Genomic DNA, 72,089 nt, shown 5'->3' on the forward strand with positions numbered 1-72,089 from the left:
AATGGTGATACACACCATTTATCCCAATCCATTTGTCACCTGTTTGACTCATTAACTTCTATACCGTCTCCAAGTAAACATTGTGGTTTTGATAGAATCCACAATATTTGTCGGTTTTGATGATTCGCCTCTAAAAATCCGATCATTCCTAACCTTCCACAAACTTCAAAGAGTTCCATATAGAATACTTGCATGATGACTGAACTAGAGCAAGAGATATTCGTTAGTGATGATCCATTTGAGGAATATATATCCAACTATTACAAGGAACTAAGAAAACATAAGGTCAAAGTCTTGTCTCCAGAAAAGACTTTTAAATGTCCTTATTCTCGTGAGAGTAGAGAATACACTTATAAAGACCTTTGTAAGCATGCTTCTCGAATTATGAGAGAACCAAGAAGCGTTGATTTAGAAGAAAAGGCCAATCATATGGCACTAGAGGAGTATTTGGAGAGGGTTTTTGATGCTAATTATAAGGATCCAGAGTCAAATAGTGAAGGCACTTTTAATGGAGAATAGTGACATTAATAAGGAAGAGTCGGTTGTTTGGGCTTCTATGGCTGTGGTAGCCAACATCCCAGTTAAATATAATGAATATAGTTATTTGGATGATGATTTTTTGGGTGATAGGGGTAAGAATCTAAAGGATAAATGGATAAAACAAAGCTACACGTCACAATTTAATTGAGTATGAGGATTTTTAGGAACAAAAAGTAAGAAGATATTTAATTTCTCAAAAACTAATGGTAAGAGGACTAGCCTATATAAGTTATTCATTATTTATTTTTGACAAAACTAGACTGAAATGATTTAATACCTTTGGGGTATTTATTTTCTATTTTTCTTTCATTTTCTTAAATATTTTATAATTATTAAATATATATAAAGGGTTACCCCCCCCCCCCCTCTCTCGTTACATGATTCAGTGATCCACTATTCATCATCTTCTTTATGAATCACTCATCATCATCTCTCCCTCTCCACAACATGCACCTAAAAACAAAAACATATGAATATCATCTTCTTTGATAGGGAAACGAGATTGTGTGAGAGATCGATCGGTAGAGAGGGAGAGAAATACGTCTAAGAAAAGAAAGGGGTTGCAAAGGAAGAATCGATTCACTCTTTCTCTTCCAACACCATCTCCGTTCTCTAATCATATCAACCATCATTTACTCACCGCCACTGCCATACAAACTCAGTCTCACCATCGCCACTACCACCATCAAGAACCACTACACGTCTATAGCCACCAACCAAACTCAACACCAAAACTTACCCAACATAGAAAAAACTGATTCAAATAAGAACAAGGGATATGGACACGATCGACATACATACACCCTTCATTAAAGGAACAAGATGGGGATTTTCAATGTGGCAATCTTCTTTTTTATCTGCAACAAATCAATATCATCCATGTCATAATAGATTTAATTCAAATCTGAAGATTATTATTGAAGTCATGAAACACGTTCCAAATCAAAATTCACAACTCATAATTGCCTAAAATCTAATGAAACACTACAAATAAAATGACATTTAGTGGCATATATTTTTCATGACATATCTTTTTTATGCCACTATAGTATGTTTTTAATGGCATATTTTATATGCCATTATAAATTTATTAGATTTAATGACACTTAAAAATTTATGTCACGTATATTAAAATTTATTAATGGCATAAAAATTTAAAATGACACTAAAAAACTTTATATTTTGTGTCATATATTTTTTATATGCCACTAAAATTTTATTGTGCGATTTTACTATTTTGTTTTTGTGCCACAAAAATGATTGAACTTATTCTTATCCTCTTTTCAATAATGAATCAGTGTTTATAGCTAAAAAGTATATATGATTTGATATTTCCCCATTTCTTATATCTGTCCCCTTTTACTTCATAGTTCTTAGAGAGCAGAGACTTATTGTTTTTTACCCCAATCTCGTCACTCTCTTTTCTCTCTCATAAGCTCCCATACCTAACACCACCTCGATACCACCATCACCGCTCACTGCTTCCATCTCCAATATCACAACACCATCGCTGCTACGTCACACCGCTATGACACTACCTGCCACTATACACTAGAAATGTAGACTCCAAACAACGAATCTCCATCTATTCTCCGCTCAACTTCAATCGGGTACTCTTTTCGAGAAGTAACTGGCTCCTTATAACTGGTCAAATAGATCATTGATCCGAGGAAGAGGGTATCGATTCATGATGGTGAGCTTGTTGAGTTCACGGTAATCGATACACATGTGAAAAGAACCATATTTCTTTTTGACAAACAAAATCGAAGCTCCCCAAAGAGAGAAGCTTGGTCTTATGAACCATTTATCTAGTAACTCGCTCAATTGGCTGGAGAGTTCTTGCATTTCTACAGTAGCCAATCTATATGGTGATTTGGCAATTGGTGTGGCCCAGGGTACTAGGTCAATCCGAAATTCGACCTGCCGTTCAGGGGGTATTCCCGGGTGGTCTTCAGGAAACACGTCTGGAAATTTGCACACCTCCGGGATGTCCTGAATGCTCTTCTCTTCCTTCTTTTTATCCATCACGTGGGCTAGGAAGGCATGGTTCTTTTTGTGCAAGCACTTTTGTGCCTTGATGCATAAGATGAGATGGAGGCTCGTACTGGGTTTATCGCCATATATAATCAGGGTTTCGTTGTTGGGTAGATGAAGGTGAACGGTCTTCTCGTAGTACATAATATCGACACGATGGGGGCTTAACCAATCCATGCCGATGATCACATCAAAGCTTCTAATAGTAACCGACATTAAGTTGATTTGAAATGAGTGATTATTTAAAGTTAACGTGCACCCTAGAAATACATCGTTGGTTGTTTCAGTTTTCCCATTAGCCATTTCCACCGTGAAGGTTTCGTTTAACTTTTGGGGACTTTGATTGAGTAAGTGTTTAAATTTATGACTCACGAAACTTCGTTCTGCCCCACTATCAAATAATATGCATGCATAGATGTTGTTGAGGTGGAACGTACCAGTGACTACCGTCGGATCCCTTACAGCCTCCTCATCTCCCATCGCTAGGACTCTACTTGTCCCCCCTGCATTACGATTGTTGGCCTTGGGACAATTTCTTTTGAAGTGGATAGTCTCCCCGCACCCATAACATGATTGACTTGCCCCGGCGTTGTTGGGTTGGTTGTTTTGTTGTGGTGGTGCTCTGCAATACCGGGCGGTGTGCCCTCTCTGGTTACAGTTGGTGCACTGCATATCTCGGCATGTGTCGTTATGGTGGAAATTACATTTATCACATTTTGGGAGAGAGCCTGCATATGGCTTTGCAGGTGCTGGTGCAGCTGTTGTTGATGTAGCAGGAGTGGTAGCAGTGTGAACTACTACGATTTGTTGCTTCTTCGCAGACTCTTGAGTTTGCTGCCCCTTCCTCTTCTTTCCCAGTTTTTCTTGTTATCATCCCCCTTCTTTGGTTCAATGACAGAAGTCTTCATGCCCTTTTGTTCTCCATGGTCGTAAAGCTTTTGCGACAGGCGCTTGGCACTATCGAATGTTGTTGGGTTTGCAGCAATCATGTTCCCCTGAATCGGGGGAATTAGCCCCTAAATGAATCGTTCGACCTTCTTACTTTCAGAGGGAACATAAGATTTCGTAGTGTATTGTGACACATCCAATCAGGGGTTAGGTTGTGTGATTATGCAGCGCAAAAACGTTATAGCCTATGCATCAAGGCAGCTAAAAACCCATGAAGTGAACTATACCACTCACGATCTTGAGTTAGGAGTTGTGGTCTTCACTCTAAAGATTTGGAGGCACTACCTCTACGGGACGAAGTGTGTCATTTTCACAGACCACAAAAGCCTCCAACATATCATGAACAAGAAAGAACTAAACATGAGACAGCAGCAATAGGTTGAGCTGCTGAACAACTATGAATGTGAGATCCGATACCATCTGGGCAAGGACAATGTGGTGGCCGATGCCCTAAGAAGAAAAGAATACTCGGGTCGCCGAGTGAGAACACTAACGATGACCATCCATTCCCACTTGTCTTCACAAATCAAGGAGGCTCAGCTGGGAGCCTTGAAGCCGGAAAATATCGCAAACAAAGCCTTGCGTGGGATGTATAAGAATCTTATGATTAAAGAGGACGGAGTCTACTACCTCATGGACCGAATCTGTACCCCAAATTTTGGTGGGTTCAAGGACATGGTCATGAATGAAGCACACAAGACACAGTACTCCGTCCATATGGGTTACGAAAAAATGTATTTGGATCTTAAACAACAATATTGGTGGTCGAATATGAAAACCGAAATTGCTACCTACGTAGGCAAGCGCCTGACTTGCGCTAAGGTTAAGGTAGAGTATCAAAAGCCCTCGGGTCTCCTACAACAACTGGAGATACTTGAGTGGAAATGGGAGAGAATCAAAATGGATTTATAACCAAATTTTCCAAGATGACAGACGGGTTGGATGCCATCTGGGTGTTGTCGATCAATTGACCAAATCCAACCATTTCCTGCCAATAATGGAAACATATAAAATGGACAAGCTGACCCATATCTACATAAAGGAGGTTGTGAGATTACATGGCATGCCAATATCTATTATCTCGGACAGAGATAGTAGGTTTACCTCTCGGTTTTGGCAATCACTACAGAGGTCGTTGGGAACCCAACTCGATATGAGCACCGCCTACCACCCCCAAACAGATGGGAAAAGTGAGAGGACCATCCAAACATTGGAGGATATGATTAGGGTCTATGTGATAAACTTTGGCAAGGCATGGGACGTCCATTTACCACTGATTGAATTCTAGTACAGCAATAGCTATCACACAAGCATCAAAGTCGCTCCCTTTAAGGCTCTTTATGGATGAAAATGCCAATCACCTCTCTGTTAGGCGGAGGTAGGAGACACACAATTGGCAAAGGGACTGGTACCCAACAACACTCTCACAGTTCCTGAAATTATCCAAGAAACAACTAAAAGCGTCCATGGACAGACAAAAGAGCTACGCAGATAAAAGGCGAAAGCCTTTAGAATTTCAAGTGGGTGATCGCGTGCTGCTAAAAGTCTCTCCCTGGAAAGGGATGATACGCTTTGGGAAATGGGGAAAGTCGATCCCAAGATACATCGGACCATTCGAAATCCTTGTTAGGATTGGTCCGGTGGCTTACAAACTATACTTACTAGATGATGCAAAAGTACACCCATCTCATCTCTAGTTCCTAAGGGCTACTCTCGAACGAATTTCGGGACGAAATTCCCTCTAACAGGGGGATGATGTCACAATTAGAAAAATTAGGGTTAAGAGGGTGATTCATGTACAAAAATTCCTCTATGTAACCTTGCAACATCAAATTAGTGAAATTCAAACTACAATGTTATTTGAGTTCATACATTCATATATTGAGAATCAAGTTAAAATAGCCTCATGCAAGCCTAAAACTTGATCCAGTAGCTAAGCCCAATCCATTTTGGGTCTTGGTCCCAGAATTTTTGGCCCAATCAAGGCTCAACAACTTATTTCTTCTTCTTCTACCACTCAAAATCTTCAAGGTGAGCTTCATACCCCCATGTTTTTGTATTTTTCATGCTTTTCAGGGGGAGAATACAAGTCAAGTTTCGTTTAACCATTGGATAATTGCATGTACCTATGTGTTATGTGTTTAACCTTTGGGTAATTGCATGAATCTTAGTTATGTGTTGAATATGGAACAAGTATTTGTGCAAAAAGGGTTTTATCTTGTGAATCTTCATAAAAAATCGTGACGAGGGTGTTTATTAACATATATGTTACATAAAAACTTGTGGACATGGGTTGTACACTCAAAAGTTTAGAAAATATGTCTTGTATATACCCATGCATGTTTAACTCTTGGATATATACATATTATCTTTTTATAAAACTCACACAAAAATATGGATAAAATGAAAAATTTATCATTTGTGATAATATAAAAATTATGACTCCCTAGAGTCAAATCATCATGAAAATATTTTGATTCAAAACTCTCAAACCGGTGACAAGGTGCAAAACATAAATACATAGTTTAATATTTTACTAAAAACAATTAGATTTATAAAATAGTCGTAAACTTGTATTCACTATTTTCATGGTTAGAGCTCAAGATATTATGTTATGTTTGTACCAAATGTTACAACTAGACACACTTAATGATGACTATTTGTATAAAGTGTTATAAAAAGTTTTACCAAAATAATGTACAAAACAGTTCACGACAGAAAAACAAGCGTGTCGTAATGGGGGGGGGGGGGGGGGGGGTGGTGAAGGTGGGTTACACCTGATCCCACATCAGCTTGGAAGGAGAACAAAACATTTCCTTATAAGGGGTGTGGATACCTTCATTGACACAACGCGTTTTAAAGTTGTGCTGGCAGCAGATCTCATAAGAACTCTGTAGTTAAGCGTGCCCGGGCGAGAGCAATCCAGGGATGGGTGACCCCCTGGGAAGTTCGTTGGGAGCCCAAAGCGGACAATATTGTGATACATGTCATAGGGGGATGTTACAATCCATAATTCTATAGTAACCAACATGTATGATTGTTTTTACTTTCATTCTCATAGTTTTTGCTTTAATGGTGAAGATGTTATGTTGAAGTTTAAGCTAATATGTTTAGGTGGACTAACAAAACACCATGAATTCCTCATGTAATCAGTATCTCAACTCAAAGAGGACAGATATAGATGCTCTTATACATTAGTTTAGCATGTGGGGAGATTTCAAAGGCAACATCTATCAGGATGCATATGCTACCATGATTATAGAGATGGATGCAAAGCTAGACAACCATGTAATCATTTAAAATGCTCCTATTTCTTGTGATTTTTTATTGATTTTCTGAAGAAAAAAACATATATTGTTGTGTTTTTAGTCGGAGAATGCTTGACACACAACAATTGGACCTTCTAATCATTTCGATCAAAAAGCAAGTAAACCATGTGATACGGTACAATATGCTAATGACTAGCCTTGCTATTGAGCGATATTAGAAGTCATGTTATTCTACTTTTAGTTACCATTTTATATTTTTAGTTACAATTAATAACTAAAGTTTACTTTACAAATTCAAAGACGTCTTGCACAAAATAGTGAAGAACCTCATAAAAGTCGTTTGCAGAAAAAGGTAGGGGATATGAAAAGAGAAATCACTTTCCTTTTGAATTTAGAATTCTAAAACTGCCTTTTACTTTAGGTTATGAAGTTTAAACACTCATCTATTTATACAAAAATATGCATAAAATTATCATTTTTAGTATGCTTTCATTTAACAACTTATTGTGAACCTTGCATTTTGTTATTAGGCCTATATGTTTGGTAGAAGTTAGTCGTTTGAAACTGCTTCATCTTGAACAAGAACTTGAACAAAATAAGGCACATGTAAGTTAACATTGACTTTTCATCTATGCCTTATTTTAATATACTTATTTTTCCATAGCTTCTTTTTGTCAATGACGTTTAATTATTAATGAATAATTTATGCAGGTTGCTTTATTGAGTGGTGGATTCAGTGCTAATCATCTTGGGATCACTGGAGCTGCAAACTCATGTTTATTTTCTTAGAAATCATCCATAATTTTGAGTAGGTTGGAATGGTGCAAGTATCATTAAGGACTCATGGGGACTGTTGTTGAAGCTGCAAACAAGGTAGTCATTTCCTCAGCCTTTTAGCAATCGTTATTTGTTTGTTGTTAATATATTTTACTTTTATGGCTTTGCAAAAGTTTCTCCCACTTTAAGAAACATAAGAATCTCACACATGACATAACTCATACCATTAATCTAACATTACATAGCATCCCACTTATATTCAATCTTTCAATTCAATTTTTTAAAAAAATATCACCATTAGTAACTTGAAGTTCATGTATATCTATTATATGGTTGTAGGAAGCAACTGTAAGTATTATTAATCAAACAACTTTGGTTATGACATTTGTTATGTCTCAATCAATTTGGATATATATATATATATATATATATATATATATATATATATATATATATTATTTTCGTTGTAAGGAACGCACTCAACCCAGTCCAAACTAGGTCATGATCCAATTCAGTCTTAATCTAGGCCACCGTTACGTCATGATAAATAGCCAATCACACTGTAACATAAACCGTTCAATACAATCAAGAGTTCTCTAGCCGTCACGTCATGAGGACAAGCTTTCTCAGCTTAATGGGTTAAGCTCTCAATTCATTAAGCCATCCATCCAATCTTTCTAGAAGTCTATCCAATATTATCTAAAGATTGATGCTTTTTAGCCATGCATACTCATTGTGAGTCTAAGGCTCAAACTAGGTCAAACATGGAGAAATATCATCAAAGATCTTGTAACGTCCCAAATTTCGAGTCCAAAAATTTCATTTTGATTAACTGATTATAAAAACATTCATAAGAAAACTACTTAAATATATATATATATATATATATATATATATATATATATATATATATATATATATATCATTTTGTAAATCAATGTATCATGTCTGAAAACCCAAATAATATAATAGCAACATGTCAGAGTACAATCCCATAGTATCTCAAGTGCGGAAAATCAATGTGTGTGCGTATGATGTGCTGCTACCGCGCCAGCTCCTTCCCCTTCGCTGAAGAGGTACCTGAAACCAAAACTGTAAACTGTAAGCACGAAGCTTGGTGAGTTTCCCCCACCGTACTACATACCATACAATCACATAACATACACATACTGCCAAGCATATCTAGGTGCCCGACCTACCCCTTCGGTCCTCTCGACCGGATACTGCCTAGCATACCTGGGTGCTGGCCTCCCCTTCGGGCCTCTCGATCGGATACTGAATAGCATATCTGGGTGCTGGCCTCCCCTTCGGTCCTCTCGATCGGATACTAACTAGCATATATGGGTGCTGGTCTCCCCTTCGGTCCTCTCGACCGGATGCTGGGGACAATTTCACCCCCTACTACTACCACATAATATCATATCACATATATCCTAATCTGGGTAGCATGGCTGGCTACTAAACTACCCCTTCGGTCCTCTCGACCGGTAACTGGGGACTATTTCACCCCTCCTACTACCACTATCACATAACATCATAGCATGCTAGCACATAAAACATAACATGTAGCAGCAAACCTAGATGAATATCACGAAGATAATCATCTAACATACAACTCCTCCTAGTGGGTCGACATTGTGGTCGTAGACCCACCGCTACTGGAAGGTAACTCACCTCAAACGAGTAGCTGCTGATAATCTGTGCGGGAAGTCTTTGTCTGTTGTTGCTCCGGAAATCCTCCAGCTATAATCCCTACAAAACACTCAGTCAGAATCTGATATCTACTCTTAGGGTAAAATGACTATTTTACCCCTAACCAAGACCAAGTCGAAGTCAAAGTCAAAGTCAAATTCAACTTCCAGTTGACCTGACTCGCCGAGTTGGGCCGCCAACTCATCGAGTCCCTATCCTTTTAACTTTCCTTATCTACGACTCTACTCGTCGAGTTTAGAAATGACTCGACGAGTTCCCTTTTTATGCGAACAACGAATGAACCTTCATCCGACTCGTCGAGTTGTATGAACAACTCATCGAGGTCATCCTCATCCTATGAACCAGTCCTATCTTCAACTCACCGAGTTGTATGAACAACTCGTCGAGTTCATCTTCAAGAGTTGGGAGATTGCCTTGGACTCGCCGAGTCTGTTCTAGCACTCGTCGAGTCCTATGAACTCCAGGTCTCCCAACACGTCTAAACAGCTATGGGAATCCCTTTTCTAACAACTGACCATCGCAGAAGGGTTTAAGATGGCTGAAAGCGCACCGACTCGTCGAGTCCAACCTTGACCATTTCTATACAATCGATCTAAATGGGATTTAACACACCAAAACCATAGATCTGGCCTCCTAATGTCCATTTTATACGTAAAGTTCCAAACTTGATGCACATGCATGGGTTTTTTAGCTTAAAATTCCATAGAAGGTGCTCTACAATGTGCATGGGGCTCTCATGGCCATAGAGTTGGCACCTTTATGCCATGAGACCCCTCCAATGACTTAGATCTGGAAGTAGAACCCCATAAATCACCTTACAAATCCAAAAATGGCTTAAGAAGCCCTAATTGCACCATGAATCTAAGCCCTAAAGATGAACAACCAAAAAGGAAGACCAAAACAGGGGCATTTACCTTGCTTAAGCTGAAGATGACGTGAGATCTCTGAATCTACAAGCCCCAACTCGAATTTCCCAGCTTCTTCCTTCCTTCCAAGCTTCACAAACCAACCAAGAGCACCAAAATGGCCTTAACACACACATAAACGACTAGGGTTTCGATATCCAGCTCTAAGGGAGTGTTAGGGACAAGGGAGGCTGAGTTAAGGTGTTTATATAGGTGCAAACCCTCAGATTTAGGGTTTTACTCGTACAACACCTACTCGTCGAGTCCGTCTCCCAACTCGTCGAGTAGATCACTTAAGATGTCTGCGGATCTCGACTCTACTCGACGAGTGGGTCCTCCGACTCGTCGAGTCCCAGAGAAAAACATAAAAATGCTTGAATTAAATGTGTACCAGGAATCGAGTGCTACAGATCTCATGAATGGGTCTAATACACAATCAAATTCTAGATCTGAACCATATAACACTGAAATAGCTTCAAGGATCCACAAAGTTGCTAACTTTATGGAATCCCATCACTTCAACTTGCTCAAACTTGAAGATAAAGGGACAAGGACTTATATCTAGCAACCTTGAAGCATAAAGTTTGGATCTTGAACACTTACATAGGTCCAGAAATGCCCAAAAATGAAGTCTCGAGCTTGCCAAGATGCTCTCAACACTTTCAATTCCTTCTTCTTCGTTCAAAAACAATCCAAAGCACCAAAATAAGCTCAAAAATAGAGGAGAGGAATTAAAGTTTCTCAAGAGGGTTTTGGAGGTGATGGAGGCTGAAGGTGAAGGAAATCCTAACCCTTCACTTCCTTTAAATACGGTCCAATGTTTGAAAATTAGGGTTTATCCCCGATCAGGTGTCACGTCGTGACCAACATAGTGTCATGTCGTGACACTTAAATGATCTTTCCCGTTTATCGCGACCATGTCACGACTTGATGGTGCTTCCCTCACGCCGTGAGCCACCTAAAATCATATTTTACTTCAAATTTCATACCTCGAGGATCCAGATGTTACAACCAAAACTACAAATTCTATATAAAAAACTTTCCGCTTCAGTTGCCTTCAATGGATTCTTGAGGCAAAGCTAAACAAATCGGTTATAGCCAAAGACATAAATCCACGTAAGGCGATTCAAATCAAGATTATCCATTTTCTTCTTCAGGATTTCAAAACTCAAACTATCAACAATACCAAAACTACCAACAAAACCAAAACTATCCACAACAATATTACTCTGTGCAATTATATTACAACACAATTAGGCTTTCAGAGGAAAATATGGGTTATTATCCATGTAATCAGTTTTCTCAAAGGGTTCCAGAAACTCAATTCCAATATTCTCATCCTAAGACTTTCCACTTTTGTGATTCTCAGAACATAAAATATGACAGTTCTAGTGACGTCCCAACTCCCAAAAGAAACAAAGAAGACGACGAGTTGCAACCCATTGTTGAGTAAAAACGCAACTATAAAAAGCGCCAACAATCAAAGAAATGGGTGGAACGTGAAGAGTTGGCTTTGGCTAGGGCATATGTCGATGTTTCTGAAGATAAACAATGCGGAAATCAACAAAGGTCAGATGCATTTTGGGAGCAGGTTCTAAAGCATTTTAATGCTCAAATGGGAGGTTCGGATCAGTCATGACACAAAGAGGGTGTTTGTTTTTTCTTCGCAGATCTGCGTAATCTCTTCTGTCTGCGCGGCGCAGACCATGCGCAAACATAAAGGTTTGCAGTGCGTTTGTTTTTCTGAAGTCCGCAGACATAAAAAGGTTTGCGGAAGGTCTTCACCACACAGACATGGGCCAACCTCTTCTAAAGTCTGCGAAGTGATTTAACCTAAAAAAACGCATTCATTTTTTTTCGCCTCCATCGTCCAAACTTCCCACTATCTCGCTTCATCTTCGATCTAGCCCTGCTCGTCGACCTACGATCACCTCCGATTAGCAACGGCCATCGCCGCCCTCCTCTCCAATCGCCGCCCTCTTCTCCGATCGTCGCCTCCTCTCCGATCGCAGGTGTCCCGACGACCACCAGACGAACAAGTTTGCAATCATTTTTTTTTTTCACTTCAAACATGAAATTAAGGATTAATATTCCTGGAAAAACTCTCTAATGCACTGAAATTCTTGTTTTTTGATATTGGAAATCCGAAAATATTGAATAAACTAGATTTTCTTGCTTCAAATTCTTGTTAAATGTTGTTGAACATAGTTATTTGCTGAAATTGTTGTTTGATTGTTTTTTTTTTTGTTGCTGAAATGGTTATGATTTTTGTTGAAAATACTCTATTTTTGCTAAAATTGTTATTAGAATGTACTGAAATCAAGCTTTTTTCTTGATTAAAATATGAAAATTTGTCCAGGAAACATGAAATAATGTTGTGAATTAGGGGTGAGCAAACCCTAACCAAAAAACCGAGAAACCGACGAAACCGAAACCGACGGTTTGGGTTTGATATTTTTAAAAACCGAAATCAGGTTCGGTTTCGGTTTTTACTCAGAAACTGACCCATCCAACCCGAGAAACCGACCCATACTTAAAACCGACAAATTGCCCCAAGAAACCGACCCATCCAACCCGAGAAGCCTCCTATACTTGATTGTGTTTTGGTTGTAATAGACTATTTCGGGCTTTGGTTGTAACTTGTAATAGATTATTTGTTGTAAGACTCATATTTTTTGAAGTATTTAACTTCTATTGGTGTTTTTTTAAAGTATTTAACTTGTTGCTTTGTTTATGGAAAATTGGTTAAAACCCAAAACCCATGGGTTTAAACCCAGAACCCATGAGTGTATGAGTTGAACCCAAGAAACCGAAAAACTGCCCAAACCGACCTCAGAACCCGATAAACCGAACTGACTAGAAACCAATCCTATTGGGTTCTGAAAACCAGAAACCGACCATTTATGGGTTGGGTTGGTTTGGGTCCAAAACTGACCCAAACCAACCCATGCACAGGTGTGAATGTTGTGATTGTTGCTGAAAATTGTTGTTAAATGTGCTTAAAATCGTTATTTGGTTTTAGAATTATGAGATAATAATGTGAATGTTGTGATTTTGCTAAAAATACTATTTATTGTCTCAAATTGTTGTTAAATGTGCTTAAAAGCATTGTTGAATGTGACAATATAGATTGAATTGTTTTAAATGAAATTGTTATTGTAAAACCAATTTTTTTTTTATTGTATGACTAATTTAGTTGTATGAATTTTATTTTCAATGTTATACGACTATTATTATTAAAATTTGGTGTTGAAAATCATTTTAAGTTTGTAAAATCATTTTATTTAAAATTCAGTTTATTTCAGCAGTTTGCAGACGTTAAAAAACAAACAATCTTCTTATTGCAGACTGCAAATGTTTGGTCCACATCTTCTGCTGCAGAGGCTTACAGATGTGGTCCGCAGACTGAAGACATTTTGGCTTCAGAAAAACAAACAACACCAAAGTAAACTCAAAATGGAAAGACATTCAAAAGAAATATAACGATTCCAACTGCATCTATAACCATAGGATGAAGAGTCTGGCTATCAGGAGATTTAAGGATGATGTTTTAAAAGATACACAAAGCAAGTATTAGAGGATTAGTAATCAAAAAGCTTTTCCTCATTAAAAAGATTAGGAGTGATTGAAAGACCACGTGAAATGGGCGTTGGTTTAGAAAACTTGGTGAAGACTCTGCTGAGTGAGTTAATAAAAGTTGCATATAGTTGTAAGGATACTACAATTCCAACACGGGCCAACAATTCAATTTACAACAAAACTAAATTAAGCAACAAATACCTCTTACTCACATATACAACACATATAACAACAAATTCATCACGTATCACCAAAATCATCCCATACCACCAAAAACAACACTTACCACCAAAAGCAACACATCTCAAAAAGCATCACATATCACCAAAAACAATATATATCCCCAAAAACGTCCTATAAAGGTATGAGTCTCTACGTGCATCCTATCCCAAGGGAACTACCCAATTCCCTACTCGTGTGCCAACATTATTGAGTGTTCTAAGTGACTCATGACTTCCATCCGAAACACCCATTTCGCTACTCTGACTCTACCAAACACAAGTATTTAGCGGTGTCATTCAAAAATTGGTACCAACGGTGTTGTACATCCATAACACATCTCAATCCAACGTGATATTTGTACTGGTCTACACCACTCCAGTCCACGAACATGTAGTGACAAAGTACATGTACTATGTGTCGCGAGATCTTCTAGAAAGTCTGGAAATGCATCCATTCACTTGACAACGGAGACTTTAGCTAATCTAAAACCAACAAATAACAAATAGCAAAACCACTCACATAAACCATTGTGTAATTGTATCATCTTCGTATTCTATATACACACGAGTTCACCAACTCAAAGTATTATAAATAGCCTTTACAAAAGATAAAAGAATAATATATCATTTACCTCTTTGTGCAAATTCAAATGTATATAATTAAAGATTTACAAAAACATGCCAAGAATCATAAAATAACACGTGATTCATACACCCTATCCAAAATTCCAAATCTTACCTTGTAGAACCAATAAATCGAGGCCGAAGTCCTGTAACAAAACAAGGCTGTGTCAACTTCGCATAAACACCATCTTTCATCGCCGCAAGCGAATCATGAGTCCCTTGCTCCACAATTTGACCACCATTGACAACCAAAATCTTATCAACTCGTTTCATCATCGCCGCCCTTCTCGCAACCAAAATCGTCGTTTTACTTCCGATCAAAAGCGTATCAAGAGCCTCCTGCACCACACGTCTCGATTCATGTTCAATCGTCCCATCAGCTTCATCAAGCAACAAAATCGGCGCGTTTTTCAACACCACACGCGCAATCGCAATTCTCAGTTTCTGTCCTGGTGTTAACTCCACGCCACCGGGACCCACCGGAGTGTCGTATCCGTTCGGCAAACTGCTTATGAAATGGTGGGCGTTTGCGATTCTTGCCGCCTCTTTGATTTCAGTTTCGCTCGCATTACGTCTCGCGTAGGTTATGTTTTGTTTAATCGTCGTCGCGAAGATTACCGGTTCTTGTTGGACAAACCCTAGCTGGTTCCTTAGCCATCGTAGATTGAATTTTCTCAAATCTTCTCCATCTAGAAGAATCTCCCCGGAAATCGGATTGTAGAATCTTAAAATCAGAGAAAGTATCGTGCTTTTACCGGAGCCGGAAACTCCGACTACACCCACCGTATGTCCGCCGTCGATTTTTACGGTAAAATCTCTCAACACCATGATTTCCGGACTATTTGGGTAACAGAAATCGACATTTTTAAACTCGATCGTCCCGTACGCACTAACTGGTTTAAGTGCAGAAGCTTTATCAATCTCAGAAACATGATCGATGATCTTAAAAACCCTAGTGAGAGTTTTTCGTGTCTTGTGTATGTTAAACGCGAGCCCAAATGGTTCCACTAGTGCGAATGTTGCAAACGAGAGAACGATGTATTCTCTAAGAGCTGTTGGAAGATCGATGTTCCCGTTTTTTACAGAAACACAAGTGTACCAAAGTAGAACAGAATTGCAGGCGAAGAGGATGAATCTTGAAAACCCAAACATGAATCCTACAGACATTCCATGATAGAAAGTTTTTCTGTAAACTTTCTTTAGGTATAAACTGTAAAGTCTTGATGCTTCGTTTCCAGCTGAATACGCCATGAAAGTCGAGATGTTTCCTACTACATCTTGCAGAACCATGGATGCTTTCTTGTGAAGCTTCTCTATGCTACGTGAGAATCCAAAAATCCATGTTTTCTGAGAAGTTAAGATCAATTGTTTTAAAAGCGATAAAAAGGTGAAGATAAATTGTGAATAGTGAAAAAAAAAGTCAAAAACCTGTGCAGATGCAGAGAGTGTGAGAAATGGTATGGTGGTCAACGCCACCATGGTCAACCTCCATTCGAGAGTCAACCCAATAATTACAGCAGTAAAAGCAGCGAAAAAGTCTTGGGCGAGAATAGGAAGCTGATCAGTGAAAGCAGCACGAACATACGTGGCATCATTAGCCAAGTGTGTCAACAACTTGTCACTATTATTCTCTTCTTTATCAAACCATCCTACTTCACTCTCAACCATGGCTGAAAACATCATTCTTCTAATTCTTTCTGTTATTTTTTCTCCCACAATTCCGAAGTAAAAATGTTGCAAAATTGTGGCTACTAAAATAACGATAGCCATACATGCGATTATCAAGCACCATTTGTTAACTTCAATTTGAATGTTATGGCTTTTATCAGCTTTATAATATGCAGTCACTATCAACCCAACAATGTAAGCAAGAATAGGTCTAAAAGATCCATAAATTGAAGCCCCTACACTTCCCAAAACTGCATACATCCACTCTGGTAAACTTAGCTTCATAACTCTTGTTAAAGATGGTGAATGTTGGTATTTACTGTTGTCTTTCTCTTTTAACTGAGGGACATTATCATCTATCCTTTCATTGTGATTCTTACTTGGTAATCTACAAAATATATAAAAGTCATAAACATTGCTATTGTTAATTTCTTGCATTTTTGTGAAAGAATATTATACCTTTCAGGAAGTTTGACTACTTGTTCACATTTAAGAAGCTCATAATAAACACCACGTGTGTTAATCAGTTCATCATGTGTACCCATCTCAACACATTGACCACTTTCCACAACAGCAATAAAGTCAGCATCTTTTACAAGACTTAATCTCCGAGCGATCATGACCGTTGATCTCCCAAGTGTAATCATCCTTAAAACTTCATGAACACCATTTTCTGCTTCCAAATCAAGATTACTTGTAACTTCATCAAGCAATAGAATTGGAGGGTTTGAAAGAACAGCTCTAGCAATAGAAATTTTAATCTTGTGTTCATCTGTGAATTCTAAACCAAGTTTATCCACGTGGGTTTGGTATCCATTTTGAAGGGAGGTTATGAATGTATGCACATGTGCTAATTTTGCAGCTTTTTTGATCTGTTCTGAAGTGATGTCAGGGCGTCCATATGCAATGTTTTCTGCTATGCTTAAAGATACTAAAGCTGGTTCTTTTGTAACAAGTCCTATTTGGCGTCTCAACCATTCTAGCTTTAGGGTTTTAGTGTTTACTCCATCCAAAAGAACAGAACCTGTTCCCATATAACAATGATGACAAATATTAGAACTGAAAACAGAAAGAGTAAATTAGAGTTAGGGCTCATGTGATTTCTATTTTTTATTAGTTGTAGTCCTTATTTCAAGTTTTCATATCAATTTGGTCACTAGAAATTTTGTCCTTATTTCAATGAGCATATGGATTTTGTTCTTTATCGAGTAAATCACATTTTCGACACTATATCTGTTTTTCAATTTTTGTGCCCAAAAGTTTTCTCTTGCAATTTAGTCCTTGTTTAAGGTTTTTGTAACATTTTTGGTCCTTGTTTCAAGTAAAATGACTGTTTTTTTTAACTAAAGTTGCAAAAATCAGCAATGGTTAGGGACCAAAAATGTACTTTACTCTTCATTCTAGGACCAAAATCAAAATAAAACCTTGTAAGGGGGACCAAAACTGAAAAAGATTTCAATTTTGGACTAAACAAAGTAAAACTCAGATAGTACAGACACTATTTTTGTAATACAATTAAAAAAAATCAAGATTGTAACAGCTGAATGTAAAACCCATGTAGAGTCAGAATCATGTTTACCCAAAGTTGGATCATAATGCCTTTCCAAAAGAGGAATTAAGCTGCTTTTTCCTGATCCACTTCTTCCCACAAGTGCCACAGTTTTCTTGGCAGGGATAGTAAGGTAAATTCCATTCAAGATAGAAATCCCAGGACAAGAAGGGTAGCTGAAATAAACATTCCTAAACTCAATCTTTCCTTGAACAGAAACTAAACTATTTCCATCTGAATCACCATCATCTGTACAAGTAGACCCCGCATGTCTTATAACCTCATACAGTCTGTATGCAGCTATACGCCCTTCCTCAAATGACCACAAATTCCTAGACGCCTGATTCAACCCACTACAACATAACATCAGTAAACAAAATGACAATAATACCCTTTTGTCAAAAAGTTAAAAAGGGAAAAGATACTTACAGGCCACTTAAAACTATAGCGAAAATGGATGTCACGATTTCAGCACCTGTGCATTTTCCAGTTGTGACTAAAAACCTTCCAACCCAAAGTTGTAAAGCACAAGAACACATTCCAAATCCATATGTGAATCCAAATCCAAGCCCTTGAACAAGGCTTATTATGATCCCATATTTTAATGTATCCTGAAGAGAAGACGCGTAAGAATGCTTGGCTAATGCTTCATTTGTGAATGCATATAGTGTCCTAATGTTTGATAGTGCCTGAAAAAAGTAGTAAGTTGTTATCAACCTTCCTTTATATTCCATATGTGAAAACCCACAAAAGATTTACATATTTACACACCTCTTTAGCAACACTTGCAGCATGATCATTAGCATCTTGAAGGTTTTCTTGAAACCTATAGAAAAATACATTTGAAATTCTACCTGCAGCAATGATTATTGGGCCTGTTGCTAATGCTACAAATGCAATCTGCCAGCTGTTAAGAAATGCAATGATAAGTCCACCCAAGCATGTTGCTATGTGCTGAATGTAATTCCCAACCTGATTAAATTTTGTTCTTTAAATTAAATATGGAAAAACCAGAAGCGATTATGAACAAATATGAGAGAAAATCTTTATACCTTTTCACCAATAACAGATTGGATGACTTGAACATCAGTCAAGATTTCGTTGACTATATCCCCATTGTTTCCATAGGTATCAAAAAAGGTCATGTTTTGGTTTAATATAACCTGAACATATTTGGTCCTAATTACAGCAGTTTGTCTTTCAGCAGTAAGAATCCAACACCAAACCTCTGTAAGATGAAGGTAAATCAAAAGATTCATATGGTATTTAGTAAATTTTAAAATGTAATAAACTTTTATCTTACCAATCCATCCAGCAGTAAAAACAGTTAAGCCTATATACACGATATACAGAGCATACTGCATATTGAAAAACAACAAACAGTTCGTGAGAAATTCTGAAAGAAATTAGAGAATTCGAATAGAATATGACACTGAGTACCTGGGAAAAATGGTCGAACAGTTGATCTGCATTATTACGTAAGCTCAATAAATGAATAATCTTTCCAAATAAATGTAAAAACACTACGAGGGATGCACCATGAACAACAGCACCCAACGAACCCAACATAATCAGAAGAAAATCAAGCCCGTCTGCACAGGCAAACAATGCCAGAAATGGTACAGCCGATGGCGGAATCACTTCCTCCTCCTCCTCCTCCTCGATATGATCATTCCCTCCATTAAACTTCCGGCGACTGGTGGTTGTATCCAAGTAAGGCAACGGGGAGTCCGGAACTTCGGGCTTCTCCAACACCGGCGTCAGGGGCTGGGGCTCCACACCTTCCGGCGGAGTCCAGAACATTGTTCAGAATGGAAGCTCGATTGGGTGGTGTGTAGAAAGTAACTTGAAAAATGTAATGATTGAAAGAGGGAGATATCGATTCTTAGAAGAAATAATCAGAGGTTAGGAGATATAAACATGAAATGTGGAATCAAGAGGTTTGACTGATTGTTTGTAGTTTGGATTCTTGATTCCGTTTACTGTATGTGTATGCATGGGTTTTCTCCCTCTAGTTTCCCGCCACCATATTTTGGTTGTCACTCTCGTAAGCGTTAAAGCAGAGGAAAGAAACGGTTAGTTTTTACCTTTTAGCCGATCAAGTTCTCCTGTAAAAGTAATTAATTATACAAAGATTTTATTAGTAACCAGGTGTATTATATTAGTTTAATTTAAAGAAAATTCTAAACAATTGAGAAGTTTGAATTTATAAAAAAAAATATTGAATTATTAAAATTAAATTGTTTTGTATTTTTTTAAATTAAACAAATCATTTAGATAAATAAACAAAGAAAACTAATTAAACTTTAATTTAGAAAATTTGAAAATTGAAGAAAGTCAAAATAATATGTATTTATTATTACATTTATTGTAATTATTACATTTAAATATTATGTGGAAATTAATAAAATGAAAAAAAATAAAAACCATAAAATGTCATGTGGAAAAAATTAATTGAAAATAATCATAAAATAACATATGATTAAATCAATAAGAATGTAACATCTATCAAAAAGTTTTTTATTTATTAAAGAGGATGTGAGTAAAAAAACAAATTTAACTGATCCAATAAGTCTTTAAGTCTTTATGCAAGATTTAGACAAAAGAATTAGGTTTTTACATAAATAGCCAATAACTTTGTGGAAATTATCATATGGGCTGTGAAATTGACTTCATATGCACCACATGGTCATGTAGGGTCAGGGGATGTTTTTGACATCCTTATTATAGGTATAATTCCAATAAGATTGATTTCCATTCAGACCATACTAAAATCTAACATAAATTCTATTTGCACAACAATATTAACACATAAACATAAAGATGTCATTATTATATACAAACAAACGAGAAACACCAACAAGATCTGTTACATCATAATTATCAACTATCTTTGATAAAATTATGCACCCCATAACGTTGGTAATAAAAATTGGAGTGCCTATCTACTACATCCATCTTGGTTACCATCAAATGAATCGACACATAATAATTTATATCTGCAAGCAAATTTATAACCTAGTCCCTCCATTATGATGTTATGCACTACATCACATCACCTTCCTATGCCATGATCCTCTGGTTTGCAAAAGAACTTTAAATATAGGGTAAATTGCACCACTCATCCCTCGCACACATGCCAGAAAGCGTGTTTAGTCCCTATTTTCAAAAGTTAACTCGGATAGTCCCTTATGTCGTTAAAAGTTGCACACTTCATCCCTCGTTAGTTTAATTTTGCATGTTTTATCCCTTCTGAGACATGAAAGGACTATAATGCCCTTTTTATTTTCTTTTTCATTTATTTTTATCAATTTCAATTATTTTTAATTATTAAAAAGTATTATAATTATTTTTCTATGTTTCTAAAGAATACTTGACCACCACCACAATCGGTAATCCCCACCACCACCACCGGTAATCTATGCCATCGCCGGAAAATAGAGCACTGCTTCCACCCCTCAACTTACCCCACCCACTCCTCGGTTCAAAGTTCATCTTTTCCATTGAAAATAACAACCAAACACCACCTCAATCAATCTTTCATTCACTTTTTGTAAAGCTTCGGTGACCTCCACAACAACATCAACAGAAGTCTGACTAAGCTCCAGTTTAATCTTCTCAAGCTTTTCAAGAACTTGTTTTGCTTCCTGCGTTTCCTCCGACGTAGGATCCAAACAGAAGTGTCGATCTAAACGGTAAGGAGAAGGTTAAGGAGGAGTGCAGATCTATTATACTCAAACCAGAGTGAAGATCTGCTACCCTCTCATTGGAAAAAATGAAAGGCGGCTAGGGTTTGGTGCGCATGTGCATATCTTCTTGGAGCTTTCTTCACCATCACTTGTTGTGAGCCGCCCGCACCCATAGATTTGTGTAGAAACCCTAACATCGCCGTATGAAACTCTAAATGTAGATCTAGGTTTGAGTTTCAGACCTAAATGTAGAGAGGGAGAGGACGTGGTTTCTGATGTTCGAATTTTCGATTTGGGTTTGAGTTTCAGATCTAAATGTAGATCTGAATCGGTTCGAGATTCATCAGGGGTTTGATTTTCATATTAGAAGGCAGGTTTTGGGTTGAATATTTGATGTTTGACAGTGAGGTATGGTTTATCAATGGTGGTGATTGACGATAATTGGAGGTGGTGGATATTAACTGTAATTGTTTGTGGTTTCTGGATGGTATTTGAGATTAATGATGGTGATATGAAAGAGGGGAAAACAAAATATTTTTGGCTAGTTAGTTTCGCCGGAGGAAGGAGGAGGACGGTCAGTTTCCAGTGGTATTCGGTGGTGGTAGACAGTGGTTCTGGTGGTACTGATTTTTAGGAAAGGTAGAAGGAAAATGGAAAGAGAATGGGAGGGGAGGGGTGGGGATATTTGATTTTTTTTTTATTTTTTTATAATCTAAAACTGATAAATGAATAAAATAAAATGAAAAATGAAATTATTAAGGCTAAAATCGTCATTTCATGTCAATAGGGACTAAAAATGCGAGAAAAAACAAACCAAGGGACGGTCCGAGTTAATTTTTGAAAATAGGGACTAAACATGCTTTCTAGCATGTGCACGAGGGACCAATGGTGTAATTTACCCTTAAATATATCACACATTGATTTTTTTTTTTGAATAATTTCTGAAAATTGTATTTCAAGATATTCAAAACTAAATAGTATAATATGTAGTATGTACACTGTGCTTACAAAAACTTTCAATTATAGGACAACAACATCACAGGATCAAAGAATTTCAAAGTCGGTCGTGTTCCGTTTTTTAATGTTGACATAAATATCTTGTCAACATAAAATTTTAAGGACAGAAATCTAGAACCTAGTTCATGTTCCAAACTACATTTGTCAGAAAAAGAAGTCGGCAAAATGATATGTAATTTGAAAACGTAAATTGATGGTCACATAAACAAATTGCAAGAAAGAATACCAAATCCATGTCATCTTAAACTTACCTCACAAATTATAATCTGTAACAAACTAACATCACATTCACCAATCGAATTTTTGAAATTACTAGACATACGAAAAACATTTCAGTGATCATCGATCCAATTAATATGTAATAAAGTCCCTAATCTCTATTAATTACAGTTTAAAAGTTAAATATCCTCATTTTATATCAAGAAAACACAAGTCTCTTCTAAGTAGTAAGTAGACAAGTATTGGAAATGTCAATTGGCTGGCAATTGGCATAGACCATCTATGGAAAAGTTGAAAATCAGGAATAAACAAAACTTATTTATGCTTACTCTTGTCCCTAAAAACACCTATCTGTCCATATATTATTTTAAGAAAGAAGATTATAATTTTATAAATTGGAGGCAAGATTCGCCCAACAATAACAAATAACAATCTTGTTATCCAAACTTGATAAAACTATAAAAGGTACTAAAACAACTATCTATCTAATTCTAAACACTTTTTTACAAAATAATAATAATAATAATAATTTCAGTTTGTAATGATATAATTATGAAAATATGAGGCAAGATTTACCCAAAAATTGAAAATAATGATATTTTTCCCATCTTTTTATCTAAAACTCATTTTAAGTCTAATCTATGGTTTAGTTGTTTTTAAATAAATAGCTGATAAATTAAACAACATTGTGGCTGTAGTTTAGTGGTAAGAATTCCACGTTGTGGCCGTGGAGACCTGGGCTCGAATCCCAGCAGCCACACTCTATTTTTGCTTAATTTCAGGTTTATTTTTTTGCTTTACAACTTATTTTATGACGTCTAAATGGTATTTTTAAACTCTTTTTAACTAATAGCCAATGATTTTGTTACATATCTAATATTACTATTTTATTAGATTATTCTTTGTTTATTTAGAGTTTTATAAAAAATTAAAATTTTTCTAAACATGAATCTTTTATTTTTTAATTCTTATTTTTATGATAGTGTTCTCTTACTTGATGTAAAATTTGATCGATTTATATAAAATCAATAACTAGGATTTAATATTTTTACATACTAAAAAATCAAAACTATCCAAAGCACTTTGATTTGTTTAACTTTTATTATCTATTATTAAAAAAAAAAGGCATAAATGTGTAAACAATTATTATTATTTTTTTTTAAAAAATCATGAATTAGTGAATATGTGGGTTATGACTTATGAGCCAAATTGTAACACCATTGATCTAATTATTTTCCGTTTTTACCTGTTAGTATGAAATTTGTTTGCAAATTGGTCACTTAGCTCCTTATTTTTATGATAGTGTTTTTTTATTTGATGTAAAGTTTGATCGATTATAACATAAATTATTAGTAAAATCAATAACTAGGATTTAATATTTTCACATACTAAACAATCAAAACTGATCCAAAGCACTTTGATTTGTTTAACTTTTATAATCTATTATTACAAAAAAGTCATAAATGTGTAAACAATTATTATTATTTTTTTAAAAAAAATCATGAATTAGTTAATATGTGGGTTATGAGCCGAATTGTAACACCATTGATCCAGTTATTTTCCGTTATTACCTGTTAGTATGAATTTGTGCAAATTGGTCCCTTAGCTCCTTAATAGGAAAACACACCTTTTGTAGGTACGTTGGGCGTATGTGGTTGATGCCCAAACCTTAATTTTTAAGGTTTGAGTCCTATTTAAGCACTATTATCTCACTGAGACCCCTATATTCATCGGCATCCATCCCCATTTTCGTCCTTAACGAACCTGTTTGGAAATCTCACTTTAAACACCTCATTAAATCACAGCCTATACATCATCCATGTAAGTAGATCAATCAATATAACGAATTGGAATCACTGATAAATCTTGTTTATAGGTTCATAATAACGATAATGAACTTAAACATAAGTTATATTAAGTATGGTAAACATAACTCACTTACAAGGGAGTTTAGCGAGAAACCGGGCTCTGCGCGGACAGAACTTCTGACCCGAAAGCTCTTCTTCTCGGGGCCTTCTAGCACTCTGAGACTCGCTACTAAAACCTAGGAGGTGCTAGGGAAAGGCTTAGAGGGTTTGGGGTGTTTGAGAGAGAATGGGTTAGAAAGGTGTAAGAAAATAAGTGATTTGCACATTCTATTTATAGGTTGTGAGAAGGTCGTACGGTGGGCGTACTCCAGCATTACGTTGGGCGTAATGTGGCAACGTGTCACCATATGGTGGCAAGCTGTGGGGAAGAAGGTGCGGCCCAGATCGTGCCACGTGTCACTCACTAGTTACTCCAAAAACTAATTATCTTCTAAAATTTGTAACTTTCGCATACGAGCTTCGTTTTTGACATTCTTTATATCTATGCGTAGGTATCGACAAGATCTACAACTTTTGTTTAGACTTCGTCGGCTAATTTTGACTTTAGTTTTAAAGTTATATTTTAATACGCTTAGACAGTTAAAGTCCGTTAAAAATTCATAACTTTGTCGTCCGTTGTCTGTTTTTGACTGTCTTTATATTGTTGATATCTTATTAATGAGATCTTCAATTCTCGTTAAGGTTGTATCGGCTAATAATCAACCGATCTAAAATTCGATTTATGAGTTGTATACTGATACGCTGAATCTTAGAAAAATCATAACTTCCTCAAATGAAGTTAGATTTGGACGTTCTCTATATGTACGCTCTCGGTTTAAATGCATACTATGACTTTCATTTAGATCGCTAAGGCTAAAAAGTATTTTGTCAAAAATTCACTTTTTATGATAGGCGGAGTCGTGACAGCTTAATCGCAAAAACTTCAACGGGTCATAACTTTTTCGTTATAAATCGGATTTCAGCGTTCTTTATATGTACGGAATCCTTGTGACATATACTATAACTTTTTTAAGATTATTTATCCTAAACAATCTCCTATCAAAAAGTCATTTTTAACGTTTATTATCTTTACATTGTCTAGCCTGAATCTGTGGGCATTACAAATAATTCTTTTGATTGTATCACGATTGAACATACGAAGCGGTTGTTATTCCAACCTGCAGACCAAAACTTGGGCGCGAAATCATGGTGCGCTTACGAAACCGACCAGTTTGTGGGGTGATGTTTAGGTAATCATGTTTTATTGATTACGTGAACATGCCAACGGGTGCCAAATGTCAGCTTTTACTATGTCATTATCTTATGTGCAAGGAAGCTACTACTTTTGATCCAGTTGACCTAGAAGAGCTTCTAATTCCAATTGGCGACTATCGAGTTTGTTTTGACATGAAATCATTCTACTTGGTCATCGACTTGCGGTTCGAGGATTATTTCCATCTCAGTTATGGTTTTGTAGCATTCAGAGAACGTGTGTTTCCATATGTGTTGCTTTCACGTTTAGTGAGTATGGTTAACCTTATAAACGTGTTCAATAACTTACTTCATCAATTAAGCAATGAAGATGTGGTGAGAGTCTCCCTGCTATATATGCTAGAGCAAGGACTTTTGGAGCAATACCCTCGACAACCAGCTACTAATGAACATATGGCATTCGTCTCTAATTTATAGGAGTTTAACATATATACATTTTTTTACCCACATTATATCAAAATGATACATATACTTATTAAGTGTAATTTTTTGACATAGGTACCCACGGGGCAGATTGATATTGGATTTCACTTATAAACAAATGCGTATTATGTTTGATAAGATTGAGGATCATTTAAACCCAAATGCGCCAAGAATCGACAATAAACACACATATACTCTGTAGGGATTTGTCTATGCATTTAAGGTATGTACACTATGTTTAATAAGAGTTTTTAAACTACAAGTATTGTAACTTTGTTAACTTGGTAAGTTGTCTTTCCGTATTAATTTTTTAGATTTGGATCTTGGAGACATTTCCCAACAGTAGTATTGTTGGTTCCCTATACCAGGTGTGACATCCTCAATTTCACGGCCAGAAAAGACCGGTTTATTTATGCTTTATTTGAAAATCAGAGTATATTTTTAATGAAATATGTTGCGGAATTTGTTCACAAAAATATGATAAAGAATTTATCAAAGCATTTCCGAAGAAATGTATTATATTAAAAACCTCGGGATATCATTGTTAATACAAATCAAAAGCATAAATATAAACAACATAGGCCTTATAATATCTATTTATTTTAGGGACCTATAATCCATTTATTCTAGTGGCCTATAATCCATTGATCTCTATAGGAGGAAGTGTAGAACCCCAATCTATTGGGGTGAGATCGGTCAGAGAGTCATGGGGAGTACGGAGGTGGTACTCAAGACCACAGAGCGGATCCAGCAGATCCGGAGCAGGCTCCAAACTGCTCAGAGTCGGCAGAAGACTTACGCCGACAAGCGGCGTTCAGACTTGGAGTTTCAGGTGGGCGATATGGTCCTCCTGAAGGTGTCACCTTGGAAAGGTGTTATCAGGTTCCGGAAGCGAGGAAAGCTAGGCCCCAGGTTCATAGGTCCGTTTAGGGTGTTGGCCCGGATGGGTCGGGCTGCTTACCAGTTAGATCTTCGAGCAGTGCTCAGCCAAATTCACAACACATTCCATGTTTCTCAGTTGCGGAAGTGCTTAGTGGATGATTCAGCAGTGGTACCCCCCGGGGATATTCAGGCTGATGACAACCTGAACTACATCGAGAGACCAGTGGCGATTCTAGATTGCAAGATGAAGGAGTTGTGGAACAAGAGGGTTGAGTTAGTTAAGGTACAGTGGCAGCACCGCAAGGGCTCAGAGTGTACATAGGAGCCCGAGGAGGAGATGAGGGAGTACTACCTGAAGTTGTTTTCAGACGCATCAGACTTCAAGGATGAAGTCTAAGACAAGTGGGGGAGAATTGTAACGGCCGGTTCCTTGGTACGCGTTTAATTAAATATTTATTTATTTTGAAATAAGGACTCGATGAGTTGGTAGCACCAACTCATCGAGTAGAAGGCAGTTTGGACTAGGGGTTTAAATGAGCTACTCGAAGAGTCGCAACCCTTACTCGATGAGTAGGACATGCTGGATGAAACCCTAATCTTTAGGGTGTGCACCTTATTTAAGCATCATATATGGCCTCCATTCTAGCCTCCATCACCTCCAAACCCTATTATCGAAACCCTAATCCGCCATAAGTGATCTTGAGCTATTTCTTGCCATTCTGAGTGTTATCTGTTCCTTGTGAAACTTGTGGAAGAAGTAAAAGAATAAGACTCAAGAGGGAAGGAGTAGATCCAGGAACTACACTTCATTTGCTACATTTTCTGGTAATCAAGTTTCCAACTTGATCATTCTTCTCTTAGATCTATTTATTTCTATTTTATGGAAGTTTTGGTTCAAGAACCTTGGTCCTTGGGGTTGGGGCTACCCAAGTGACTTATATCTCATATCTAGGATCTAGAAAGGGTTCCATGGCATAAAGGTGCAAACTTTATGACCATGGAAGCCCCATGCAAGCATATAAGCAAGTTTATGGTCTTTTTAACCCTAAAAGGCCATGCATGGAAGGAAAGTTCGGAACTTTATGTGTCCAACAGATGCTAAAACCCTAGATCTAGGTTTGTATGCGTGGATTTGAGATTCTATGGCCTTTTGGACTAGATCCATGTCATATAGGAATTAGGGTGTAACGCCTGTGTTTCCGGGCTTGCCATTTTTAGCAATGTAATGGTCTAGGTTAACCTTTTGTAACCCGTTTTGAAATAATAAGATTGTATTATTTGAGTATTATGTGTTTTGTGCTTAATTGCTTAATTATGTGGTTTGATTAATTAAGAATAAAAATAAGCGTCAAAATTTAAGTGTAAAATATACTTAATATCTTTGGTTAATGTTGTAGTAATTGAAACGAGGTTTTCGAATATATATAGAACGCCCAAATCTGACTTCGTATGAGGAAGTTATGATTTATCGAAGTTTCGGCTTAGCGGTATGCAGCCTGTTTTACTCGATTTGAGATCGAGGGGTTTTTAGCCGAAGCAATCTAAATGAGAATCGAAGATCTCATTGTTGGTACCGAAGCGATAAAAAGTTAGGCGAGAACGGACGTCAAACGAAGAAGTTATGAATTTATAACGAAGTTTTTCTGTCGCGGCCTATTAAAAATAAATAATAAAAATAAAGTCAAAATTAGCCGACAAAGTCTAAACGAAAGTTGTAGAGCGTAGTCTCACCTTTCCGGGGATATAAAGAACGTCGAAAACGGAGTTCGTATGAAGAAGATATGAATTTCCGAAGTTTATTAAATATTTTGTATTTATATTTAAATGGAAATTCGGAAGCATTATCCGAAGGAGTCACCGGTCTGATCCGAGGTACGCCCCGCGTACTCCGAAGGTGTCGACATCGCAACAAGTGGCTTCAGATACGTAAGCAGTGACGTTTCTCGGACCAGTACGCCCCGCGTACTCCGAGGCTCCAGCCTCCTATAAATAGGATCCGAAGGCAGCCGAGTCTTTTGCTCATTTTCACTCTTCTCTCTCCCGTTTTACATCGTTTTGCATGCCAGAAATATCCCGAAGCCCCGGTATTGTTCTCTAGCCCCGAGGCAAGTCCCGAGATCCCGAAGATTCCGAGAAGTGCGGTTCCCGAGCTGAAGCTCTGCCCGCGAGAAGTTCGATTTTTGAAGAGATCTCCCAGATCTGCTGAGGATTACTACTTCTGCAAGTCGTAGTGTTGTCCGATCATCCTCTGATCAAGTGAGTGTGTAGTTATTTTCTTCTAAACGCATAATTATGAAGTATTTTATACGGAATACGTATTATGTGTATAATTTTGTGTTTATATGTGTGAATGTGTATTCACTTTCTTCTAACTCATAGATATGATTTATTCTCTATGAGATATGTGTTATGTGTGTGTGTGCCTCATCTGTTATGTGAAATATGTGTTGATTAAAGCATGCTATACAGGTTTTTAAACTATGTATACAAATGTATATTTTTATCTACTAATATGTTGGGTAGAACATGGGTAGATAGTTGGTGTGTAATAAACAGATGAGAGACCTCGTTGTTGGTTGATTTAGTCATCTAGCGAAGTTTAGATGACGACCATGGACTTTTCTAGATAGTCTTGTGGAAAACATTAGCAGGTTCGTCACCTATAGGTGTTAATGAACTTGGGTGTTCATTCGCTGTACTCCATCCCCCTCATGGTTGCCTTATTTGACTTATATTGCTGAGGTACCCCCGAAGCATGTGTTGTCGCCCCGATGAAATATTCTTAGACTAGGTCCCTTATGTTAGTTGTTTTAGGGACATTAAAGTGAGAATAACGGGAATGGGTAATTGGGTTATTGTTGGTTGCTGAAAATTAAATATGATATTTATTGTGGGTTGAAAACCCTATATGCTCACCAGGCTCCCAAGCCTGGCCCACTTAGTTTTATTTGTATTACAGGAAGTGTCGCAAGGGCATGAGATGGATGAACCATCATTTGTTTTGTTTACAAGTCTGTATATGTATATATTTGTTGAATGACTTGTAATGTTATCGTTTATGCTTATTGGTCTGTATCGGAACATGACACCCCGAGTTTTGATTATAATGAAAATACATTTCTTTTATGAAATGCTTTGGTAAACATTGTGTTATCATGTTTTGTTTTTGGGAACAAATTCTGCAACTCTTTCAAATCAAAAGGATTTACTCTGAAAATATTTTAAAAGCATAAATGAAAATCGGTCCTTTCTGGCCGAGATTTTGGGGATGTCACATAGGGTTTTGTCTAAACCCTTTTAGGAGGGTTATAAATGGGTAAAGTTGGAAACTTTACCCTTAGAAATGCCTTTCCAGTGGGAAAACGAGCTAAGGACCATGGATCTAGAAGATAGGGGCTTAATCTGTTAAGATGGCCAAACAGCTAGAAGGACTCGTCAAGTCCATAAGGGAGCTCGACGAGTCGTGTCGTGTTGTCCCGATTTCAGTTAGTAGAACTCGATGAGTGTGTAGAGGGACTCAACGAGTGGATGAGCCAAGACGCGACTGAACAGCTCGATAGGACTCAATAAGTCGGTGGAGCGACTCGACGAGTTGAGCGACGATTTTAGGATTTATGAGTTATAGAACTCGACGAGTCGAAAGGTTGACTTGGCGAGTTGGTCAACCTAGAATGTTGACTTTGACCAGAGTGTTGACTTGACCAAGGGTAAAATGGTCATTTTACCCTATGAAGAGTTATCATTTTTTGATTAAGTGTTATTATGGAATTTATAGCCCGAAAGTCGCCGGAGCAGCAGCCAGGGATTCCTCACTCGAGTTTTCAGCAGGCAGTCGTACGAGGTGAGTTCCCTTTCAGTAGGAACGGGTCCAAGGCACCAAGGTCGCTCCGTATATGTGATATGTTAGTAGTCGAGTGTGGGTAGGGCCCGAATCTCGTAGCAGTCTAGAGTGGGCGGGGCTCGAATCTCGTAGCAGTCTAGAGTGGGCGGGGCCCGAACATCATAGTATTATTTGAGTATAAATATGTGATTATTTGTTAGTTATAATTGTTGTCTGTGTGATACTTGTATGCATGTTAGACCACAGAGTATGAGCGGGGCCCAAAACTCCTAGACAGTGGAGTGTGGGCGGGGCCTGAATCTCCTAGACAGCGGAGTGTGGGCAGGGCCTGAATCTCTCCATGTGGAACTATATTCCCATCATCAACTAACATCATTAGTTTTGCCTCATCATTCACGGATTCATCAACATCAACAATAAGGTCATTTTGAACAACAACCTTACCTTTAGACCTATAATCACCCTCATGTATATGGTCGTTGTAAGAAGGAACATGGTTGGTTTTCATAGGTAATAAATCACAAATTTGGTTACTTCCAACACCGGAAGAACCATTTCCAGAACAATTTTCCCCGGGAAACCGATTAGTACCATATTCATAACATTATTAACAACAAACCATTAAACTATATTAGGAGGCATAGTACTAACAAAACTAAGAAAATATCTAACATCACTATCGTCAAGAATCCACATAACTATATTTGATCTAGGACATTGAAAATGTTGGGTTAATCGGTTTGAAAAGCAAATTTTATAGTCAAGGGCAATATAGGAAAGTTACTATATTTTGGATTTGTTTTATCTCGTATGTAGGGATTAGTGTTTGATTAGGTTTCTAATCCAATTAGTATATATAGATGTAATAGTTTGAACTTTAAATTCAAGTACTACCGTTTTCATAAAACTTTGTTTGCGAGTCAAGAATTTCTTTTCCTGTTTTGTTTTTTCGTTTCTCCCCAGCACAAAAGAATTTGTTTTAGTTTAGTTTCTTACACTTGGTATCAGAGCGGTTTCGTTGAAGGGGGTGTGATTCGAGGTTGATTACAATCAACCACGGTTTCTTTTAATCGGGCTTGTGAAAGACTAACCAGAGGCGCAAAATAAACAGACGGGAAGACGTCAAAGCGGGTTGCTTTGATTTAGTTCGTTTTACTGGTGATGGAAGACAGTGAAGGTGGTCGTGACCTTGTCTTGTTGTCCGGTGGAAGAGTGCTCTCGGAACAAGATTGATTAAAGAAGTCGGGGTTAAGGAGAAAATGATGTCGTTGGTTAAAGAAGGAGGTTCGCTGACGTATCAAGTTCCGGTTTTGACTCCAACGAATTATTCGGTGTGGGCGGTCAAAGTCAAGTCGATTATAGATGTACACAACATACGGGAGACGGTCGAACCAAAGGCGTTAGGTGAAGCATCAGATCAAAAGACGTCAAAACAAGCTCTTGCCTTTTTGTTTCAAGCGATACCCGAAGACATGGTGTTGCAAATGGTGAGTTACACCGAACCAAAGAAAGTGTGGGATGGGCTGAAAACACGGTATTTGGGAGTGGATCGGGTGAGAACGGCTCAGCTTGCAACATTAAAGAGATAGCTTGAAAGTTTGCACATGAAGGAGGGTGAAACGGTCGATGATCTTGTGAAAAAATTATCCGTTTTAGCTTCAAAAGCAAGGAGTCTTGGATATGAGCTTGCAGAAGGTGATTTGGTAAAAAGGTTACTAGATTCAATGCCTAATTCGTTTCTTCAAATCGTGGCTTCAATAGAGCAATGTTTCGAGTCGGATTCAATGTTATTCGATGAAGCGGTTGGTAGATTAAAGGCATACGAGGAGCCTATAAGAGGAACCGAGAAAGTGGAGGACACTCAAGGTGGGTTCTTGTTGGCTAGTGAGGAAAAATCACATGTTTGTAAGCATTGTGGCAATGGACGTTCAAATCATGATGACTTTGGACGTGACCGGGGAAGTGGTCGGGGGTTCGGGAGAAGTCGAGATGGTAATGAACGTGTCCGGGATAAAAGTCACGTTAGATGTTACAAATGTGGTGAGCTTGGTCACTATAAAAACGATTGTCGTAAATGGGAAAAAAAAAGAAGCGGATCTAATCAAAGAGGAATCGACATTGTTTTGAACGACGAGTTGCTCGTATGACAAATCTGATTAAGGGGGTGATTGTTGGGTTAATCGGTTTCAAAAGCAAATTTTACAGTCAAGGGCAATATAGGAAAGTTACTATATTGGGGATTTGTTTTATCTTATATGTAGGTATTAGAGTTTGATTAGGTTTCTAATTCAATTAGTATAGATGGATGTAATAGTTTGAACTTTAAATTCAAGTACTACCATTTTCATAAAACTTTGTTTGCAAGTTAAGAATTTCTTTTCCTGTCTTGTTTTTCGTTTCTCCCCCACACAAAAGAAATTGTTCTAGATTAGTTTCTTATAGAAAAGATAGATGAATTTGATTTGTGTGTAACCTAGACATGGAAGCAACCAACGTAACTAACCCAACGAAGTTGACATCATTGGTTATATCTACACCAAAGCATGTATAATCCGAAGCAAGATACTACATACATCCGTCGATCGCTGTCATGCCCACCATTAGAAACTGGAACTCAAAAAAAAACTTGTATACATACTCATTCCAGAACGTTTTTCGAAAGTATCGAACACACAAATATATTAAAAACACAAATGTATTGTTTAGGAAGAAAAACATAGAAAACCCTAATTCTATCTCTCCGGAACACCACTTAGGAATATACAGCCGCTCCGGAATACACTTTTCTAGTCCAGAAGGTACATAGTGTCAAAATCTGGACGTCATCCCCACCAACCGACAACCCCTCCGGAACACTATCATAAATACTTCAAAATATCGTATTCCGAAGCATGCCTTTGGAACAAAACGTTGTGCTATGGAATATGGTATTCCGAATTAAGTGGTCATTTTTCCAAAAAAAAAATATGCTAGTAATTTTTATTAAATTTGTTGTTTATAAGGGTTAGATTCCTTAATTTTTCGTTTTTTAATTTTAAAATAAAAAGGTATATGGAATAAAACCTTATTAAGTTCCCGTCCACAAAGAGCGGTAAAGAAATTTGGTTTGTGTTTAATTAGGGCTGACAATTCTTGACACGACACTCGACACGACCCGCGACACGACACGAAATAAATGGGTTTGGGTTGAGTTTTTCAACCCGCCAACCCGTTTATTAAACGGGTCATATATGGGTTTCTCTAAAAATAAACGGGTTGACCCGCCAACCCGTTTATATTCTTAATAAAAAAATTATTTTATTTTTAAATGTATTTATGTATCAAGTATTAATATTTAATAAGTATTTTATATATATATATATATATATATATATATATATATATATATATATATATATATATATATATATATATATATATCATTGATTTATAGACCATTTGACTGTTTTGACATTTTGACTCGTGGTGGATGGTTTAAGGTTGTAAGTCGTAACCTATAAAGATAAGTCTATAACATGTTTCTATGAATGTTTTTACTTTTCATTTGGATGTTTAAGACTTAAATGTCTAAAATTCGGACCCACGAACCCAAATCTAACCCATGAACCCGCCAACCTGTGAACCCGTATAAATAAATGGGTTGGCGGGTCATATATGGGTTTAGGTTCCAAACCCGCCAACCCGTGACCTGTATATTTAAATGGGTCGTGTTTGGGTTGACATATTTTGACCCGTCAACCCGCGACACGCCAACCCACACATGACATGTTTAACTGTGGTGTCGATTTCTTATTGATAATTACAGCAGCGCCTTTTCTTCTCTACGGGTTATCGTATGTTCTATGATCTCTTGATTCGTTCCACCGGGTTCCATTAACGAAACGAGTAATCATGTATGTATTTCGGAAGATGTTTTTTAATCGAACTCTCATTCGCCATTTTCACAAACAGAGACCTCACAAGCCTACCAAGGCTCTCCTCCGAAAACGAATACCTTTCGTCACTGACCTCAAAGACATTCAAAGCCCAGATGAAGCTCTCGCTCTCTTCCACGATTACTGCGAAACTGGCGGTTTTAAGCACGACTACCCTTCTTATTCTTCCCTCATTTACAAACTTGCACGTAGAAGAAACTACGAAGCAGTCGAAACCCTTCTTCAACAACTCCAGCACTATAACGTTAAATGTAAAGAAGCTTTGTTCATCGGATTAATTCAGCATTACGGAAAGTCTGGTTTACCTGACAAAGCCATCGAATTGTTTCGGAAAATGCCGTCGTTTGATTGCTACCGTTCATTACAGTCATTAAATACAATTCTCAATACATTGCTCGAGAATGGAAGGTTTAATGATGCCGATGAGATGTTCAAGTCTTGCTCCAAAATGGGATTTCGACCAAATGCGGTGACATTTAATATCATGATCAAGGGGTGGCTTGCAAAGGGCGAGTGGGATGAAGCACGTAAGGTGTTCGATGAAATGCATGAGAGAGAGGTCGAACCTACAGTTGTAACTTACAATTGTCAAATCGGATTTTGGAGTAAAAGGGGCAAGTTTTCCGAGGCTAAGACTTTGTTTGATGAAATGATTCGGAAAGGGAAAAAACCAAATGCTATATCATATGCCTTGTTAATGGAGTGTTTGTGCTCACAAGAAAAGTTCAAGGAAGCGAAAAAGATAATGTTTGATATGGAATACCAAGGCTGCAAAACACGGCTTGTGAATTACGGAATCTTGATGAACGATCTTGCTAAAAGGGGAAACTTTAATGAAGCTAAATCTTTACTTCTTGAAATGAAGAAAAGGCGAATTAAGCCGGATGTTGTAATGTACAACATATTGATCAATTATTTATGCAAGGAAAGTAAAGTTGGGGAAGCTTACAAGATCTTGGTTGAGATGCAAGTTGATGGTTTTGAGCCAAATGCAGCCACATATAGAATGATAGTTGATGGTTTTTGTAGAAATGGAGAATTTGATGAGGGGTTGAAGGTTTTAAACGCTATGATGATGAGTAATCATTGTGCGCGTGTGGAAACATTTTGTTGTTTGGTTGTTGGGTTGATTAAGAATGGGAAGATGGAAGATGGTTTGTTTGTTATGGAGGAGATGGTGAAAAGACGAATGTGCCCTGATTTGGGGTCTTGGGAAGCATTGGTTGCAAGCACTTGCGGTGGGGATAAAAATGGGCATGTGATCGTCACTGACTTGGTTTCATCAAGCTAATAACCCCCGTTGCTTAATATGGGGCAAACTCAAAACTCAAAACTCAAAACAAATGTTATATGGTTAATAATTCAATACACAAATTATGACATACTTATGTATCAAACCAAACAATCATTCATCAAGATTTATAATTTTGTTTGAATCTTTACAAATCCGTAGTCTTGCCCATGGATTTGCGACACACTAAGATTGACGTTCCAATTTATCCCAATCGTTCGACCCAAATTCTTCAATGCTTTGAGTTTATATAGTAATTTTGAATTTTGAATTATTTGTGTAGATTAGGTAAATATAATCATTTGATACATTTTAGGTAGTGATTATCAATAGCTTTTATTCGACCTTCGAAATGAGACTAGCTTTTGTCAAATGAAATTCTAAAACAAAGGTCTTGGGTTCAATAACTTTAACTCATAATAATTGATTAGGGTCGAAGGTGGCAAAAGGTCGGAGTGGTTTTACTTTCTATAAACCGAACCTTTTGGTATTGATCGCACAAAGTTCAGGTCACCAACTCTTATGGCACCCACTCCATCACCATGTAATCAACTACACCATATACCTTTACACCCTCCATCTCCTCTGTATATAAACAGACATCAACTTCACATATTCAAATCATCTCATTCCTCAATACCCACTTCAAAATCAATCATACACACCCTGATCAGCTTCTGTAATTGACCATGGCAACGTCTACATTCACTTGTCTTTCACTACTCTCCCTTCTCCTCCTATCCACCACATTCTCATTAACCACTGCAGCTCGAACCCTAACAGAAGACCCAGAGACCGCGATCCCTGTAGCTGCACCCGATGCAGATGATGTCACTCCCTTGGGCGCCATCCCACCTAACCCAGCTTCCACCACCACCACCGGAACTACCGGTGTGGTGCCCGTTGAAGGTCCCGACCACACACTCACCTTCTTTATGCACGACATTCTCGGCGGGTCAAACCCCTCAGCTAAAGCAGTCACCGGAGCCGTCACTAACCCCGCCTTGAATGGTCAGGTTCCCTTCGCTAAACCTAACGGAGCAAATCTCCCGGTCAACAATGGCGTCTCACAGGATGACGGAAACAGCGGAGTCCTCAACAACAACAATCTCCCGTTTCTTACTGGCCTAGGTGGAACCACTTCAAATGTCTTCCAAAACAACAATAATAACAACAACAATAACAATGTTTTTGCTGCCATTGGTGGACAGCTCCCGCAAGGAAACGCGTTGCAACAGTTTATGTTCGGAACGTTGACTGTGATTGACGATGAGTTGACCGAAGGACACGAACTTGGATCTGGTTTGATCGGAAAGGCTCAAGGGTATTATGTATCGAGTTCCATAGATGGGAAGAGTCAGACGATGGCGTTTACTGTGATGTTTATGCACGGGAGTTATATTGATAGTTTGAGCTTTATGGGGGTTCACCGGAGTGCGGTGGCGGAGTCCCAGCTGGCGGTGATGGGTGGCACCGGGAAGTATGTGAATGCTAAAGGGCATGCGGTGGTGAAGACTTTTCAGGGGACAAACCAGCAGAATAATGATGGAACTGAGACACTGCTTCAGTTTCATGTATATCTTGCGTATTAGTTTGTATAAGTCTATGTGTGTTTGGTTTCTATTTATATGCTTTCCATGTTTATGTGATGTTATGAAAATTTGTGTGTGAAATACAAAAGAATTTAACAATTTCTACTTTTCCATATTGACCAAACATTGGAATATATTTTATGATTTGGCGGAATTTGGTCTTGATTACTTCTGTCAAGTCAAATGGTTCGACCATAAAAGTATAAAACCCAAATCCAATTGAACACAAAACGAGGCCCATCCCAAAAAGCTGAGATCGACTTTCATATTGTGTGAGGAGAACGCGTTTAAGCTTCTCCTTTCACAAATAAAAACACTGATTTTCCTTGAAATAATACCTTTTTTTATGATCAATTTGAAACATTTACACATTCAAATTTTTTTTTCAAAGAGTTTATTAGCGCATACATGTCCCGGATTCTTAGGGATTATATTTATACATTACCATAATTAGTGGTAATTTCTTAATTAGTTTCTTTAGCTTTTGTAATTTTAAAGTGTGTTAACTAGTTGGTAGTCGGTAACGTTTTGTTAAACGCTACGTGAACTAGCTTTTGGTTTTGGAAAGTTTTGTTAAACTAAATGCTAAATGTTTGTGGTGTCAAACGGAACTTTTTGTTCATAACGAAACGTTTTATCAAATGCTATAAGCTAGAAGTCCTCAAACCATTTGTGTCGAACACACCCTCAGTGTATCTCATATTAAGACACAATCTTTTAAGTGTTTAAATTTTTTCTTTTACAATCTCTCCATAGTGACTCTTTTGGAGAGACATTTATTAACTCTACATATATTATCGTATTATATATTCATGCACACATCTTTATCGGTTGAATCAATATATCATCGATAACTTTTTTACTTTCAAATATAGCTCTCATTAGCTGGTTCGTAATCAAATTTGATACAAAAATCATAACATGGTATCATAACACTATATTTCTTATTTATAATCCCATAATCAGTGTTTGTTTCTAGAAGTTTTGATAGGATGTCATTCAAATCACATCATCAGATTGTATCAGTCATAATTTTGATCTCATCAAACTGATCTTCAAATCGTTTCAACCTCCACATTATACTTCTAGTAATCAATATATTTACATATATTATCAAACTTTTGGATTGCTTCTCAAATTTATTGTAATACAAAAGAACACAACATTGTTTCCCGCACATTACAACCTTTTCCTTCCTTTCGTTGGTGTGGACCATTTAGATGGTGCGGTTTACCATGTCTTTCATTTCGTTGTTTTTTAATTACAAAATGAAAAACTCTACGACACATGCCCATCTTTTTCTTTCCTTTCGTTGGCGTGATCTTTTCCAACTTCGAAACATCGGCAAATCCGAAATGGGTGTTTTGGAGTGTTGTTGGAAATACAGAAGTAATATATAGGAGGACCAGAATGACGGGGGTGATCATATAAGTGGGTGGCCTGTTTAGAAAGATGGATCCAGAATGCACTCATTATGAGTTGTGGTCATTTTTCAAAATTTCTATAACCTTGGTTCTTTTTTATAAAGATGGATCTGGAATGCACCCATTATGAGCTATGGATCCGGAATACACCCATTATGAGCTATGTAGGCTAGAGGAAAACATGCATGCGTGAATCTAACATGAGTTTCCCCTCTTGTGAGCTTGGGGAGTAGAGTTTTCACTGTGGGGCAAGCTGCTTTAAAAGCTACATCAAATAAAGTGACAAAACATGAGAAAACGTGCATGGAAAATCAACACACGTTTATACCTTTTGCATTTAATACTTTTAGTTTCTTTACGCCAGAAGCTGTGGAGCTACTTGCATAGTAATGTTATGACTCCAAGATCTATAGATGTTGTTTTTAAAAGAATTAGTTTTGTTATCCAAAAAGGAGTTGCGACACAGCTTGTTGTTCGTTACCCGCTACGTGTATGTAAATTGGTTAGATTACTCAATTTTCTTATAGTGTTTACTATTTGGTCCGTGTAATTAGAGTAGTTATCAATTTTGGTTGAAGTTAAAATGTTTATATTCATGATTGTAACAATTAAATAGTTAAATTTAACAGAAAGGACCGGTATCAACCGTGTAAAAAAATTAAAAGGACTATCCGTGTCAAAAACTCAAAAAATAGACTAAAACACATGAACCAAAAATTGTAATTTACTCTCGGTTTAATACTTTTCTATAAATAAATTAGAAATCATACGAACTCGACTTACATAACTCGCTGTTAACTCAAGGTGGTCCAACTCACCGTAAAACCAACTCGATTCGAACACAAAACGAAGCCTAACCCAACTGGAGATCGGCTTTCATGCTGTGAGGAGATCTGTGGAAGCTGGAAAGTTGATCATGGAGAATGCGTTCAAGCTTCTCCTTTCATGTCCCTCTGGTCTCTCTTCTTCACAGGTAAAACTTCGATTTTCCTTTAAAAACATCGTAATATCGTATTATGAGCAAATACATTAACTTTCCCGATCGATTTTCTTTAAAGAAGTCATTTTAAGTTATTGTTTGATAACAAATTGTGATATCTCTACTTTTTAATTAGGTGTCGGTGAAATTCGACGAATCGTACGATAGAGTTCCTCATCCGGACATTGACTTAGATGACTCCATTTCTGAGGTGTTCATACCAATGTTTCTCTTATTATTGCTTTGCTTCATTGCATCATATATTCCCTGTTAGTTTTCTTTCTCCTAGTTAATTTTTCTTTCAATTGAATTTTGGTGCTCCAGGTAGACACAAACATTGTGCAAGAAACAAACCCTAACATAGATGATATAATCCGTTGTTCTTCAACTCATATTCGTAGTATTGCAATGATGGTCGAATAATACTGTATCCTTTACTGTAATTAGGGAAGAGTTAATAAGGATTATGGAATCTGGTTGTTACACTTCAATCATTTATTAGGCCAGTGGCATACTCAAATCTTCCTGTTGAGGGTAGCAAAATCAAAAGTAAATGTCTTGAATTAGTATACATCAAGATCATAAGCCCTCTGTTAGTGGCGTATAAGATTTGCATAAATGACAATTACTGTTGATTCAAAGGACAATATTTTTTTATATCTAGCTAATATTCTTCCTCTTTCATCTCTCTCTCTTTTTTTTGTCAGATATGGGATCAAAAGGTTCAACAAAGCACATCACTGTTCAATGGGAAAAAGTTTAGGGTATGTAGAATTATCTTTTAATCAACCTTCTAAGTTCCAACACATTCAGCTGTTTAAGTAATTGAATATCTTCATGTTACATTCAGTGAAAGTATGATATACATTGTTCTTACTCTTTAATGGTTGTTGCAACTTAGTATGGAGGACACAGTGGCCTTGAACCTCATGTATGCCTTCACCTTGGTCTAACAGATTATAGGTTCTCTCTTCTTCTCTCTCCAATCTCCATATGTATACCTTTTTTTTTTTGTATAATCTGTATCATCTTCTCACCCTATAAACAATATGTTACTATTTCAGGACTTTTATGGGGACAAACTTAAATCCTTCATGGGAAAGATTTCTTGTGGCATCTGAAGGTAAAAACATCATACATTTTCACACCTGCTGTTTCAACTTTCAAGAATCATTATTCAATCATACCCTTTACTTACTTTTCATGTTACATGATCATTTTGTAGATGATTGTAAGCAGTGTCAACACACTTCTAGTCCATTAGGCAATGGTGCAATTGTACAGACATCTGATAATATGATACTTGTGCTCCAAAGAAGTAATAATGTTGGAGAATTTCCAGGATACTTGGTTTTTCCAGGTGGGCATCCCGAGGTACATCAAATCAACAATCTTTTTCTTTTTACTTTTTCAAAATAATAAAACGTAAATTTGGCGAATTATATATTTTTATGATTGTTAGCCAGAAGAAGTTGGAATTACACCCCATAAGTGTGAAAACTCAGAGTTGAGAAACAAAAATATTTCACAAGAGATGTTTGACAGCATTATCCGTGAAGTTGTTGAAGAAATAGGAGTACCTGCTTCAACATTGGTAAGAATATAATATTTCTCTTTATTGCAATCAGGTCCCCCAAGTTTTCTTCATTTGATTTTCTCACCTTAAACTAATACCAAATTAATTCTCTTAGTTTGGTTATTTGATTTGATACAGAGCGACCCTTTATTCATTGGTATATCGCGTAGGGTATTGAATGTAAGACCCACTGCTTTTTTCTTCATCAAGTGCAATCTTGAATCAACAAAAGTTCAACAACTTTATTCCAGTGCACAAGATGGCTTCGAGTCAACAAAACTTTATATTATACAACCAGTGAGTTCTCATTTCATCCTTTCAAATTAATTGATATCTAAGAAATGGTCTGTTTGTCACACTCGGACTAAGACTGATGTTAATGAGACAAAAATAAGTCAGACTGTGACTGGGACTGTGACTGATGTTAAATGAGTATAAATATCAGAGTGAGTTGGAGAACATGGCATCTAAAATGCCGGGGTGCCACAGAGGAGGATTTGCACTTTACAAGTTGATGTTAGAATGTGGGAAGAACATCAAGTGAATGTGTGGAAGGTATCAAGGCGCATGTTAGTATATAGTATTTGTTTGATATGCCAAATAGCTTTTTGAGGAGGAATAACTGATTTGAAAAGTGATTGGAACTTGAGCTTGGTATTCCTTTTAAAAAATGGGCAAATCGAATGTAAACTAAAATGAATATATCTCTATTCGTTTTCTTTTGTTAATTCAGCAATTTTTGTATGAAGAATATTTAGAAAGATTATATGTGAATTATCAATTATGTGGTACGATAAACAATAAATTTATGAAGGTGCTTGATTGAGAGGGTATTACTAATTAGGATGATTGAAGGGAATGAATATGATTATATAATGAGAAATTAGTAGGTGTGATTAGTTACATGATTACCTAAAATATAAACTGAGATATTAATGATTGTAACCTCTGTTTGTGCAGTTGTGAATTTCCACGTTTATAATTGTGGTCTCTCTTATTTAAAGTTGTAAGATTTTCATAAATCAAAAACATCTTCGAAAATTTTGGTCGCAACTCCTATAGTATACATACACTTTTCTACACGTTTAAAACAATACTTATTTTTATATATTGTATTGTATTCTATTCTACAAGAATACAATTTCATACACGTACACATTATAAATCAACTAAGTATTGTATTCTACACGAATACAACATCCTACATAAATACACATTTAACCGTATCCTATAGTATACAAACACATTATTCTACAAGAATACATTATCCTAAATTTTGCAAACATGCATTATAAGTTCATATTTATTTCAAAAAGAATACGGAACGATATACGAAAAATACATATTATTTTCCATATTTATATAGTTAACAAACATGCATTTAGGGGCATGGCTGTGCCAAGCGGTGGACAACATAGACGACCCCACACGCCCCTTTGCTAAAATTCCGGATGTGTTCTTATATAGTAGCAATTGGATAGAAAACATTTGTTGTTCCTATTTTTTGAGCCCAAAATTTGTCAGCTACGTGTTCAATTATATTGTGAATGGAGAAAGAAATCATCGAAAGTCTAAAATCAATAAGAATGTGAGAATGAAACCAAAATAGGGGAATAAAAAAGAAATTGGAAATCCATTCGAATTGTCTCTATAACCCTATAGAAACAAGTAATTGTGAAAAGTGTCTAATACTAAGTTCCAACGAATATAAATATATGGTTTTTGCAACAAATTTAAAATATATGGTCTAGATTTGTTTTCGCGTTCTCGATTTTATAATTATTTTCATTTTAACCTTCTATCTCTTTACATATATATATATATATATATATATATATATATATATATATATATATATGTGAAACCACTATATTTTGTGAGAAGGGGAGATGCAATCGTAGCCATTCATTTTGTAGATAAAAAAAACATTTTTAAATTACAAAATAATTGAAAATTTTCGAAATTTTTTTAAAAAAATATTATGTTCGTCACTTTTTTTATCCAAAAAAAAAAATAATAAATAAATTACCGTTTTTTTTTTTGAAATTATATATATATATATATATATATATATATATATATATATATATATATATATATATATATATATATATATATATATATATATATATATTCTTCTCTTTATCTTTTGAATAAAAAAGAAAAGGACTTTTGAGTGTGATTCGGATTCTAATTTTATGAAATATACAAGTCTACAAAACCTTTGTTGCATACATGTGCGATTGACGTTCCTTTCTCTCTCTACCATTTCCTTTTTTTCTTTTTCTCTCCACCTCCATTGTCCAAACACCAAAAGATACATGCACAAAGGAGATAGTTCTCGTTCTTTTGTCATTTAATGCCATTTACAGATTGTTGTGATCTCAAAAAGCCATTTTCAATTCATGGACTATTTGGTTCCAAATGGAGGAGTGCAAAAGGTCCACATTTCTTCATACCCAGGTAACTGTTTTCCCTCTTCCTCTGTTTTTCCTCTAATTTTCAAAAACCCATTTCATTTTCATGGAAATGCCTCCCTGTTTTGCAGTTTCCATGGTGATCTATTATCGTCGTTGAAAATGCCCTCTGTTTGTTAAAATGACGCTTAGAAAATAGGCATTCTCTTCGTTTGTTTTTATTTTTCTAATGATGATTTGTAATGATTGTTGTTCGACCAGGGCATAAATTTGAGGTCCAGGAGATTGCAAATCAACAATAATGGAGTTTGGGAAGTTTATTTAAAAGAATATTTGCATTCGGTGATTAAATAATTGAATTAGTTCTTCAGGGGTGTTGATTTTTACATGAAGAAAGATTTTCTAGGTTTGAAAATGCTATTTTTGATCTGGGTTTTTGAGGGGAAGAAGAAAAGAATTTCCGTTATTCATTATTAGGATTACAAAAGCTCCCCACGCACCAAAAAGGGGATCATTATCAGGCTTTATACAAATTCTTCGATGAAGGCACCACCAGAAACATGGTTGCCACCGGCCACCACCACCCCAACCACCGCTTCCCGGAAAAAGATGTCTAAACAGGTGACGGGGAAACGAGATGATACCCCTTTGCATACAGCTGCAAGGGCAGGGAACATCAACGCAGTAATGGAGATTTTAGGTGATTGTTATTGTGAAGAAGAATTGATTTCATTGCTTTCCAAGCAGAATCACGCCGGTGAAACGGCGCTGTATGTGGCGGCAGAATACAGTTACGTTGATTTGGTTAGGCTCTTGATCGATCAATATGATATGGCAACAGCCAGCATTAAAGCCAATAATGGATTCGATGCTCTTCATATTGCTGCTAAACAAGGAGATTTAGGTATGCAAATCTCTATGTTTTCTAGTAAATTCTACATCATCCAAAACTTTTGTCTTTTTAACTATTTCCATTCTTTAAATTTACAGAGACTCTAATGGTTTTAATGGAGGCCCACCCAGAATTATCAATGACGGTTGATATATCAAACACCACAGCCTTACACACGGCGGCGATGCAAGGCAACATTGAGGTGGTGAACTATCTATTGGAGATTGAGAGTAGTTTGGCATCAATAGCAAGAAGTAATGGGAAAACGGCTTTACATTCGGCTTCAAGAAACGGGCATGTTCTAGTGGTGAAGGCTCTTTTGGAGAAGGTACCCGGGATATCTTCAAGGAATGATAAGAAGGGACAAACTGCCCTTCACATGGCGGCAAAAGGCCAAAATCATGAGGTGGTTGAAGAGTTGATCAAGGCGGATCCGTCGTTGATAAATATGGTTGATGCAAAGGGGAATACTTCTTTGCATATTGCAACCCGTAAAGGCCGGGTTCAGGTACAATAATGCAACAAGGAATGTTAGATGCAACTCACCGAGCTGCGTCTGAAATGCACATTCCATATGTCATATACTCATATGTATGTTATGTGTATCTGACATATGGAACGCACATTCAATACGTCATTAAGTGCATATGACGTCTTGAAACGTATATTCTGTACGCCATATGCACAAAAAATAATGCATTTATAGATGTCAATTAGTAAAAAATTGTCGTTCTTATGTATAATCATTATGTTCATGCAGATTGTTAAGATGCTACTAGCTCGTAACGAAATAAACACAAGAGTTGTGAATAGGTCGAACGAGACTGCATTTGACACGGCCCATAAAATGGGCCATCCCGACATAGGATGCATCTTAGAAGAACACGGTGTCCCAAGTGCCCGTGTCCTAAAACCTTCAACAACTCCAGCCCGAGAGCTAAAACAAACTGTAAGCGACATAAAACATGAGGTCCATGATCAACTCGAACACACTCTCCAAACTCGACGAAGGGTCCAAGGCATTGCGAAACACCTCAATAAAATGCACGCCGAGGGCCTCAACAACGCGATAAACTCCACCACCGTGGTGGCCGTGTTAATCGCCACGGTTGCATTCGCCGCCATTTTTACAGTCCCAGGACAATATGTCGATGATCCAAGCAATATACCCGAGGGTTTTTTGCTCGGTGAGGCGCATATTGCCCCACAGCCCGCGTTTATAATCTTCTTTGTTTTCGACTCCGTGGCTCTATTTATCTCGTTAGCAGTTGTTGTGGTTCAAACCTCGGTGGTGGTTATTGAAAGCAAAGCGAAGAAGCAAATGATGGCTGTTATCAACAAGCTAATGTGGTTGGCTTGTGTGCTTGTATCGGTGGCGTTTTTGGCCCTTGCGTTTATTGTGGTCGGGAAGCATGAGAAATGGCTAGCGATTTGTGTGACCATTATAGGAACGTGTATAATGGTCACAACTTTGGGGTTGATGTGTTATTGGGTGATTATGCATCGAATTGAAACATCAAATATGAAAAATATGAGAAGGAAATCAATGTCGGGTACCGAAAGTAGGTCGGGGTCGAGGTCTAGGACATGGTCGATTTCTGTACTTTCAGATACGGATCCTATGAATACCGAGTTCAAGAACATGTATGCAATCTAAAAAAAAATACATTTTGAGTAAGATCTTTTTGGTTCAATTAGGCATGACTGGTAATTTAATCGTTTTAGAATGTGTAACTATATATGCCTTCAAAAAGGCTCGAAATACCGTCAAAAAGACTCCAAACATATTTTAGTTTTGGGTTTGGGGCGCAATAGAAAGGGAGACGTCAAATACTGGATTTTTGCTTCCATCGGTATGCTTTCTTGGCGGACTTTAACCATTTTCTTTTACTAGCCCAAGTGATCATAAACGTAACAAGATTGTTAACAAATTATGAATGCATATCTTCCTAACAAATACATGAACTGATGTTAGTGTAAGTTAGAGGTCCACAAGTTTAGCCGTTTTTTTTATACATGAACCGACTTAATATAGATTTTTAAAAAAAACTGAAATCACTGTTTTTCAGTTTTTTCTAAAAAAAGTTGAATCGAACTAGTTTTTAAACTGAAAAATAATCGATTTTTAACAAAATCTTCTATCTATATCTATATATTTTTATATATATTTATAAAAGAAATATTTTTACTTGCATGCATTTGAAACCCCATTACTTTTTAATTTCTTTATAATAATTATTATAATTGGTTAATAATGCTAAATTAATGCAAAAACTAAATTCATAAATTAAACTAAACTACAATATTAAAAGATCATGTTTTACTTCTATTTATAAAATTTTAACTTTAACATTTTTAATATATTATAATTAACTTATTAGTTTAGATATGTTGTATGTGAGTAATATTATATAAAAAATAATAATGTTATCTTCAAAAACAAAAGCAATTTTTGTTGTTTTAAATAATTGCACTAAAAGAAACTAACAATATTTATCAAATAAATTTTAAAAAGTTAAATTTTTGAAACCAAATTAAAATAATTAAGAGTTTTCAAATACGTTATTTTGAATAACTTACAACAACAATAGTTAAAAGTAACATTATATACAAAAATTATATTGTTAACTTTAAAATCAACAACAATGTTTGATGTTTTAAATAATTACAATGATAAAATTAAAATCTCAAGCAAATAAACCTTTTAAAATTAATTCATAACAACAACTATAAATATCATTAAACCATATATTATATTTAATTTTATTCATGAGTAACCTGTAAGTAAATGTCATTGAGATAATTATGATTATAGAGTTCTAAAGATGTCTACATTATCATATAATTCAAAACAAACAATGTTTATACCAACTTATTTTAAGATTTATTATATAGGAGATAACAACGTCATTGACATATTTAAAAAACATATATTTGTAGAGATTTCAAATATATTGTTGTATCATGTGCAACACACGTATATTCGTCTAGTTTAACATAAGTGAACTCACATAACCACTGTCAAATCATGATATTGGTCAATGGAGTGATCGGCGGCCTCACTAAGGCAACTTCCGCCAACAAAAGATCAACACCATCAGTGCTAGCCCAGCTAGTCTTCAAGCAACAACTTGACTTGGGCTCTAAAGATATGGACTGGTTTGGCTTCCCTACAATGGGCTGTTTTTCAATAGCACCTAGGGGCTGCTCTATATTTCCCATTGTCGACATCTTTAAGCTAGTTTGGATAAGGCCTGCTGAATCTGAAATAGTAGGTCTAGATTCAACCCTTAAGCCCACTTTGTGGTCCTTTCCATGCCTTAGACATGGTTAGCACTTCACACCAAATGGAGCTATTGCTCTGCCATAATATTAATCATGTTGGCCTTGCAAGATTCAAGTGACAACAGATGGTAAATGGATACTGAGAAAACTTCACACCTACACTCGGATGTAGGTATCCTTGCTACTATTTAAAATACACGTCTTTTCTAGATCCATTTAGTTTTAATTAGTAATGGATCCTCCATGCCTATCATACATACATACGATCAGGAGACTATCCCATACCAAACCCTTACAAACCATTTCATCTTCAAAATATCCTAATTACCCCAAACATAATAAAACATTTTATATTTGTTGGACAATTTACTTACATAAATACATGTTCTACTAAATTTGAGTCGTTTGGTTTCTCTATGGAGGATTACCAAACTTGACAAATCCTCCTCGTATTTAACAACTTTGGTGATCTTTACCTTGTCATAGAAAGAAAAACTTCTCTAAGATATCGATTTTTATGGGGAAAAAAATAAAATGTAAGTTAAAATGGAAAAAGTTTAGGAAAATAAAAAGGGCAAGTAGCTTAACTTGGATGCCTTTTTGCTTTCAATCATTCATTAGTTGATGAATATAGGTGGATATATCTTTCTCAATCAGATTCTCTTATGGATTTCGTAATAAGGTCTTTATTTGAATATGAAGGTGATTTGGGACAATTTTTATTCAAATAAAAACAAAGGTATGTAGAAGTAATATTATTATATCTTGCAATGAACTTTTGTAATATCCAAAGAAAAAGTGGGCAATGGTCGTTTATCAAAATTTTGGAAGATCTTTGGTTTGGTGAAAGTCTTTTGCAACAACTTTCATAGATTATTTGTTGTATTTCAGACAAAATAATAAATAATCTCACGATTAGTATTGTGAACTAATATCGAATCAACTGTAATAAAGTTAGGTAGATGAAGGTTGTCACATTGCCGAACAAATTAAAATACGATATAGAGTAAACGTCACAAAATGACTCTTGTCCATAAATGTTTTTACGTGGCTCTAAGGCTATAAGTTTAAGAGTAAAACCTTATTATTTAATGCATATTATTGTTTTTTCCATAAACTATGGAAGAACCGATAAATACAAACTGAATACCCTAGAAACGGAAAAAATGACGCTTGATGTTTGCAGAGAGAAAATAATACATATCTTGAATTTTAGGGTGAGAAATACGGCTGTAAGAGATCCATATTTATATTTGTAGAAACCCATGGAGACTCCAAAAAGAATGGGTCAATGACGACGACACACTTATACAACTCACCATATGTCATACATGCGGCTGGTTTCTATTTAAGCAACACTTTTTTTGGAAGTATAAAAAGAATGGGTCAATGACGACGACACACTTAAACAACTCGTCATCATACATGAGGCTGATTTCTATTTAAGCGACACTTTTTTTGGAAGTATGTGTTTATCCACAGAGTCAATGTGTGGTCAACGCTGATCATGCTGGTCCAATCTGCACTAGCCACAAATATAAGTTCCTCAATAGCGTACAAAGTGCGACAAAATCACACCATTTCACGAACATCATGTCATGTATAGGCTTGAACCAACCCTCAATCTTCACTAAACCCTTTGAAGTCTAAACAAAAGAAAAAGCCTTATAATTTCACTCTATGTTATTCCACCCACAAAAGCAACATTGCCAACTTATAATCTTAACCTTCTAAATGCCCAACATTATTTGCATTGGAAACCGACAAAAAAAATGTATGGTAGATGTGGCCAATGCATATTGGGTTTGGGTTGGCATTGATAACCATGAAGGGGAATGGAGGAAACATAATTGATCGTGACTTATTAGATTTTGTTGTTTTAAATGAAAATATAGATGGAAGTGGGATCTTGAAACAAAAGGCGAATTATGGGTTAAGTCGGTTGGAAAGTTTATAGACAATGATACTCAGGTTACGAGAGAGAATGCTACTAGATGAAATAGATTGGTGCCTATTAAAAATAATATTTTGGTTTAACGTCTTGTATTTGATAGAGTAGCGACCATAGTAAACTCATAAAATAGAGAAATTGACTTAAATTCGACTTTATGTCCTATAAGTAATTTCCATATAAAGAGTAATGAACACTTATTTATCGATTGTTGTGTAGCATCCTCCGTTTGGCAACAAACTGGATATTGGTGAACATTGATATCATGATATGCTTAGCATTGTCACGGTTAGAGAATCGATCAATTTGATGGACATGACTTGAAGAGGCTAAGGACGTGTTTGGCAAAAGTAGCTGTTAGCTGGAAGCGGGTAGCGGTTAGCTGGTAGCGGGTAGCTGGTAGCTGGTAGCGGGAAGCTGTAGCTTTTATTTGTTATATGAATGTTTGGCAAAAGTAGCTGGAAACTTTTGAAATATATAAAATTACATAAAAGGACAATTGATTAAAAATAAAAAATATATAAATATATATTTTAAGGGTAATTATGAAAATTGATTTCAAAAGCTCCGTAGCGTTTTGTTAAAAGCTACATGAAGTAGCTTTTAGAATCAGAGCGTTTTGTTAAAACCAAAAACTAAACGCTCGTACTGCCAAACGAAACTTTTTGTTTAAACTAGAGCGTTTTGTCAAAAGCTAAAAGCTAGAAGCTTCCAAACGCTTCCAAAAGTTTCGTGACAAACACGCCCTAAAAGAAAGTGTTTGGATGTGGTTGTTATTACTACTCTATGGGTTATTTGGAGTTTTCAGATTCATGGATTTTTTTGCTACAAAACCAAGAAAAAATATCATTTTTTATAGAAATGTGACTTAATCTTTAATTACTTTTAGTTATTGAATAGAAGTGATAATATAAAAGTGAATTGAAGGGGATCATTTTGGGAAAGAAACCCACGCCTCGACAAATTAATTGAAGTGCATGGTTACAAAAGCTATTGATGGCTATTTCCATTTCTTCTCTAGTTTGCTAGTTGTTGATCAAAAAATTTCCGTACAAAAAAAAGGTTTGTAGCTGATTTACCAATGGGTGAGTACGTAGGTTTAAACACTTTCCACATGTTTTTGAGATTTGTTTCTTTCGACTTCAACATCGAAAAGCAAAAGAAGCTCGAGACGTTAATCTAACTTATTGGAACTCTCGGAACATGGAAATGTTTGGTCGCCTCCTAAGATTATTGATGACATTCGGGTATTGTCATATCCTTGGGTTAAAAATAGATGCAAAAAGGCAAGGTAGAAATGAAGATGTAACCTGTTAGACACTTAGATGCCTCTTATTTATTACTTCCTCCGTCTTAAAATTATAGTCCATATTTCCTTTTTGGTTTGTCTCAAAATAATAATTCACTTATAAAAATAAATAACATTTTTACCAAAATACTCCCTCAATATTACTTAACCAACTAAACATTTAATGGAACATTTAATGTAAAGTAACGACAAAACTGTCATTTTATTGTATAAAGTTAGTGATAATTAATGTTTCCTTAATATATGTATTTTTTGTGTGCGGATAATAATTTTGAAACGGAGGGAATAGTGTATTCTTAATTCTTATTCTTACTGCAGCCCATATGTTGTAAGTTATTAGTTAGCCCATTTATATTTATAAGCACAATCTCTTGTAGCCCATAAATTGTGTTATTAATTAGCCCATTTAATTCCCTTTTTTCCCTCCTTCCCCAATCCCCATTTCACCTCTATTATATTAATCCCTTTTTTTTCTTTCTTTTCTATGTAATATATTTCTATTTTTGTTCGAGTATCTTACTAGTTACTTTTGATATAACTTCAGGCCATCTCATCAAGGTAAAAAGAATGGATGGCTCATCTTTCTCATATAACCATTGAAACAATCGTTCAAACACCGATGAACTTATTATCCAACAATATAATATACCCTAAGTTTCTCACCACCAAAACAAACAGAATAATGCTTTTGTCACATTTTACGAAGAATGAAAAAAAAGGTTACATTAAGATCTACGGTTCATCGTGGTTTACTACTCATGTTAATTTGTCCATTTCGAGTAGTTTGACCAGAATTATCAAGTAATGGTGAAGCCGTGAAGGTGATCCGAAAGTCTATTGCACTACTACAATATTGTTCTCATTTATTATTTCTTCACCGGTATTATGCACTCCGGTGGAATCCCCGTTTGCTCCACCACCGGAATTCTCATTTGTTCCACTGACTGTACATCCAACAACAAATTATTATGATTATCATTCAAATTTAGCAACGAGACACGTGTAGCCAGATGTATACTATAAGCAAGACCTAATTAACCTGTAGTAGATGGCAGATTGGCATTGGCTGCTGGCTTGTTTTTCTTCTGAATAATGATAACAATACCAACGGCAACCCAGATGAGAAAGAACGTCGGGATTGTGATGCCGAGTATTACCGGAAGCTTGCTGCTTTTCTTTTTCTTGCTGCCAGATACGTTGGTGGTGCTCCCCGGAGAACTCGAGCATGACTCACCAGATGCACACACAGAAGGATTTCCGGTAACACTATTCATATATAATTGACCAAAACAATATGGAAAACTAATTACATTACATAAAACGTTGTTATTGGAATGTCTCGTAAAAGCTATAAGCAAATAATTAATATGAAAAGTACATAGAGCCAACTTACGTCAACTTCAATTTGTTGTTATTCGATAATGAAGTGGGTATGGGTCCACTAAACTGATTATCTGCCAAATTCCTACAAATAAGAGTCATACATCATAACATCAAAATCGGATAGGGTAGGGCGATTTATTATTATTATTATTATTATTATTATTATTATTTATTTGACAAAATTACAAAAATGGTCCCTGTGATTTGCCAAAAGTCACAAAGTCAGTCCCTACTAATTTTTTTTGATGTAAATGATCCTTGTGGTTTGTAAAACTTGCAAAGATGACCCTTTTTACTAACACCGTTAGTGTTCAGCCGTTAGGGACTGAATCTGAAAGGGCATTTTCGTCTTTTCAAGTATAAAGGGGCTGAATTCGTGACATTTAGAAAACCACAGGGACCATTTTTGAAGTTTGTTTGGAAAAATAAATTAATTGGCTAAAAGAAGTTGGGAAGAATCGAACTCTCGACCTCCCCTTTGCATTCAAAAGCATTAACCACTAGAGCTAAATGCTCACATGGTTATATACTCCTAAAACCGGTATATATTATAACGAAAACGTTAATACATAAATAAAAAATAAATAAAAAAAACAATTTTTTACATAATTTTTTTCAAGTAAAATAAAATTGTATTTTAGGCGTATTATAAAAAAAATAGTTTCTTACAAACAATTTGTATGCATTTTTATGTATTTATTTTACGTAAAAAAATTTTTTTTTATGTATTTAAAAAATACGTTTTTGTATAAAACATATATTTTCGTACACGTTTTTTTTTTTTTTTTTTTTTTTTTTTTTTTTTTTTTTTTTTATGTCAAGAGTAGTATTGATTATCGTTATTTCATAAAGATATGTCACTATTTCTTTTCATCTTCATTTTAACCATACGATTTAGAACTTGCGATTAAGATGAAATATGTATTTTAAATAAGATATATAACCGAATAGTTTTTTTTATATTTTTTTAAATACATATAACCCAAAAACGGTTTTCAGAAAACCGATTTTCGATTATATGTATTTAAAAAAGATGAAATACGTATTTTAAATAAGATGAAATACGTATTTTAAATAAGATATATAACCGAATTGGTCCAATCGGTTTTCTGAAAACTGTTCTTCGGTTATATTTATTTAAAAAAACATAAAAAACCTATTCGATTATATATCTTATTTAAAATACGTATTTCATCTTAATCGCAAGTTCTAAATCGTATGGTTAAAATGAAGATGAAAAGAAATAGTGACATATCTTTATGAAATAACGATAATCAATACTACTCTTGACATAAAAAAAAAAAACCGTGTACGAAAACATATGTTTTATACGAAAACGTATTTTTTAAATACATAAAAAAAATATTTTTTACGTAAAATAAATACATAAAAATACATACAAATTGTTTGTAAGAAACTATTTTTTTTATAATACGCCTAAAATACAATTTTATTTTATTTGAAAAAAAATATGTAAAAAAATGTTTTTTTATTTATTTTTTATTTATGTATTAACGTTTTCGTTATAATATATATCGGTTTTAGGAATATATAACCATGTGAGCATTTAGCTCTAGTGGTTAATGCTTTGGAATGCAAAGGGGAGGTCGAGAGTTCGATTCTTCCCAACTTCATTTAGCCAATTAATTTATTTTTCCAAACAAACTTCAAAAATGGTCCCTGTGGTTTTTTAAATGTCACGAATTCAGCCCCTTTATACTTGAAAAGACGAAAATGCCCTTTCAGATTCAGTCCCTAACGGCTGAACACTAACGGTGTTAGTAAAAAGGGTCATCTTTGCAAGTTTTACAAACCACAAGGATCATTTACATCAAAAAAAATTAGCAGGGACTGACTTTGTGATTTTTGGCAAACCACAGGGACCATTTTTGTAATTTTGTCTATTTATTTTTACCAAAAGACTCTAATATAAAGATTTAAAGCTTAGCGATATCTTAAGTTGGAAAAAGTATATCTTTGGATTTTCTTGAAAGGTTGATGGTTTAAGTATTGTTTGAAATATTTGTATAATTTATGATTAGATTAGGACTTGTTAAAAAAGAAAAAAAACAAACTTGATCAAATATAAAAATTTATAGACTTTTGTTCAGCTGATCATGAGCCATTAATATTTGATTCGGTTGGAAATCAATTCTTGTTATAGACCAAATCAAAGAAATATATGGATTTAAAAAAAAAAAAAAATCATATTGAGCAAATTGCAAGAAATATATTTTGAACCAGCTTTTAGTTTAAAAACAATACTTACAATTGTTGGAGATTAGGCATGGTGCCAAGAAATTCAGGAATTGTTCCAGTCAAGCTATTATTGTGCAAATCACTACAACCAAAAGAAACAAATTAAAATAAGATATAGTAAAATTTGCATCTTATTATAGATTTCCTTAATGTGTATTGTTGAGTAATTGTTCAAATGAACGCCATTAAAAAATTATAAATTATGAAAACAGGTCATTTATAGATAATTGATTTTTTAAAATAATTTTTTAAACTTGTTTTTTCTAAAAAAATTAGAGTAAATTACATGAATGGTCCCTATGGTTTAAGGTAATTTGCATGTTTGGTCTCTAACTTATTTTTTAACTCGTAAGGTCTCTACTGTTTATTTTTGTTACGCGCTTGGTCCAAATATTACCTAAAAAACTATTTTGGTCTTGATTTTTTTAAATTTATTTAAATAAACACACCCTCAGTCTCATCCCTTTCTTCTTACTTTATCTATCTCATTATTTTCCCTTATTTAAATAATAGTCTTTTTAGATAAGACAGACAACAAACGCGTAACAAAAACGAATAATAGGGACTTTCTGAGTTAAAAAATAAGTTAGAAACTAAATGCATAAATTACCTCAAACCATAGGGACCATTCGTGTAATTTACTCAAAAAATTAACCAAATATGTATATCAATATTAATAACTTTATCATCCACCCTGTGAAAAAATATCCATACATTTTAAGACAAAAAAAAATTATCTTACAACTCTTACACTTGAATGACAATAGTCTTCCATCCAGTTGTAAATTTTACATTGTACATAAATTTGTTTTGTCTTAAAATATATCTACATTAATATTTAACTTAAAGAATAAAAAATTATCAATCTTGAAATGTCTTAAAAAAAAGGTGTTACAGAATATGATTATTCAAATGTGATATTCCGTTCTCAAAGTTTCTAACTCTTTTGTGTTAATCATTTAAACTTAATTTTTCCAGGGATAAGATATATAAACGATTTTTTAAAGAGTGAATTTCTGACTAAATCTGAACCAGTCTAATAGGTCGAGAACGATCTTTTATTAAACGAAGAAAATTTGATTGTTACTTGTTAGACTCACATTATCTCGAGAGCATCCATGTATCTAAGGTCCGGAAGGGAACCCGAAAGCTCGAAGCCATCAAGGAACCTGCAAAATTTATAACTTTTTAATAAATTCAATCAAGCTTCCTTTTCGTGATGGAAATATAAATAGTCACCAATATTGAATATGAGTGGATTATCAACTCAATCTTTAATATTTCTCTCGCATTTTGTAATAAAATACCGCAAAACTGAGAGATGATTTACAATGACGTTACGCGAGGTGGCGTGCTGTTACTGCAATTGAGCCAATCCCATGAATACGGTGCGGGAAGGCACGGGTCACCGCTCCATTCTCCCAACACGTTGAATGCTTTTTGTAACAAAGCTAAACCCCCGACTGTTTTTCATTTAAAAAAGCAAACAACAAAATATAAAAACAATACATTATATCTTAACTAATGGAAAAAAAACATGTGAAAAATACTACCGACCATCATTGCTATGGGTCCCATCGGTTAAAACTTCACTAACATTGAAAGCCTCAATAGCGTTTATGAGAGGGGGGAGATCAGAACTCATAGTAGACATTAAAGAAATGTTGGTGATGGAATAGACCGTATAATTATAAAGGTAGCGTACAGTCATGCTCCCATAAGGTGGTAAAACTGGATCCGACATTGAAACACTTTTTAAGGCCGTTGTCTCGTAAAATTGAAATGACCTCTTTTCACCGGTAATGTCGAGGTTTGTAACTTCTGAGAAGTAAGTTGTTATATAGACTGGAGTTTTTGATGGGGAAACTGTGCCCAAAAGCAATATATCGGCTGTGCTATCTACTGTGATTGCGTTTTCAAATATTCCCGATGGGGGATTATTGGTTCCTGTTGGGTCTATAAAAATTGCATTGTTTGTGAGCTTCTTGGTTCCAGCTAGGGCAGGTATCCATATTCGGTCATAACGATCTTGGGGGAATCTAAAATATTAATTACATTGCATTGTTCCAAATCAAAAGTCACATCAACATTCTACTTTCCATATGCCATTTAATTTCTAAAGTATCTTCAACTCTATAAAGTTCAACGTGGATTTTACTGTATCATGCACATTCAACTCCAAATTTATTGTGTGCCAGTTTGATATATCTTTATGGCTGTGTTTAATGCATCAAACTTTTCTTTGCATTGGCTTTAAGAATGTGTAAATCCGATTATGAATATATTGTGAAATGACTCTCTCATGTTTGGGACACATAGGTACCTTTTCTTTTAGTATGAGAAGTTTTGAGAAAGTTATGGAAAGCGTACCTTAAAATTCCACTTGCACCATAAGAAAACCTGCTAAGCAAGAACAACGCTCGACTCTCATCGACTACTTTATAAACGTTTGAGTCAACACTACGAACTTCAAGAGCGGATATAAAAGGGAATTGACCGGGCTTTGTTTGAGCCACACACACGCTAATGGAGTTTCCTTTTGCAACATAAGTGGCTTCATACATATTTAGCCCACTAATCGAAGTCTTGACAGTGGTCCAAAAGTTGCCATCAAAGTGGAGATCAAATGTTGGAGGACTTGATAATCGGTCGTAGTTTCCATAATTAAAACTTGCTCGAACTAGCAACTTTTCCCCTCTTGTAACCGGGTTAGAATAACAGTTCTTTTTACGACTAGTGAAAACCCTGAGGGTGTCTAGCACCGTAGATATCGAGTTACTTGATTGAACCACTTGAGCAACCCCATTTGAGACGAGAGTTGTGTCCGGCATCCAAGATATTGCGTTACCATCAACGTAGAAATCTGATGCCCCACAATTTACGCTCCAAAACACTAAAATTATATCCAACGATAGTAAAAGTTAAACATCAAATAACATATAAAGGCAGATCACAATCAATGAACAAATTAAATGTCAAACATGGATTGACAAAATCAAGAAAAAGCTACTACCTTGACCAGAAACCAAAAATGTTAGTAGAGGCGAGAGCAGAACTGAAACCAAAATGACATGGCGAGCCATTGTTATGAGTGTTTGAAGCTTAATTTGTAAGCTTTATATAGTCGATCTCATTTGTTGACTTTTACGGGAAGACTTTCGTTTGGAGGGTTATTTTTTTTTGTCAAATCCAAAATAATAGTAATTTGAGCCTAAAACGTGAATGACTTTTGTGAATAATTAAATAATAATGATAAACTATCTGACATTTTGTTGGTTTAAATTGTCTAATTTAAATTATATTTTGTATTGTGGTTTTATGTTAATTCACTCTAAAAATGTTAAGCCAAAACCAGAAACTAGAAAAAAAAATCAATTTAGTTAAAATATACAACTTAATGTTAATTTACGACTATTTTTGTTTAATATTTTTATATAAATAAAATATGTAAGTCCCAACTTTCAACTGTCAGTTTTAAGCTAACACCATAAGTTATTTTTGTCAAACAGATTCAAAATCTATAAAAACCTGTTATTGTTCTCTTGTGCGTTGCTTGCATTGTCCATCTAAAAGTATATAAGGTGTCCATTATATAACCAATTAACAAAGTGGTGTGGTGTCTATAAATACATATAGGTATAAGGGAGAATCGCCCTTGTGTGATACGAAACACAAGCAAAACGTTTGAATATTATCAATTGTAAATTGTGTAACTGAATTTATTTGACAACATATATAGCAAAATGACTTTCTTAGACGAAATTTCCAACAATATTATATTTGATGACCAAAATATTTAATATTATAACTGGTTATCTAATAAGTAGTGGCAAATAAAAAAGTAAAATAGTGGGTACCTTGTAAGACCTCCCGCTTATATAACAATATATGAATACCCCTCTATCTACTTTTTTTTTCAACAAGTTGGTTAGAGGAGAAGCTTAACTTTTTTTTTAATAGAGGAATATTATAACCAACAAAAGCTACTAAAACGTTAGATCAAGCAAAAAACAAGAAACAATTTAATAAAGAACAAGACCATAATGACCAATCTAGAAGTTTGTACTTGGATTTAATATTGATCCAGTTAAAAGCAATAAACTGAGCATCACTCGTCATCTTCAAAAGAGTAGTTCTAATTTTCTTATAAAAAAAACGACTGTTCCTAAAAAAAAACTATGTAAACAAGTGAGCATCTAAAAAAACTTGTTTCTTGTTAAAGAGCAGATCATTTAAAGTCAAGGAGATTATTTGGAATCAAAGTAAAAGTAGAGACTATGAAACAATCCACCTCCAAACCAATTTAGCAAAGTCACAACCAAAAATTCATGATCCATTGTTTCTTCTTTTCTGTCACATAAACCACACTAGTCGAAGTGACCGAGACACATCGCTTCAAAAGATTAACCGAGAGTGGGACTTTCAAAATCAAATCCTAATAATAATTTTTAATTAACAATTCTAAATAACTATTATTATATATTAAATATTACATATCAACCATATAATATATGTCAAACGCAAAGAATGAAAAAGTAATATCATATTATTAATGTGATTTATAGATGCTACATTGGACTAATATTATAAAAGCCCTAAATTTTTAACGTGTAATTGGAAAAGGCCTTGATTTTTTTTATTATTGTTCTGTCCACAGCTTTCTCGCAGAATTATCACACTAGCCCACTTAACAAGTTTAACTTTGTTAACTTTTTTACAAAATTAGTCCTAAAATGTTCAAATTTGGTCCCTGATGTTTGCAAAAAATGACATCATATGATTTTCTAACTTTATTTTTCGTTTATGTATACTTTATTTATTTTCGGGATTTTTTATAAATATATATACATTTTTTATTTTCTTTTTTTATATATACTTTATTTATTTTATTTTTTTAACATTTCAATAATTTGATTTTTTTACCTTTTGTTTTCTATTTTTTTAGTGTATATATAGAGTATATTAGATTTTTTTTTCTTTTTTTTCATTTTTCTTTTCATATTATATTTTTTATTTTTTTCATCTTTTCATTTAATTTTTTTCTTATTTGTTTTCCAATTATTTTTTTTGTTTTGGATTTTTAACTTTTTTATTAACCTTTTTCGAAATATAAAATGTATTAATATACTAGAGTATATTACAATTTTGATAATTTATTGTTTTTGTAATTTTTTTTATTTTTTTCAAGTAAATAAAATAGTTATGTTTATATTTGTAATTTCGGTCCAACTTATTTTCTTTTTATTCTTTTTTTTCTTTACTGTTCTTATATTTATGTTACGACAAAATGAAAATTAAAAAAAAATTAGCTTGTTTATTGAGAATTAGTGTTTCAATGTGCTGTATAACTTGCAAATTAAATCATATTTCTATATGTGATATCAATAGTTTAAATTCAAGATAATATTTTTCAATTTGATAATAGACTAAAATAAAGAACTAAAAATATAATAATAGTCGATCTCTATTAAAAAAACTTGTTATAGTAATTTAAATTAAATTCAAGTTCATTTACTTGAATCAAAATAAATAAAAACATTATAAAAACCATAAATAACTAAAATAGAAAAAAATAGAAAACAAAAGGTAAAACAAACAAACAAACAAACAAACAAACAAATTGTTGAAAAATAAAGTTAAAAATGAAAATAAATAAAGTATATAAAAAAGAAATAAAAAATGTATATATTTATAAAAAAAACCGAAAACAAATAAAGTTTATAAAAAAACGAAAAATAAACTTAACAAACCATGTGGTGCAATTTTTTGCAAACCTCAAGGACCAAATTTGAACTTTTTAGGACTTATTTTGCAAAAAAAAAGAAAAAAAAACCAAATTAACCATGAAACTTGTTAAGTGGGCTAGAGTGATAATTCTGCAAGAAATTATGACCAGAGCAATAATAAAAAAAATATTAGGGTTTTTTCCAATTACACGTTAAAAATTTAGGACTTTTATAATATTAGTCAATGGCAAAAAGAAACGATAAGACAAATTTTTAAAAGTAACATGATGTAATTTATAGATGCTAGCAAAAAGAAACGATAGGACAGATTTTTAAAAGTAACACGGAAAAATTGATTTTCAAGAAAAGAAAATAAGGATGAACAAAAGGACCGAACCGGCCGGAACCGGACCGGAACCGGGAATCGGCTTCGGCCAAAATCAAGAACCGAACCGGTCTGGCGGTTCTACCAGTTCTTGTTGTGTCTTCAGATGTTGGAACCGGTCCTCGAAAAATAGCATCATATGGTTCCAGTTTTTGCCGGTTCTACCGGTTCCGGTTATATCAGTTCCGGTTTCTACCGGTTCTAAAAATCCACGAAAATAACATCCCGGTCCCGGCCCGACCGGTTCTATCGGGTTCCGATTCGATGCCGGTTCCGGCCGGTTCCCCGGTCCATATGCTCATCCGTAAAAGAAAACAATGATAACCTATGATAGCAACACGTAACTCCATTGAAAATACCACCAAGATTTTTTTTTTGAAACGACAATATATATATATATATATATATATATATATATATATATATATATATATATATATATATATATATATATATATATATATATATATATATATATATATATATATATATATATATATATATGAAATTCAGCGCATAGCTGGAAGTTGTACAAATGAGACGAGAATAAAATAGTTATAAGGTCCAAGCTAAAACTACATAATCATAAGGCACCAGTCCAAGCACCAAGATTATATCTATATTATCAGAATATGTTGGGAAAAAAATATTCATAATATATTGACAAAACTTCAAAAATGGTCCCTATGGTTTTCAAAAATATCAAGTTTAATCCCTAAGTTCAAAAAACCTCACAGATGGTCCCTGTCGTTTCAAAACTTTTAACAAATTGTCCTTTTTGCTAACTCCGTTAACTTTTGGTCGTTAAGTAAAGGGCATTTCCATCAATTCACAAAAGAGGGACCATTTATGAAGTTTTTTATTATTTAAAAAAAATAAAAATATATAATTATTTAACAAAGGGTCATCTCTCTCTCTCTCTCTTACACACACCTATCTTAAACTGGATCTTCAATTCATCGATGACCTCATCTTCCATCATATCAATCGAAGAAGACTTACCCCCTTTCATCATCAAAACCTTCACCTCGGGTAAGCCCGCAACCTGACTCCACCACCTCTGTCATTCTGCATATCCAAAGAGGTTAAGATCGAAGAAGTATGCAAGGTCCATTATCAGGACTTCATAATGGCTTTCGATGACCTCTGTTCTCTTCTTTCAGGCGTCGAATCGCTTAAACCATCAATCTCGAATTCAAACTACCAGTTACAGTCTGTTGTCGACCCTCTCTTAACATCTCTCAGTTCTTTCATAGAAGCAAAAGGGTTTCCATTTCTGCTTGGAATTCGTGATCGACTTGACCAACGTTATCGGGCAACCATTTAATAGGTACTTTCCGACCGTCTGCGAGGGTGGCTTTGAAGACGAGACCAAATCGTCCATAATTAATTATGTTTTCTAGATCGAAACTGTTAGTTGATTTCAAAAGATCATTGAGGGAAAGATCTTTGTTGTTTTCGTTCGAAATCTAGAAAAGAATGACAAGTCTCGATTCGTGTTCTTCTTTGTTGTTATCGGTTTTATCTTCTTTTTCTTGATCGACTTCTTGTCTGGTTGTTACGCGAAAAACGATCAAGAACATGAGTAGAAGAATGAATAATGTTCCATTCTGATTCCGATTTCTATACCTGCAATCGCACCTTTGCTTTACCTGGATTTCCTATTTTGGGATTGTGGAAAGAGTTCGTTTGATTTCTAGCAAGTGTAATCGCATAACTTGTTTCCTTCGAAGCTTGAATTTGTAGACATTGTGAATTGACCACCGTTTGAATTGCAACTGCCTGCTATATGTTTCTTGTATTGATTTGGGGGTGGCTGTATGTGATTCAATTAGGGGGATAAAAAGGGGATACATGCTTTGATTTCTTCTTCTGTTATATATTTTCTTGATGTAATTAAGATGTCGATACTTTTCTTTCATATAAATGGGAGTTGGGTATTTCTTTCACATAACAGGTTCTTAATGGAAAGCCAAATATGGCTGTGATAGCGACGACTTTAGAGGTGGAGCTAGATCCTAATCCATCGATTGAACTAGATAGAATGAATCATTAATGTGTGTATGTGAAAGGGAGGGAGAGTGAATCATCAATGTATGTGTATGTCTATGTTGGTCCGATAGAGGTTGCAGAAGAGAGTGATATATGTTCTTCAGTTCGATGAGATAGAGAGAGAGACCCTTTATTTAAATAATTATATATATATATATATATATATATATATATATATATATATATATATATATATATATATATATACTTTTTATTTTTTTAAATAACAAAAAACTTCATAAATGGTCCCTCTTTTGTGAATTGACGGAATGTCCGTTACTTAACGGCCAAAAGTTAACGGAGTTAGCGAAAAGGACCATTTGTTAAAAATTTTGAAACCACAGGGACCATTTGAGAGGTTTTTTGAACTTAGGGATTAAACTTGATATTTTTAAAAACCACATGGACCATTTTTGAAGTTTTGTCTAATATATTTTATAAACAGAAAAAGTTATACTAAATTATGGATAGGATGGGATAAGAAATATGATTTTGAAGAAACATGCTTATAATCAACAAATTCTTTAAGTTTGAGTGTTTTACCGTTTATTATGCTCGACATTCTAGCTTCCCAATAAACTAATAAATTTATGTCTACTATAAAATTTTCAGTCAATTAAAGAAGAGAACCTATCGTCAAGGGCGGATCTTTATTAGGGCTAGGGGTTGTGGCCCCCCTGATTTTTTTTATCACAATTAGTCCTTATACTTTTAATTTTATATATATATATATTAGGCCCAAAAATATAAAATTTTGGTTGTGGCCCCCCCTGCTCACCGATTTTTACACATATTATATTTTCGCCCCCCTCCCCTATGACATCCCCAAAATCTCGGCCAGAAAAGACCGATTTTCATTTTTGCTTTTAAATATTTTTAAAGTAAATCCTTTTGATTTGAAAGAGTTGCGGAATTTGTTCCCAAAAACAAAACATGATAAACATTGTTTACCGAAGCATTCCATAAAAAAAATGTATTTTCATTATAATCAAAACTCGGGGTGTCATGTTCCGATACATACCAATAAGCATAAACGAATACATTACAAGTCATATAACAAATATAAACATATGCAGACTTGTAAACAAAACAACTTGATGGTTCATCCATCTCATGCCTTCCGCCACTACCTGTAATACAATTTAAAACTGAGTGGGTCAGGCTTGGGAGCCTGGTGAGCATATAGGGTTTTCAACCCACAATAAATATCATATTTAATTTTCACCAACCAACAATAACCCAATTATCCATTCCCGTTATTCTCACTTTAATGTCCCTAAAACAACTAACATAAGGGACCTAGTCTAAGAATATTTCATCGGGGCGACAACACATGCTTCGGAGGTACCTCAGCAATATAAGTCAAATAAGGCAACCATGAGGGGGATGGAGTACAGCGAATGAACACCCAAGTTCATTAACACCTACAGGTGGCGAACCTGCTAATGTTTCCACAAGAATGTCTAGAATAGCCAGTGGTCGTCATCTAAACTCCGCTAGATGACTCAATCAAACAACAACGAGGCCTCTCATCTGTTTATTACACACCAACTGTCTACCCATGTTCTACCCAACATATTAGTAGATAAAAATATACATTTGTATACATAGTTTAAAAACCTGTATAGCATGCTTTAATCAACACATATATCACATAACAGATGAGGCACACACACACATAACACATATCTCATAAAGAAATAAGCAGATCTATAAGATAGAAGAGAGTGACTACACATTCACACATAACACAACCAAATATATACACATAACACGTATTTTTATATAAAATACTTCGTATTATTGTATTAGATGAAAATAACTACACACTCACTTGATCAGAAGATGATCGGACAGCACTACGACTTATAGAAGTAGTAATCCACAGCAGATCTGGAAGATCTCCTCGAAAATCGAACTTCTCGCGGGCAGAGCTTCGACTCGGGAACCGCACTTCTCGGGATCTTCGGGATCTCGAGACTTGCCTCGGGGCTAGAGTATGATACCGGGGCTTCGGGGTATTTCTGGCACGCAAAATGATGCAAAACGGGAGAGAGAAGAGAAGAAATGAACAAAACTCTCGGCTGCCTTCGGATCCCTTATATAGAGGCTGGAGCCTCGGAGTACGCGGGGCGTACTGCAGTACGCAGCGCGTACTGCTTCCGAAATCGTCACTGCATGCGTCATCCGAAGTGTCGACACTATGCTGAGTACGCGGTAGCGTACTCTCGTACGCGGGGCGTACTCCGGATCACACCGGTGACTCGCCTTCGGATAATACCTCCGAATTTTGATTTAAATTTAATTACCAAATGATTAATAAACTTCGGAAATTCATAACTTCTTCATACGAACTCCGTTTTCGACGTTCTTTATATCCACATAAAGGTGAGACCACGCTCTACGACTTTCGTTTAGACTCCGTCGGCTAATTTTGACTTTATTTTTATTATTTATTTTTAATAGGCCGGGACAGAAAAACTTCGTTATAAATTCATAACTTCTTCGTTTGACGCCCGTTCTCGCCTAACTTTTTATCGCTTCGATACCAACAATGAGATCTTCGATTCTCATTTAGATTGCTTCGGCTAAAAACCCCTCGATCTCAAATCGAGTAAAACAGGCTGCTCACCGCTAAGCCGAAACTTCGATAAATCATAACTTCCTCATACGAAGTCAGATTTGGGCGTTCTATATATATATTCGGAAACCTCGTTTCAACTACTACAACATTATTCAAAGATATTAAGTTTATTTTACACTTAAATTTTGACGCTTATTTTTATTCTTAATTAATCAAACCACATAATTAAGCAATTAAGCACAAAACACACAATACTCAAATAATACAATCTTATTATTTTAAAACGGGTTACAGAGGTTAACCTAGACTGTTACATTGCTAAAAATGGCAAGCCCGGAAACACAGGCGTTACAATTCTCTCCACCTTAGAATGATTCCGTCCCCGGAATCACACATCAACAAACAAATGCGGATAGCGACTCAAAATGTCACTCTCCGTCTCCCAGGTGAGATTCGGCCCATTCGTGTGTTTCCATCGGACAAGCACTAACCCAACCATTTTGCGTCGCAACTTCTTAGTCTTTCGGTCAACAATTGCCTCTGGTTCTTCAATCAATCTTTTGTTCTCATCAATTCTCAATTCAGAAATTGGAATTATATCGGGAACTTCTCCCGTGAACTTCCTCAAATAACACACATGAAAAGTGTTGTGAATTCCATTCAGCTCTTCGGGTAATTCGAGCTTGTAAGCTTAGTTCCCAACCCTCTGAAGAACTTTAAACGGTCCAATAAACCTTGGACTCAACTTTCCCCTTTTTCCAAATCTTATAAGTCCTTTCCACGGCGAGACTTTAAGCAAAACCGAATCTCCAACCTCAAAAGTTATCGGTCTCCGCTTCTTGTCAGCATAGCTCTTTTGACGATCTTGAGCTGCTAACATTCTTTCCCTAATTATTTTCAACTTTTCAACAGTTTGATGAACCATCTCCGGTCCCATAAACTGCTTTTCCCCAGCCTCAAGCCAACAAGACGGCGTACGACACTTCTGTCCATACAAAGCTTGAAAAGGTGTCATCTTAATGCTCGAGTGAAAACTATTATTATAGGAAAATTCTACCAACGGTAAATGTTCATCCCAATTACCTAGGAATTCCAAGGTACATGATCTCAACATATCTTCAAGTGTTTGTATTGTTCTTTCACTCTGACCATCAGTCTGCGGATGGTAAGCTGTGCTTAAACATAACTTGGTACCCATTTCCTCTTGTAGACTTTTCCAAAACCTTGAGGTGAAACGGCTATCACGATCCGATACAATCGTTAACGGAACACCGTGAAGCCTCACAATTTCCTTCACGTAAGAATTCGCAAGCTTCTCCATAGACCATTTCTCCCTGGCCGCTATGAAATGCGCACTCTTAGTGAATCAATCAACGACCACCCAAATCATGTCGTGACCATTCTTTGTTCTGGGCTGTTTAGTGACAAAATCCATAGCAATGTCTTCCCACTTACCCATAGGCACAGGCAATGGTTCTAAACTCCCGTAAGGTTTCTGATGTTGTGTCTTGACTCTCGCACAAGTCACACACTCGGCCACATACTTTGCAACATCAAGCTTCATCGTCGGCCACCAGTAGTAGGGTTTCAGGTCCCTATACATTTTAGTGCTACCCGGATGAATTGAGTACATGGTTTTGTGAGCTTCTTCCATCAGAAGATCCCTAATTCCTCCTGACTTGGGTACCCAAATACGATCTTGGAATAGCTTCAGTCCATGACCGTTAGTACCAAACACCAACGTTTTACCCAAACGTTCCTCCTTTCGGTCATTTCTCTCAGAAGCTTCCTCTTGAGCTTTCTTTATACTTTCCACAATAGTCGAGACAACTTCAATTCTCAACGCTCTTGGCCTCTTCCTTTCAAGATTGACCTTCCGACTGAGAGCATCAGCAACAACATTAGCTTTACCGGGGTGGTAAAGTATCTCACAGTCGTAGTCTTTAAGTAAATCTAGTCAGCGTCGTTGCCTCATATTCAATTCTTTCTGATTAAAGAGGTATTGGAGACTCTTATGATCAGTGAAAAGTTTGCACTTCGTGCCATAGAGGTAATGCCTCCATATTTTCAGAGCGAAAACTACCGCTGCCAACTCCAAATCATGAGTCGGGTAATTCTTTTCATGCTCTTTCAGCTGTCGAGACGCATATGCTATCACCTTTTCTCTTTGGGTCAAAACACAACCCAATCCAACACCAGACGCATCGCTATAAACAGCGAAGTCTTCAACTCCATCGGGTAGAGAAAGTATCGGTGCCTCGCATAGCTTCTTCTTTAACTTCTCGAATGCTTCTTTATGTTTCTCACTCCAAGCATAAGTAGCTCCTTTGTGGGTCAAAGCTGTCAATGGAGTAGCAATCGAAGAAAAGCCTTGGATAAACCTGCGGTAATATCCGGCTAATCCCAAAAAGCTTCGAATCTCCGTGGGACTTTTCGGTTGTTCCCACTTCGTCACAGCTTCGATCTTCGCTGGATCAACCATTATCCCTTCTTGGTTGACCCCGTGACCCAAGAATTGGACCTCACGAATCCAAAAATCACATTTGGAGAACTTTGCATAAAGCTTCTCCTCCTTCAAAACTTCTAACACTTCTCGCAAGTGTCTGCCATGCTCCTCCTGGCTTTTCGAGTATATCAGAATGTCGTCTATGAACACTATCACGGATTTATCAAGGAAAGGATTACAAACCCTATTCATCAAATCCATGAACGCTGCTGGAGCATTGGTTAGTCCAAACGACATAACCAAGAACTCGTAGTGTCCATATCTAGTTCTGAATGCAGTCTTCTCGATATGTTGCTCTCTTACTTTCAGCTGATGATATCCTGACCTAAGATCGATCTTCGAGAAATAGCTCGAACCTTGCAATTGATCAAACAGGTCATCAATCCTCGGCAACGGATATCTATTCTTTATTGTTTCCTTGTTCAGCTCTCTGTAATCGATGCACATTCTCATACTTCCATCTTTCTTCTTCACAAATAACACCGGAGCTCCCCAGGGAGATGAACTAGGTCTAATGAAACCTTTGTCCAACAACTCCTGAAGTTGCATCATCAGCTCCTTCATCTCCGTCGGTGCTAATCGATAAGGTGCTTTTGCTATTGGCGTGGTTCCTGGTAACAAGTCTATTCTAAACTCCACTTGTCTATCAGGTGGTAATCCAGGAAGATCCTCGGGGAACACTTCCGGATAATCACACACCACTGGAATGCTCTGCATCACCTTCTTTTCTTTCTTAGCATCAATCACAAATGCTAAATATGATGTACATCCCTTAGTCAAACACTTTTTGGCTTTCATTAGAGAAATGATCCCATAATTCACTCGCCGTTTGTCCCCATACACCATAAGCGAATCTTTTCCAGGCGGGTTTACTTTAACTATCTTCTTCTTGCACAAAATTTCGGCATCATTGGCGCTAAGCCAATCCATTCCCAACACGATGTCGAAACCATTAAGATCGATGGGCAATAATTCCTCGTGAAACTTATTCCCATTAAGGTCGATCAAGACGTTTTTCATATGATGGCTAACAGGTACAAACTTGCCACTAGCTACTTCGACTAATAAAGCATTATCTAGTCTATCAATAGGCAAAGCTAGCTTTCTACCAAACTCATGAGAAATAAAGGAGTAGTTGGCTCCAGAATCAAACAATATATGAGCAGGTAATTCGTTTACGAGAAAGGTACCTGAAGCGACATCAGCTTCATCCTTCGCAGCCTCAAGTGTCATCTGGAAGGCTCTCGCCTTTGGCTTTGGTGGAATGTTGGGCCTAGCTGCCTCCTTCTTCTTCGGACAGTCTTTCAAAATATGCCCCTCTTCATTGCAACCAAAACACATCCTTTTGTTGTTCGGACATTCATTGGCAAAATGTCCAACCTTTCCACACTTGTAGCAGGTCACATCCTCGCTACATTTCCCAAAGTGCTTTTTCTTACACTTGTCACACCACTTTGCTTCGCCTCCTTTTCCTCCAAACTTTTTCGAATCAGATTTCGAAAATTTGCTCTTCTTACTGGAACCAGATGTTCCTTCAAACTTCCTTTTCTCACCAACATCAACCTTGTCGGTGGTTCTCCCCTTGATCATGTTCTCCACAGACTTGGAAGCCCAGATAGCTGCCTCTAGAGTAAGTGCCTGACGTACTGGCACCTCGTACTCCTATGGAAGTCCCTTCGCATACCGATCCACCTTTGTCAGCTCGTCTGGAACGATACGCAAGGCAAACTCCATCTTATCGGTGAAGTTATTGGTGTACTCATCAACTGACATGCTACCTTTCGTCAATGTCAAAAACTTATTCTCCAACTCCAACAGATTTTTAGCCGAGCAGAACTTGCGCTTAAACTGTACCAAGAACTCTGCCCATGACAATTGTAGTGGCTCATTAGGGCTTAAGGTCTTCCCTAGAGTGTTCCACCAACGAACGGCTCCACCTCGGAATTGACGCACGACATAGATAGTTTGCAATTTACCTCTGCAGCCACAAGTCATGAAGGGTAGCTCCATTTCGGAGATCCAATCCATAACCCCAATCGGATCCTCCTTTCCATTGAAGGTCGATGGTTTGCAAGTCAAAAAGTCCTTGTACTTGCATCCCATTCCATCATTCCTTCCTTCATGGTTATCTTGCCTAACTATCGGCAGGTTGGCTTGACCAATAGACCCACTGAAGTTTCCACCTTCCGAGTGCCCTTCATTTAATTCAGGCTCTTCCACACGAATCGACAGTTCTTCACGATTCTGTTGAAGCAACCGTCTAGTTTCATCCATCTGACGATCCAACATCGTCTGAATCATCAATTGCACACCAGCCATGGTTATTCGCTCAGGTGCTGCTGCTACGACAGGTATTGGCTCAATCACTGGTGGTTGATTCCTGTTTTCGTCAGCATTTCCAACTCCACTTCTTGTTCTCACCATTTTGATCTACACACCGAATAAGGTGAAATTAGATCCTCAATCATGATAGATATTCAAATCATCCTTATCACTCCGAAACGTTTACATGCTAGTTCTAATATCGTAGACGTACGCTTAGAATCCTACACACATAAGGTTTCTAGATCCGGTCGGCAACAGACCATAGATCCGAACAATTAATATCATATATGGCAACATATAACATTTAGCACATGAAAGCATTTTAGGCAACTTTCCTAAAATAAACTAGTGCTCGTGTCTAAATCACAACATACACACATCTCAAAACTTCACTTAGCATTCTAAGTTTAAGTCTAGAAATCCTACAAATTCCTAGTTCGCTTAAACTAATGCTCTGATACCAACTATGACATCCCCAAAATCTCGGCCAGAAAAGACCGATTTTCATTTATGCTTTTAAATATTTTCAGAGTAAATCCTTTTGATTTGAAAGAGTTGCAGAATTTGTTCCCAAAAACAAAACATGATAAACATTGTTTACCGAAGCATTCCATAAAAGAAATGTATTTTCATTATAATCAAAACTCGAGGTGTCATGTTCCGATACAGACCAATAAGCATAAACGAATACATTACAAGTCATATAACAAATATAAACATATGCAGACTTGTAAACAAAACAACTTGATGGTTCATCCATCTCATGCCTTCCGCCACTACCTGTAATACAATTTAAAACTGAGTGGGTCAGGCTTGGGAGCCTGGTGAGCATATAGGGTTTTCAACCCACAATAAATATCATATTTAATTTTCACCAACCAACAATAACCCAATTATCCATTCCCGTTATTCTCACTTTAATGTCCCTAAAACAACTAACATAAGGGACCTAGTCTAAGAATATTTCATCGGGGCGACAACACATGCTTCGGAGGTACCTCAGCAATATAAGTCAAATAAGGCAACCATGAGGGGGATGGAGTACAGCGAATGAACACCCAAGTTCATTAACACCTACAGGTGGCGAACCTGCTAATGTTTCCACAAGAATGTCTAGAATAGCCAGTGGTCGTCATCTAAACTCCGCTAGATGACTCAATCAAACAACAACGAGGCCTCTCATCTGTTTATTACACACCAA

The 72,089-nt window shown here is 35.9% G+C and overlaps 6 protein-coding genes and 1 non-coding gene across 7 annotated transcripts; 5 read left to right on the forward strand and 2 right to left on the reverse strand.

The window, feature by feature from the left end:
* Positions 1 to 14,502: 14,502 nt before the first annotated feature.
* On the reverse strand, positions 14,503 to 19,853 carry LOC111909463 (ABC transporter B family member 20). The gene is made up of 8 exons (XM_023905289.3): positions 19,268 to 19,853; positions 19,131 to 19,185; positions 18,880 to 19,055; positions 18,599 to 18,799; positions 18,257 to 18,516; positions 17,858 to 18,180; positions 16,738 to 17,302; positions 14,503 to 16,666 (listed from the first exon to the last, which is right to left on the reverse strand). Exons 1-8 carry the CDS (start codon positions 19,628 to 19,630, stop codon positions 14,722 to 14,724), a joined length of 3,888 nt encoding a protein of 1,295 aa, XP_023761057.1. The 5' UTR covers positions 19,631 to 19,853; the 3' UTR covers positions 14,503 to 14,721.
* Positions 19,854 to 23,440: 3,587 nt separating this feature from the next.
* TRNAH-GUG (transfer RNA histidin (anticodon GUG)) lies at positions 23,441 to 23,512 on the forward strand. The gene has a single exon. It is a non-coding gene; the product is annotated as a tRNA-His (tRNA).
* Positions 23,513 to 34,681: 11,169 nt separating this feature from the next.
* Positions 34,682 to 36,398, forward strand: LOC111909464 (pentatricopeptide repeat-containing protein At1g07740, mitochondrial). The gene has a single exon (XM_023905291.3). The coding sequence runs from the start codon at positions 34,909 to 34,911 to the stop codon at positions 36,241 to 36,243; it is 1,335 nt and encodes a 444-aa protein (XP_023761059.1). The 5' UTR covers positions 34,682 to 34,908; the 3' UTR covers positions 36,244 to 36,398.
* A 409-nt stretch (positions 36,399 to 36,807) lies between these two features.
* Positions 36,808 to 37,946, forward strand: LOC111909465 (dirigent protein 10). Its single transcript, XM_023905292.3, has one exon. The coding sequence runs from the start codon at positions 36,933 to 36,935 to the stop codon at positions 37,833 to 37,835; it is 903 nt and encodes a 300-aa protein (XP_023761060.1). The 5' UTR covers positions 36,808 to 36,932; the 3' UTR covers positions 37,836 to 37,946.
* A 2,081-nt stretch (positions 37,947 to 40,027) lies between these two features.
* Positions 40,028 to 42,627, forward strand: LOC111909467 (nudix hydrolase 9). The gene is made up of 9 exons (XM_023905294.3): positions 40,028 to 40,232; positions 40,375 to 40,449; positions 40,946 to 41,002; positions 41,140 to 41,201; positions 41,303 to 41,361; positions 41,464 to 41,612; positions 41,701 to 41,832; positions 41,953 to 42,111; positions 42,260 to 42,627. Exons 1-9 carry the CDS (start codon positions 40,176 to 40,178, stop codon positions 42,356 to 42,358), a joined length of 849 nt encoding a protein of 282 aa, XP_023761062.1. The 5' UTR covers positions 40,028 to 40,175; the 3' UTR covers positions 42,359 to 42,627.
* Positions 42,628 to 44,055: 1,428 nt separating this feature from the next.
* LOC111909466 (ankyrin repeat-containing protein At5g02620) lies at positions 44,056 to 46,842 on the forward strand. The gene is made up of 4 exons (XM_023905293.3): positions 44,056 to 44,277; positions 44,493 to 45,135; positions 45,222 to 45,631; positions 45,884 to 46,842. The coding sequence occupies exons 2-4, from the start codon at positions 44,772 to 44,774 to the stop codon at positions 46,778 to 46,780; spliced, it is 1,671 nt and encodes a 556-aa protein (XP_023761061.1). The 5' UTR covers positions 44,056 to 44,277; positions 44,493 to 44,771; the 3' UTR covers positions 46,781 to 46,842.
* A 5,499-nt stretch (positions 46,843 to 52,341) lies between these two features.
* Positions 52,342 to 58,393, reverse strand: LOC111909491 (probable LRR receptor-like serine/threonine-protein kinase At1g51820). The gene is made up of 9 exons (XM_042897284.2): positions 58,324 to 58,393; positions 57,681 to 58,203; positions 56,868 to 57,349; positions 56,641 to 56,773; positions 56,411 to 56,479; positions 55,321 to 55,392; positions 53,062 to 53,133; positions 52,708 to 52,934; positions 52,342 to 52,612 (listed from the first exon to the last, which is right to left on the reverse strand). The coding sequence occupies exons 1-9, from the start codon at positions 58,391 to 58,393 to the stop codon at positions 52,503 to 52,505; spliced, it is 1,758 nt and encodes a 585-aa protein (XP_042753218.1). The 3' UTR covers positions 52,342 to 52,502.
* Positions 58,394 to 72,089: the final 13,696 nt, after the last annotated feature.

This window comes from Lactuca sativa, chromosome 8, assembly GCF_002870075.4.
Source record: "Lactuca sativa cultivar Salinas chromosome 8, Lsat_Salinas_v11, whole genome shotgun sequence".
NCBI lineage: Eukaryota > Viridiplantae > Streptophyta > Magnoliopsida > Asterales > Asteraceae > Lactuca > Lactuca sativa.

Coding starts and splice junctions, on each gene's coding strand:
- LOC111909463 (XM_023905289.3), bottom strand. CDS start 19,630: ATGTTCTGGACTCCGCCGGAAGGTGTGGAGCCCCAGCCCCTGACGCCG. Junction 19,186..19,267: donor TGTTCGACCATTTTTCCCAG/GTACTCAGTGTC, acceptor TTCAATATGCAG/TATGCTCTGTATATCGTGTA. Junction 18,181..18,256: donor GCTATAGTTTTAAGTGGCCT/GTAAGTATCTTT, acceptor GTTATGTTGTAG/TGGGTTGAATCAGGCGTCTA.
- LOC111909491 (XM_042897284.2), bottom strand. CDS start 58,393: ATGGCTCGCCATGTCATTTTGGTTTCAGTTCTGCTCTCGCCTCTACTA. Junction 56,480..56,640: donor CCACCTCGCGTAACGTCATT/GTAAATCATCTC, acceptor TAAATTTTGCAG/GTTCCTTGATGGCTTCGAGC. Junction 52,935..53,061: donor AACAACAAATTGAAGTTGAC/GTAAGTTGGCTC, acceptor ATATATGAATAG/TGTTACCGGAAATCCTTCTG.
- LOC111909465 (XM_023905292.3), top strand. CDS start 36,933: ATGGCAACGTCTACATTCACTTGTCTTTCACTACTCTCCCTTCTCCTC.
- LOC111909466 (XM_023905293.3), top strand. CDS start 44,772: ATGAAGGCACCACCAGAAACATGGTTGCCACCGGCCACCACCACCCCA. Junction 45,136..45,221: donor TGCTAAACAAGGAGATTTAG/GTATGCAAATCT, acceptor TTAAATTTACAG/AGACTCTAATGGTTTTAATG. Junction 45,632..45,883: donor CCCGTAAAGGCCGGGTTCAG/GTACAATAATGC, acceptor ATGTTCATGCAG/ATTGTTAAGATGCTACTAGC.
- LOC111909467 (XM_023905294.3), top strand. CDS start 40,176: ATGGAGAATGCGTTCAAGCTTCTCCTTTCATGTCCCTCTGGTCTCTCT. Junction 40,233..40,374: donor CTGGTCTCTCTTCTTCACAG/GTAAAACTTCGA, acceptor CTTTTTAATTAG/GTGTCGGTGAAATTCGACGA. Junction 42,112..42,259: donor AACTTTATATTATACAACCA/GTGAGTTCTCAT, acceptor TATAAATATCAG/AGTGAGTTGGAGAACATGGC.
- LOC111909464 (XM_023905291.3), top strand. CDS start 34,909: ATGTATGTATTTCGGAAGATGTTTTTTAATCGAACTCTCATTCGCCAT.